A 72,089-nucleotide genomic window follows, 5' to 3' on the forward strand; every position below is an offset into this window, starting at 1 on the left:
GCAAAAGAACTGAATAGACATTTTTTTTTCAAAGAAGACTACAAATGACTCATGGGTACATGAAAAGTGCTCAGTATCACAAATCATCAGAGAAATGCAAATCAAAACTTCAGTGAAATATAACCTCGCACCTGCCAGGAAATCTATTATTTAAAAGACAAGAGATAACAAATGCTGGCAAGGATGTAGAGAAAAGGGTATCTTTCTACATGGTTGGTAGGAATGTAAACTGGTTAGCCACTAAAGAAAACAGTAGAGAAGCTTTTCAATTAATTCAAAATAGAGCTATTATATGATATAACAATCTCATTTCTGGGTATATATCCAAAGGAAGTGAGATCATTGCTCAAAGACAAACCCATACTCCCATGTTGATTGCAACATTATTAACAATAACCATCATGTGAAAATACTTAAGTATCTATCAACAGATGAATGGATAAAAATTGTGGTCATCTATCATCTATCTATCTATCTAATGGGATATTAATTAGCCTTATAAATGAAGAAAATACTAAATGTGAGACCCAAAACCATAAAAATCCTCGAAGAGAGCACAGGTTGTAATGTTTCTGACATTGACTATAGCACCATTTTTCTAGATATGTCTCCTGAGGCAAAGGAAATAAAAGCAAAAATAAATGATTGGGACTACATCAAAATAAAAAGCTTCTGCACAGCGAAGGAAACAATCAACAAAACTAAACAACAATCTCATGAATGGGAGAAGATATTTGCAAATGACATATCCAATAATAGGTTAGTATCCAAAATATACAAAAATATATAAAAATATATAAAAAATTCAACACATATACAAAAAAACAAAATCCAATTTAAAAATGGGCAGAAGAAATGAGCAGATATTTCTCCAAAGAAGACATCCAGATGGCTATCAGACACATGACAAGATACTCAACATCACTCATCATCAGGGAAATGCAGTCAAAACTCCAATGAGATATCACTTCACACATGTCAGAATGTTTAAAATCAAAACCACAAGAAGCAAGTGTTGGTGAGGATGTGGAGAAAAAGGAACTCATGCACTGTTGGTGGGAATGCAAACCGGGGTGGCTGTTGTGGAAAACAGTATGGAAGTCCCTCAGAAAGTTAAAAATAGAACTACCCTAAGATCCAGTAATTGCACTACTGGATATTTACTCCCAAAATTCAAAAACACAAATTCAAAGAGATACTTGCGTCTCTATATAGCAGCATTATTTACAATAGCCGAATTATGGAAGCAGCCCCAGTATCCATTGACAAATTGGATAAAGAATATATATATATATATATATATATATATATATATATATATACATACATATATCTTCATGGTGGAATATTATTCAGCTATAAGAAACAATGAAATCCAGGGACACCTGGTGGCTCAGTAGGTTGAGCTACTGACTTGATTTGGGCTCAGGCCATGATCTCAGGGTCTAGACATTGAACTCTGCCTCAGGCTCCATGCTGAGTGGTGAGTCTGTTTGTCTCACACCTCACCCCACCCCACTCCTCCCGCAGTTCTCTCACACACACTCCCTCTAAAATAAATATATAAATATATATATATATATATATATATATAAATATATATATATATAAAATCTTTTTTAAAAAGAATGAATTCTTGCCATTTTCAATGACATGAATGGAGCTAGAGACTATAATGCTAAGGAAATAAGGCAGTCAGAGAAAGAAAAATACTATATGATTTCAGTTATATAAGAAATTTAAGAAACAAAACAAATAAGCAAAGGAGAAAAAAAAAAGAGAGAGACAAACCAAGGACCAGACTATTAATTATAGAGAACCAACTGATGGTTTCCAGAAGAGAGGTGGGTGAGAGGATAAGCTAAATAGGTGAGGGGGATTAGGGAGTGCACTTGTCGTGATGAGCACTGGGTGTTGTACGGAATTGTTGAATCACTACATTATACACATGAAACTAATATAACTGCACATTTACTGGAATTAAAATAAAATAATAGCATGAAGTAAAATGAAATGCAATGAAAATTAATGAAGTTAATATTGCCATTTCTAACAACATGGTTGAAGCTAGAATGCATTAGACCAGGTAAAATAATCCAGAAAGAGAAAAACAAATACTGCATCATTTCACTTACATATATGGGATCTAAAAAATAAATAAATAAAGTTAAACTCATGGAAAAGAGAATAAAATATTAATTTCCCTGTACTGGATGGGAAAAATGGAGAAAGTCTGGTAAAAGTGTACAAGCTAGCTGTTGCAAGGATAAGATAAATAAGATCTGAGGATCTAATGGTGACTAGTTTTAATAACACTATAATGTGTGATTAGAATTTGCTAAGGGAATAGAACTTAAATATTCTCATCAAAAAAATAAAAGGTGGGGCGCCTGGGTGGCTCAGTGGGTTAAAGCCTCTGCCTTTGGCTCAGGTTATGATCCCAGGATCCTGGGATCGAGTCCCGCATCGGGCTCTCTGCTCGGTGGGGAGCCTGCTTCCTCCTCTCTCTCTGCCTGCCTGCCTCCCTGCCTAATTGTGATCTCCCTCTGTCAAATAAATAAATAAAATCTTAAAAAATAAATAAATTAAAGGTAAATATGTGAGGTGATAGGAGTGTTAATTAACTCAGTGGCGGAAATCCCCTCACATTCCATGTGTACATCAAGTCATCTGTACATTATAAATATATTAAGATTTATTTGTCAATTATATCTCAGTAAAACTAACAGAATAGCAAATGTACTAGTTAAAGAGGTAGAAGTGGAAGAGAAGAGGTAAAGATAAACAAAGGTCATATTCTCATTTACACGGTGTGCTGTTTAAAGATATCTTTATCGCTGTTGAGACAATCGATAAAAGCACACGTATATTATTTGAAGCTACAAAGGTCATCTCCAAGATACAGAAGTAGTGAACAAAAACAGATATGGGCAAGAACAGCAATAGCAGTAAGCAAGCTAACTCTGTAGTGTGATTTTTAAATCACGGACATGTATTCTATTATAAAAGTGTTCAAATACCCTTTTGAAAATAAATTTCAATAAACATGGGGGGTGGGGAAGGGAATAGAAGGGAGAGCCTGAAAGCAGAAGAAAGGCAAGAGAACACATTTCTGTCTTAGGAGAGCTCAGAGATCATTCTTGGTGGGAAGCCAGGCTCAGCTTACCTTTTAAAATCTTTGCTTTTTAGTCATTCACTTATACACATTACTTAAAAGCTCTGTGAAAATGGGTGCTAAGTGATAATACATGTAATTGCCTCGTTTTAGAAAGATTTTCTTCCTCAGATGAGGCTGGTCATGATAGAAGCGTACTTACAAGCCTGCTCTTGGCTGAAAGAGACGAGACTCCCCACTTATGACAGAGGAAGGAAATGGGGCACCAGAAAGCCAGTGGACACTGCCAGCTGCCCAGCGCCGCCTCCATGGCGTGTGACCGTGCTAACACAAAACGGGAACGACGGATTAATCGGCATCATGAAGAGACTGGGAAATTGCCTCTTTGTCCAGATATTTTCCATCTTCAGTTATATCAGGGATCCACAACTGCTCATTGACACTTTAATTCCCGTACTAACAGAGTTTAACGACCAGTCATGTTTAGATAGAATTTAACACCACCAACAAAAACCCAAAGCACATCAAGTAACAATTTAGTCAATATATGGAAGTAAGTTTTACTGTGCAAAAGCAGTCGTGGAAGGTTCTTCAAGATGTTCTTTGGGAATGAGTCTTACATCCTATACCTCTCCAGAAGGACATCCAGGCAGCAGCAGCCTCGGCCACTTCTTCCCCAACTCCTCTAACCCCATGGCACATCAGGAAGTTGACTTAGTAGCCAGAACTCTCATGGAGAGTAAGAGAAGCAGCCCTAAAATTTTTATCTTTGTCTTACTAGCCAGGATGAGAAGTCTTTCTGGAGCTTGGCTGCAAGAGGTATCTGCCACCTGCCTATATCCCTAAAAGACCTAAATTATTCCTCTGGTTTAAAGTGTATAAATTTCTGGTGACCTTTCCAGAATCTATTTACCTTGAACAATTCTAATGTGAGTCAAGCTTCTAGTTTGGAAAACAAAAAGCCATTTATACTTTTGTTTTCTTTCCTTTTTTTTCCCCCAGATTTTATTTATTTGGGAGAGAGAGAGAGACTACACATGGGGCAGGGGGTAGGGGCAGAGGAAGAAGCAGAAGAAGATGATCCCAGGACCCTGAGATCATGACCTAAGCCAAAGTCAGATGCTTAAGATTGAGCCACCCAGCCTCCCCTTATTTACACTTTTCTTGATGAATAGTAATGTAATACGATCCTCTATCCAGAAAAGGAATAGGTAAGAATCAAATTCTGTACCTTCTTGGCATCTATTAAAGGTAATCTGAGTGCCTGACTTCTCAGTAAACCAATCATCAAGGCTTCCTTTTTGCTGTTGTTGTTTAAATGTATCTGCAAAAGATCCAACATTCTACATAGGTATTAATTAAGTTTTCTGTTCTTCCTTGAACTGCGGGCACCAAGAGATATTGGTCAATAGTCCTTTTCTTCAAAGTTCTTTTGGTTAATGAAACATCATCTTGAATCAAAGTCTGTCTGAGGCTTACAAGAAGTAAGTATGGGTAAAGAAAATTCTAAGCTAAAAGTGTGTATAGAGGAAAAGGTGTTACCATGTAGGTATCAGCATTGACCCATAGTTCATTGTGTTTATTTTTAATCCAGTGCAAAAACAGTGATTCGCGTAGTTACTATATAACTTGTAAATTTCCAGATAAGAGGAGGGAAGTGAAAAATTCAGCTCAATTTTATTTTCCTACCATATTCCCTCGTAAGGAAGAAAAAGTTCTATTTAGAAGAAATCATCTCAGGATAAAGTTAACCAAAACCTTAGAGAGGCAAAACAAAGCATTCCACATTTATCATCAGAAAATAATACCAAACTCTTCTGAAAATTGCTTTGATTAATTGTTTGTGTTTATGTAAGTTATTACTAAAAACAACGTATGCTTAGAGTTGAATTTAAATGTCAGTGTAAGCTTTATGGTAATTGTAGAAAAATGTGGAAATGTGTTCAAGGATATTCATTGCAGCACTGTTTATAATAACGAAAGAGTAGAACTATCCTCAACTTTCAACAAGGGACTGATTCAATTTTAAATGCATCTTTATAACAATGCCATATAGTGGTAAAGAGGATTATGGGTGGACCAGTATTTATTGACAAGATGGCCGGACACGTTGTTGATAAGATACGTCTGGATGTGTCACACACATAAGATACAGAGCAATTGAACTTGTGGTAGCACGTATATGTGGGTATGGGTTTTTGTAAAGAAGACGGGGTCTGGGAGTACAAAATGGAGACATGTTAGCGGGGAAGGAGAGAGGCGAACCGTTCTATTCCAGAAACAACTCCATCTGCAGGGACAGCAGTATTCTGAGCTGCAAAACAGTAAGGCTTTTTCTGATTCATTGTGTCTCTTTGGCTCTGGAATTGAGGGTTGCGACTGGTCTTCTTTTGACCACTCATGTCAGATGGGTCATGCAGCAGCCCACGCTGGGTTTTTCCCTTTATCAGTTCAAGGATCAAAGTGGTAAGTCTGTCTTTATAAAAAAGACTCTCTCAGCAAAAGTACAATTTTTCCTTTCACTGGAGTACTTTTCTGAGCCAGCACAATCATCTCTGTTAACCCAAAATGAGCGACTCTAATTAAGGAAGTTACTTTCAAATTTTAAATATCTTTATATGTACCTGTTGGGAGATCATTCTCCACGGGTCTTTTGAGGTTCTGTGTGTCTTGCAAGAAGAGATACTGACTATATGTGTTGCAGACTCTTTCAAACTGTACAGTGAACAGCCTCAGAATATAGAGAGTATGTCTCCCCCAGGCAAAAGGGAGGTTTCTTTACTCTCCACCATAAGGAAGATATTGTTGCCCTCCAGGGCAAAGTACAGACAGGCTTACTGCCCCTGTTATGCAGCCCCGTGCAGGTGCAGGATGAAGGCGTCAAGCCTTTTGTATAGCAGGAGAACTGATGAAAATGCCCATACTTGGTCTACGCTATTACTGTAACTGTTTTTGTCTCTGATGCACGGGTCTCATGCCATCTGCCAGTATCCATGAATCTGGAAGGCTAATCTGTTAGCTGGAAGGTAGGGTAAAATTTCAGACCCCTCACAGTTATCGACCAAGTTATTGAAGTTACAAGTGTCTCCATTAGGACATTTAATTACATATTTTGAAGTAAGATTTATTGAATGTCAAACACTAACCTTGGATGTATTGATTTCTGACATTTCTTCTTGAAGTAAGTAATTTTGATTGACTTGATCACAAGCTGGCTTAAGGTACTTATCGGAGTATCAACTAACCTTAAAAAGACATTAAGAAATAGTTGTCCTTTCAATGTTATTTTAATTATAATGATGGATAATCTAGCAGAACGGTTTTCTGAGAAATCAACAGAAACAGAGACTTTGTATTGATCGATTTACCAAAGGTTCATATTGCTGGTGAATTCAAAGCAATTTAAATAGGAAGAGAGGAGAACTGGGTCAATATGAGTGCTCAAGTTAGATTGCATTCTTTAAGCAATGAAATGTCTTTGGTTTGTTTTCCAGTAAATAATCAATTATCAGAAACAGTATTTCTCAAGGATATCTCAGGCACGAATGGACTTTTGGTTAATAGTCTCATTTTCTTCCTCATGAACTTATGTACAACTTGGAGAAATCATTCTCTCTATAATTCCACATAATCCATGTTAAGTACCTCAGCCAACTAGTTATTATGTCAGTGCAGAGGTGTGACATACCTCCACTCCAGCGCCTTGCATCACAGATTTCACACAGAAGGAAGCTGCTAAAATCACAGTCGACAGGGTGAGGAGGTGGGAGCAGGAACGTCTGAGAAGCCTCTCGGGAAAAGGTAAGACCCAGCATTGACAGGTGTCTGGGTACGACTTCAGTGAGCGAGATGTGGATCCAAGCCTGTCAAAACAGAGTCAGGGCACAGCATGGTGGAGTCTGGAACTCAGCAAGGGTTGTCAAGGACACAATGAGGAACATGTGTTCGCTGGAGTGTGTAGGACTTCAGGGGTACATCCAGCCTGAAAAAGGATGATTAGTCAAGTTCAGTCTAGAAATGAGTCGTTGGGGGAATGTTTTCATTGCAAAGATGTTTGAAGCTAGGGAGTGGAGGAAATCAGCAAGGGAGAGTATGCAGGGTATTAAATGAGCTAACCTCTTCACTGTGAAGAGGGCTCGGAAGGAAGAAGAACCTGCCCAGGAGACCTGAAGACCCAACTACACAAGCAGGTGATGCCTTCGTGGACACACAATAGTTGTGGGAGTGCCAGAGTGTGATTCAACCTGGCTTGAAAGCACTGCGTAACCTCAGCCAAAACCCTTACTCAGCCTCAGCTTTCTCTTCTGTACACTGAAGAAAGATTCTTTGGGACCCACCAAGCTTCCCGCCATCTCTGAATCCCTCATCTTACTCCCCATGAATAGTGAAGAGAGAATCTGAGGCAAAACCCGGCAATCTACTAAAGAATTTCTGGGGCAAAGACAGGAGGCCGTGCCCTCATGCACCTCTTTTTGTCTCTGGGTTTATTCCAATGTTTAGATCTAACCCGAAATTAAGTGTTGGCGCTGTTAAAAAGCAGTAGCCACCCTGACACAGTAGAAATATCAAAGAACAATCTATAGTCACAGAATCTGTATTTTAGGAGACGTGTGAAGTTCCTTTGCATTGTTCTGTGTCAGATCCTCTCTGAGAATGTATATTAAAAGCTAGAGCAGCATTGGTACCAATGGCATTCCTACTAATAAAGTCAACAGGAGAAATGACAGTTGGACACATGTAACATGGTATGAGAAATCCAATTTGCATCCTCAAATCCGTTAATTCTTGTGTTCCAGAGTTAAGATAATAATAGGCTGGAGAATTTCAAGTTTGCTTTGATAGATGAAACGTTTGCTGGAAAGGTTTTAAAAAAAATTCAGTCTGTGTCTTTGTGCCAAGCAGGATCTCTCACATTATAAAAACAAAGCTTTTGCCAAACTGTCTTATTCCTGGAAGTAAAGCGAACTAAAAATCCAACAATGGCAATATCTTAATTAAGGAGGAAATATAGCACAGTTCAGGCTGTTTTCCAAGATGATCTAATATTTTTATCCCCACAATTTTTTTTTAAGAACCATCCTCATGGTTTAAGGTCTGGGTTTATACATTTACATAGTGTATTATCAAGGATGTTTTATGTCTTTAAAAAATATTATAACCAATTGGAAACATTTTTCCCTTAAGCCAATTGATTTGGGGAAGAAACACAGGCAAAGAGAGCTGGCTATGAGCTGGGCACTATGGTAGATGCTTCATGGTGCTTAGCTGACACTGTCTTCACAGCAGCCCTGTGAGGAATGCATGAGGAAATTAATGATCAAAACTGTAAGGATTTCTCCAAGTTGCTTACTAGTAAAATTGAGTATCCTTCTCTTTGACACAAAGGAAATCATTCTTTTTTATGGATAGCCTCTGAACATGACATTAAGTAAACTTCAAGTGACTCTTCCCTTTCTGATAGCATGTTAACCAGAAGACTGTCCTCTTTCCAATAGTCAGGAAGATGATAGATGGAGCATGGGACAGAGGGTGTCGGGGACTTGCCACCTCTGTCAGCTCAGCCTCCCATCCCATCTGGGCATCTGTATATGTCTCCCCAGTGAGGGGCCACAGTCCTTCAGCTGGCTGCCTTCTATGGTTCTCATTTTTTTCATTGGTGTCTAAATTACTTGTCAATTTTAAATGCTAACACCCTTTTTCCCCCAATGATGATAATTGTTAGAAGACAAGAGATTTTTTTCTTTTCTTTCTTTCCCTTTGTTGTTGTTGTCTTCGTTGTTAATTAAGGAGTTTGAAGCTTGAACTAGTGGGCTGAATGAATAGATAATAAGTTCAGGATTCTGACTCAATTTTAGGTTATCACCCTGATGACTTCAAAGTTGTTGGATTTTACAACTTCAGTTCTGATGTTAGACATGCAGAAGAGTCAAATGCAGCTTCTTCTGTACATTCCCTGCTGGTTGCTGGCTTCTGTGACCTAAGTATGCATCTCATTACTTGTGCGGGCAAGGCTCCACCGCTTGTTTTTTTTCTTTTTTAATCCATAACAACTCCTGAATTTGCATGCATTCACATTTCTTGGATGTCACAGCTGAGTTTCTTTCCAATTTCTGTGAAGATTAGTGGAATAAGAATTGCAAATGTGTGAAGTCCTACCAGTTTAAATTAGCCATGATGAAGTTGGCCTTCTCCAGGGTAAAATTATGAGATTTGGGTAGCCAATCTTACAGGTTTTCAGAGGCAATCCCAGATGGGATATAATTAGCTGGAGTCAGGAATTATTATTTTTCTATATTTAATCAAAGTCACACTACTATTGATGATCCAAAAAATCATTATTAGAATGTGAAAAGACTGAGTTCTGAAAAGAATAGCTGTGTAATGAACCAGAAGCTGGGCCACCAGAGATGGGCCTCTTACTGAGATGCCAACATCCGTCATGCCAGTGGTGGGGGCAGGCGGTGTTCTCGCCTGATGTATCATGGCAAAGACTTCTATACATCTGCTTACAGAATTATGCTACTTCACCCAGTATCTCTGAGAAATCTGCCTTCCAGTTCTTTGCAGGAGCTACCAATCTATTCATGTATTCTGTCTTCTTATAAATCCCTGTCTACTCCCCACCACTTGAGCAACTTACTTCCTTTTCTGTATCACTTTTGCTTGAATTCATCTTAGCCTCCCCTTCGTCTGAAATGGAAACTCCTGACTATAGAACACACAATTTTGTGCACTTAATGTGTAATGCTTCTTTATTGATTTGTCCCTGTCCCCTCTCTGGTCCAGGTTCTCACCAGACTGAGGAGTCACAGGATGTGCTCAGTGTTCTTCCAAAGATTGCCTCCATCAGCATGTAGGATCTTTGGTTCCAACAACAATATATGGCCGATTGCCACACTTACAAGAGAACTTCTGTGCTTGAGAAATGCACTTCTTGTGGTTTTGGGTGACAAGTGTGCACTACTGTCAATTAATCAAGTAATTGAAAAATCAAAACAGCAGCAACAACTTCAAGTTATAGATTCTGTCATTTAGCATAGCAAGTGTCTTCTTTGCTTCTTGATTTGTACTAATTCACATGAGTGTGGCACCCAGCTACCACGTTAACCATTTCAGTCTCAGAAATACCTTGTTTAGCATTGCTAGAATTTGGCACAATTCCAAATTAATGAAAAATAAGGCTTATTTCTAAGTTTCTGAAGATTCTGTCATTCAATGACTAGTTTGGACAGAGTTTAGATGAACTTTTATCATTTAAAGCCTACATTTTCATCACTATAATCATATCACTGATGGAACTGAGAGCTCCAGGTGAGATCCATCCATCCTAAAGACAAGGTCATGACCACAAAGCTTTTGTCAATTTCAAGCCATCCCCATTCCCTTGGAGACGTTTTTGTTTTTTGTCTTTTTTTTTTTATATTTTATTTATTTGACAGAGAGAAATCACAACTAGGCAGAGAGGCAGGCAGAGAGAGAGGAGGAAGCAGGCTCCCCACGGAGCAGAAATCCCGATGCGGGGCTCGATCCCAGGGCCCTGGGATCATGACCTGAGCCGAAGGCAGAGGCTTTAACCCACTGAGCCACCCAGGTGCCCCGGAGATGTTTTTAAAGTAGGCACAGATCCACAAGACTAGATTTAACAGGCTCAGTGCCTGCAACACACATTTATTTTCCAGGTGTGCAAGGTAGTCAAAATGACTCTGATGAACTACCTTCCTTAAACAAAATTGTTCAGGGATGGAGTCGGGAAAAAGGTTCCAGGCAAATGGGGAGGAAGTGTGGAGGTGAGCAGCATGGGCTCACACAGGGCAGGAGTCTTGGTACAGAGGAAGACGGACATGGATCCAGCTGGAGATGGACAAAGCAGACAGGAAGTCACTCTAGAAATATCTCAACAAGCAAACGTAGGTGTCAACAGCTTATTTTATATGGACTATATCATAGTATTTTGATGAGTATTTGTTGAGTGGGGAAGTCATAGAGATTTCAAGGTAATGATGATTTCCAGAAAAGAACAGGCAGAATGCTTTATTTCAGATACTCACACACGGAAAACTGCATGAATTATAAGGTGTGTAGGAGGCTCATAGGCATATGTATAGCTAAGGCAAATACTTCATCTCGAAATATCTATTTAAACTCATTAAAAAAGGAATCGGCAATATTGTCAGAGCACATATAAATAAGGCTCGTAATGAGCAGGCTGGATGGAATCATTCCTGAGAGAGTGGGAAGAACTTGAGCAGTGAATCAGCTTCACAGAACCCAGTACTTGCTCATCATCAAAGTATCAAAAAGTCTGCATTGTCGGAGGGCTGTCCCAATGCATGAGTGCCCGACAGTAAAGCAGCAGACCACAGGGAATGAAGCCTTGCTCTCCCTTCTCTGGGATGCTCCAACCCAAGCAGGACTCAGGGCCTGAGGCTTCGGCCTTGCTCAGCTCATAATGTGGACTCCTTCCAGGTCTTCCAGAGGTGAAGGATAGCCAAGGGTTTGCACATTTCTAGGTAACAGATTGGTATTAAGTAGAAGAGAGTCAAGTAAGTATCTTCCCCGTGGCTTGGATAGTAGATGGTTCTTAAAGAGATGCATTAATTAGGAAACTGTCTTCTGGCTTGTGAGTGATGGCCAGCTTCTAGGAGCGGTACATCACTGCTGATGGAGGAGTGGGGGTGTGAGGAGTAACGCTGACTATAAATTACCCTGCTGCCAAAACTTTTGGGCCAGTGCCACTGTGAAGAACACTTCTAAGGTTATTACACTTGCTGAATATTCTCTGTACAAACTTGCATGGAGATTGCAAGCACAAGACACTAATTTACTTCCCAAATGGTATTTTGTAAAACCTGTAAGTTACTACTAAAATAAAAGTTTTATGGATTAAATAAATTTGGGAAGCAGGGCATATTAACATCCCTTCTTGGCCAGTCACTGACTTTCACACTGAACGTAATTTTGTTCAAAGCTCAGAAGGGCGATGTAGCAAAGAAACTGACTTAACCAGGAATTCCTTGTCTATTTCTATCAGAGAAGCATTTTTAACAGCATCTGTAGTTGATTCCTCTTGGCTTATCTACTAGCCAACTTCTCTCTGTATCACCACCCACTTCACACAAACATGCCCTTAAGCCCAAGAGTAGGCTTCCAATAGTCATGTTTATACAGTGGAGCTAAGGAATTTGTTGAGATTGGCAAGACAGGCAAGAGGGTAATGCTTAAGTTCAGAAGTATGTGCTTAAAGCCCACACCTACAAGCTGTTTCTCCATTCTGTTCCTGTGCCCTTACAGCATCCCCTACCAATCAGCTAATTAGGAAGAAAAACAGTCAAAACTAACTTCTTGAGAGCCATTTGCCAAATATGGAAAGAGGAGCTATGAACGCTTTCTGTTCTCAGGACTTCTCTGTCCACAGGATGGATCTGGACACATAGGTAAGACTCTGGGCTCTGCCAGACCCTAGATTCTTGGTTTTCCCTGTTATCTCCTGCCTCCAGGTGCTGCTTCTGTATAAGAATAAGGTGAACATGAGCTTTCCCAAAGTACAGAGTCCCCCACCACCCCAACCCAGCTCTGCTGGCTTTGAGGTTCTTTCAGTGCCCATCAGTAGTCAATGGGCTTTTGACAAAAACTGTGGGCATAGCTGCCATTGCCGAAATGAACCAGACTCATACAGCCTCAACAGATACTCCTAATAATATATCAAAGAAACTCCAGAGCTGGGGGGTTGTCAAGTTTTTTATGACATGTCTAGGGAAAGGAAAAATCTGGCCCCCAGACAGAGCAGGGAAAGAATGTGTTCAAGGAACAGAGGGAAGATCCCAGAGCCTGGTGCCAGACCCTTCCTGAAATCACTTTCAGATGTTTGGGCTCCTGGGAACCCCCATATCTTTTTTTGGTGAGTCCAGACAAACTGAAGCTGGTTTTGGTTTCTTGGGCAATTGTCTTAACAAGTATGGCACCAGTTGCCATCATGGGAATCCATGGCTCAAAGGCAGCCTACTTTGTAAGACCAGATGCTCTGGAAGCTTACCAGGAATATAAGGGACAAGTACAGGGATGGTACAATCTATCCTTTGTCTGTTTCACTGCATACTTAACTCCTATCATTATTCAAAATCGAGCTTCAAACTACTCCGTTACCTCCATAGTGATGTATGAAGACCACGAAAGGCTAGGTGATTCGATATGAGGTGAGGATATGAAGAAAGCAAGACGTGATTTTTAAAGGTAAGGGCTCACAGTCTTGGGATGAAGGACTAGGTAAGCAAAGAATGAGATCATCAGGGAGCATGTCTGAGAAAAACAAAAGTCGAAGAGATGAGAGTCAGAATTCAGCCATTAACTTTCAAAATATTTTTGTACATTGTTTTTCCTAGATCTGGGCTGCACAAATGATTAAAAACAAAACAAAACAAAGCACCAGACAAGGCAAATATAAAGAATGCTAAGTATATGAAAACAGACCATGCTTTCCATAGAGGTACTCCCAATTCTATGCAGTCACGGGCCTTCACCAATTGAATATACAATTGAATATACAAGAAATAAATGACCATTGATGCTGCAGTGATCTTCCTGGGCATTGCTAGTCTCAGCCTCTGGCAACAGTCATAGTAGAGCGGAGCGACCAAGCAATTCAAACTGAGAAGACACAGAACAAAATCAATCATTGCTGAGGGGATTACCCTCAGACATAACCTGTGGAACAGAGAGTCAGAGAGCAAAAGTTTTCTGTACTGGATAACAGAAATCTGAACAGATGCATTTTAAAAAAATCATCCTCAATTATTGTTATTGTGTCTCCAGCAAAGACGTCTGTGGACAGAACAAAATATAAGGCGGAGAAGTATGGTTAAGTGCCATTTGAGTCAAGATGCCATTGTATCGCTATGTGTTAAACGTGCCATAGATGTTCACTGTTACACTTATGCACTGCTGCAAAACAAACCACCTTCAAACTGTGGAGTAAACAAGAACAGTTATTATGATGATGATGATGATGATGATTAATTCTCAAGGTCTGGGGCAAAAGCTAAAAGCTTCCTTGCTCACATGGCTGGTACATGGCTGAAAGACAAGGGTAGCTGGGATTCTTCTAAGAGAAATTACCAGAAGCTGCATGGCCTTTTCTTGTCCAGGCTTGAAAGTACTGCAATGTTGGGGCACCTGAGTGGCTCAGGTGGTTAAGTGTCTGCCTTTGACTCAAGTCATGATTCCAGGGTCCTGGGATAGAGTCCCATATCCAGTCTAGCTCCCTGCTCAGTAAGGAGTCTGCTTCTCCCTCTGCCCCTTCTCTACCCCCTCATGAGCATGCTCTCTTGCAAATTAATAAATAAAATCTTACAAAAAATAAGTAATGCGGTGTCACTTCCCCCAAATTATGTTTATAGAGTCACAATGACCCATTCAGGTTCAAGGGGAGGGCACAGATACTTCAGCCCTTAATGGGAAGGAGTATCCTTAAATTTATAGATCTGTTTTAAAGTTATCACATTCCAGCTATCTGAAAAATACTTAGGCTGTGGAAAGCTCCCCCCCTTTTTAAGAAATATTTTGTAAACATGTAGTGTTTTGGAGTAATTCCAATTTTGGTTAAAGCTCTGCTTGCACATATATCTAGCTGCATGAACAGGAGCAATTTATATAACTTTTCTGAGGCTCTGTTTGGTTGGCACCAAAATAAGGATAATTTTTAGGAATGGTAGGAGAATTAAACAAATAATGCAAATAAAGAACTTAGTATAGTACATTTCTTATAGTGGGTGTTTAATCAAGTAATAACAAATCTCAAGTTCAAGCATCCCAATTCAAGTCACCACCTCTTGCTTTCTTGCCTCCTATAAGCGCCCTTGATTCCAACAGTTAACCTATGATTCATGATCCTGTCACTTTTTTACGAGGTGTTTATAAATGCATGAAATAGTACTGTATTGATAACTGAGGCCCTCACTGGAGGAGGAAGGATGAGGGAAGCGGGACACTCACTCATCACCCTGTATCTTCATGGACACTTGGAATTTTTAGCCTAGTAAGTCAATTTTTAACCTATTTTATTACCTATTCTCAAAAGCAAATAAAAATATATTTATAAAATTATAATTGCAAAGGAAACATTAACCTAATTAATAAGATAGGATTTTTGTGTGTGTGATCATAACAGCTTTTATTTCAGCAAAAATAATTGCTAACATACTGATTATTGATTATTCTATAGTTTATTCAAACTATAATTTTAAAAAGTTTGCTTTCCCCTTTACAATTGACTCATATTTTAATCAACAGTTATTTCTTTTTAATTATTTACATTTAGCCTCAATGGCCCCAGCCAGCTCCTTCTACTCTTTCCAAGTAAATACAATTGCAGAAAATAAAGCTTCTTAGAATTCCTAAACTTCCCTAAATAGGCCATCAATCCCTTGTTGATCTCCACAAGTAAGCTGTATGGATTTCCTATTAGGAGACTTTTTTATTACCATGAAGAAAATAGAGGCTATCCATAAAATAATTTAAGCTATCTCTGTCTTTGTTCTTCGAATTTCGATAAACCCTTTTCTGGAGACTCGACCACTTATATATTAAGTGATTTCACACGGTAAGAGTAGCTTTAGAATGTGTCAAGAACCCTTTACGGCAGTCTTACTTAGTTCTTCTAAGGGAGAATTCTCTCTTGCTTGGGCTGACTGTGAGCTGGACATTGATCCCCTGCCCTCAGACTGGGACTTACATCATCTGTTCTTCTGGTTCTTAGGCTTTTGCACTCTGACCACAGCTACACCACTGGTTGATCTCCATCTTGCTGATGGCAGATTGTGGGACTTCTCAGCCTCCACAGTCACATGGGCCAACTCGTCATAATAAAACTCCCCCTCTACTTCGTTCTGTTTCTCCAGAGAACCCTGACTAACATAACTCCTTTAAACATCTTGACTTGTTAGTTGCCCCTATTACCCCTCCACGTATGCATGTCTAGCCTTGGGTCTATCTACAAAGATCTGTTACCTTCATGTTCTGCATTTAGTTACCATTTTGTAGTTAGCCCTTCTTCTCTCCCAGGGAACCCTCTGGGACTGTCAGGTTTCTATAAATGAGAGGCTTCTTTCCACACTTTGGCAGTATAACCTGTTTTTGTATAAAAATTTGCATTTCCCTTCCCCAAAGATAATGTCTTAAAGAATGTTCAAAATCTTTCCCCTTTGAAAAAAATTTCTGTTTCCCACTGCAAGGAACACTTTAATATTCCTAGTTCCTGTGAAATGTCTTCCACAGATTTACTTCAGGGTAAATGAGTTTTGGCATGAACTTCAATCTTTAATAGAGTGTGTTTAGAGTATGGATCTTCCAAAGTAATTTAATCCCAAAGGATTTTTCAATCACAAATGTTTTAGCTATTGTGTCTAGATTAATCCAAACAACTCTCAAAATATAAACATATTCCCCTTCTTCCTGCACTTCCACATTGACTTCAACATAATTAACCTTATTCTGTTTTACAGTTACAATTGATATGTTTACCGAGAGCCTCAGAATATACTCATTTCCAGGGTACTGTAAAATTAAATATTGGACACTAAAAAGTCTTTGGTCATCTCTTGCTGATTCAATCTTGGAAACAGAAATAAAATTCAGATATCAATTGATCTCATTAATCTGTAGTTCTTATGAATAAAGGCACACATTGTGTCACAGGTGAGTCACCTTTAGCTCATTTGAAAATTAATTACACAAGGTCAAAGTCAACAAGGACTACCAACAATAGCAGGAGTCCCTATGTGGTGTGTAATAAAGGATGAAAATGATTATAATCCATTTGCCAACTGCTTTAGTAAAATGCAACTCTGACACTGGAGAAATATTCTCTGCTTTGTCCATCTGTTACTCAAATTGCAATAGTAGTTTAAGGACGAGTCTTTTGTGTTCATATTTCCAGAGATACTTATTTTTTCTCAATTTACACCAGCAACTGAATGACTGAAAAGAATGTTGATAAAATTGAATATAAAAAGAAATAATATAATAGATGACTCACTAGTGGGAGCATTTTATAGGTTATTCCACCTCAACCATGTCCCTTAGGTAGAAGCAGCTAGTTCTGGGCAACTATCAACTATTAAATAGGATCCCTGCAGGAAGTCCCCCATACCCACCTGCATGCCTTTTCCAGTTCCTCCTCTCTCACTGCCATGGGACCAACAGTCTGGTTATTTACTACTGGAGACTTCCACTTCTCTTTATATTCCTCCTCCTCTAGTCTGCAAGGTCAAGGACCCCAACAACTTGAGGAAGCAGTAGTTTCATTTCTTTGGTTAACTACCTAATCTCTAGGGATGTTGCCTGAGATTCAAAATTCTTCCACTATCTCTATCTTTCTTTCTCTTTGCCCATCTCAAAGGAAGGGCTACTTTTGTGGTTTTTCAATGTGTGTTAGGTGTGTATACAAGACCATCTCCTCAGCAGAGCAGCACTTGGTTACTTCCCCTGGATAGCAGGGACTCTTGGCCTCAAGGCCTCTCATTACAACTTGTTTGGGAAAAAATCAAGCAATGGATGTGGCCCAAGGTGAGCACCAAGTCACACTGCAGAAGTTTGAGTTGCAGGCCTAGGCAGTTACGCAGATAACTATGTATTAAAAGATGAATGGAGTGTAAGAAAAGAAGAAAAAGAGGGGATGGAGTAGAAGCACCTCCAAAATGCTGGAGTGAGGGTCTTGAAAATATGCTCCTTCATAAAAACAATTACACTGACAAAAACAAACAATTCAACAAATCAATAACAACAACAACAGTAAACATTTACTCAAAACTCTGGAAATTGATGAAATGCTTGCAAAAAATCCAAGGAGCACTTATTAATGAAAAATGGCTGAACCAGGGTTAGAACAAGAAGTTTGTGGTATCTTAACTTGCCATGTTCCCATCTTCTTCTCCCAACTCGGGAGTGGTCTTGAAGCCAATGGCCTTATAATCATGGTGGCCATGAAGATCAGTAGCCTAGCAGCTCCTGGACAGGGTAAGGATAGGTCAGGCCCCCTCAAAACTCTACCTCAAGATAATTGCCAACTGTTTTTTCCTACAAGTAACAGTCATCAAAATACTGTGGCACTGGCATAAGGAAAACATTCAGATCAATAGGATAGATCAGAGAGTCCAAAAGTAAACCTATACATCTATGGGCAGTTGATTTCCAGCAAGGAGGCCAAGACCATTCAATAGGAAAAGGATAGTCTCTTTAACAAATACATGACAACTGCATATCCATGAAAAAAATATGAATTTGGATCTCTACCTCACATCATATACAAAATTTATCATCGTATACAAAAATTATCTCAAAATGGATCTGTAACTTAAATATAAATGCTAAAACTACAAAACTCTTAGAAAAATAATGAAGTAAATCTTTGTAGTCTTGGACTAGCAATGGTTTATTAGATATGACTTCAAAAACACAAGTGACAAAATTAAAGACAAATACATTAAACTTTATCTAAATGTCATAGTTTTGTGCTTTGAAGAGTTCCACTAAGAATGAAAAGATAGCCTGCAGAATGCATGAAATTATTTGCAAATCACCTATTTTATAAGGGACTTGTATTCAGAATATATAAAGAACACTTCAAATCAATAATGAAAAGATAAATGATCCAAATGGAAAATGGGCAAAAGATCTGAATAAATAATAAATTCCATAAATTGAATATATCCTCTAAAAATATATATACAAATGACCTCCAAGTTTATGAAAAGATGTTCAACATCATTAATCATTAGAAAATGTAAATCAAAACCACAAGATACTACTTTATACCTGATAGAAGGGTTACAGTTCAACAGTCAGAAAAAAATAGGTGCCACAAAAATGTGGAGAGATTGGAAACCTCATATATTGCCGTTAAGTACATAATATGGTGCAGCTGCTATGGAAAACAGTCAGCAGTTTCTTAAAATATCAAATATAGTTACCCTTATGACTCAAATTTCACTTCCAGGCATGTACCCAAGAGAATGGAAAACATATGTCCAGGCAAAAATGTATACATCAGTGTTCATAGCAGCACTATTCATAATAGCCAAAATGTGGAATTGACCCTAATGTTCATCAACTGATGAATGGGTAGTGGTATATCCACACAATAGAATATTATTTATCCATGAAAAATAAAGGATCCTTGAAAACTCTGTGCTTAGTGAAAGAAGCTGCTATTTCTATATAATGTTTATAATAGGCAAATCCATAGAAGCAGAAAGTAGGTGAATGGTTGTCAGAGGTGAATGTGAAGTGGCTGCTAATGGGTATAGTGTTTCCTTTTAGGGTGAGGAAAATGTTCAATAATGAGATCATTGTCATCATTGTGTAACTTTTATTATACTAAAAATGACTGAGTTTTACATTTTAAAAGGATCAATATTATGATATGTGAATAATGTCTCAATAAAGTCTTTTTTTTTAAAAGCATATTTATGAAAAAGTTTTGAGAAATGTGGATTGAGGGGCACCTGGGCTCAGTCGGTTAAGCATCAGTCTTCAGCTCAGGTCAAGGTCCCAGGGTCCTGCGATCAAGTCCCCCATTGGGCTCCCTGCTCAGTGGGGATTCTGTTTCTCCCTCTTCTTCTGTCCCTCCCCTTGCTCATTCTCTCTTTCTCTCTGAAATAAATAAGTAACATCTTTAAATAAAATAAAATAAAATAAAAAATGTGGATTGATAGGTTTTCATGTATTTTATGTTATTCAGAAGAAAAGGTGAATCTGTTTGAAGAAGGGTTTTATTCTTACATTTTTGAACTTGCCAGTGTGTAAATTTCAGCCTTATTGTGCGGCAAACTGGCTTGCATGGATAGATATACAAACTTACCTGCCATCCAGTGTGTATTGGAATTCTATTCCGTTTTCAAAACTAAAGAGAGGCCATTTTACTTTCTGAAAAGATCAAAGTGGTTGTGGTAAATATAAACCCTCTTGAGAACAATACCTTTCTTGCAGAGCCTGGGAAACAAATTGATTTTAGAAAGTGGAAGATGTGTTGACAATTGGAGATTAGAGTCAGTCATTCTTTCATATTTTTTTTCAATTCACACGTATTTATTAAGCTCCTACATGCACATGGCAATTATTTTTTTATTGGAGCTGGGAATAAAAATGCTTGATTCCTTAAGATGCTGTCTACCAAAAGCTCTGAAAGACTTTAAAATACACATTAATATACCACTGAGTTTTTGCAGAGATGTTACATTTATAATCAAATTTGCCTGTTTAAAAACAAAGTTCTTGCCCTTTAGTGGAGAAAATAGCAATAAACAAATAAATAGTTAATACTAGCTCAGGGAATGGTCACTTTTATAAAGATAAACCAGGGTAAGGGGTTAAAAGTTCTGGAGGGGAAAGTCCTGATAAAATGGAAAGAAGTCCTTCCAATGAGTTACCATTTGAGGTGAGACGTAGCTGAAGTGAAGGAGATAGCTATCTGCAAACATATCTCTCTAAAGAGAAGAACAAGTGCAAAGGCCCTGAGGCAGGAGTGTGCTCCGCCTGTCTGTGGTACATTAAGGACTATATTGTAGCTGAGGTCCTGAGATCAAAGTAGGTCATGGACAGATGTGAGGTCAGAGAGAAACCAGGAGCAGACCACATAGGGCCCTGGTGAGAGCTTTTAATTTTATGCTAATATCAGTGGAGAAGTTAAAAGCTAGATGTTTTATTCTTCTACATCTCTGATGCTCATGAAAGGAATCAAAAGTTCAGTTTTAGAAGATGTGCTGTCCCATATTTTCCAAATTTTGGATAAAATCTCATTTTCCATTTCTTTAACACTTGGATATACTCCAGAAAAAGGATGAAAACATGAAATGCCAAATTTTTTCTTCCCAAATTACATCACCCCTTAAATCTCCTACTAGCAAACTTTCTAAAAAAAAATCATGTAATATGTGAGAGTACATCCAGTGACAGACCCTAACCAGGAGGGGATGCTGGCTTCAGAGAGGGTTTGCAACAACCATTGCTTCTTTACTCCCTTGGGCAAACCAAAGGTAAATGGGACAATTTGGTGGTGACTTCTTGACCTGCAAACAATTGTTTCATTAAACAAATAAACAAAAGCAGCTGACAAAACAATTAGTTGATTTATCAGTGTTTTTACTTTTTAGTTGATTGCTTTCTTGTTTTTGATAGAGATTAGAGTTTTAGAAATAAGCAACTTAATTAGTAATTATCTTTCCCATGGAATTAGACTGAGAATTAAAGACAAGTTGGATAAATAGGTATTTCCTCCCTTCTTGATTTGTTAAAAGAAAAAAAAAAAGCCCATGTTGCAGGGAGTCAGAAAGCATTTACTTTCACCCCCCTCCACCTCAATGCAGGTAACATGAAGTATGTCACAGACAGCCCCATTTTCTCAACCAACTGTTGAGAAACGAACATTTTAAGAAAGATTTTGTGAGGTAATGGAAGAGGAAGTGAGGGAAAAGTGCTCATTTACATGTTAACATTTTATTCAAAAGAAATTCATTCTGGATCTTGTCTTCTGAAGTGCCTAAAATAGTTTCTCTACTCTTACAGATTGCTTAGTGCCCATTATTGTAGGTTAGGCGTGGTCCTGGGAGTGAGATAGAGTAGAGCATGATGGTAGGAATGATGGCACCCCAGTTATGAGGAGAATGGGTGCTGGTCATGGGTCAGACAGGAAACAGAAGGCACATTCAAGTTGGTAAAAGAGAAGAGTTTAATGAACACAGAGTTAATAAAGGTGAAAGGAAAGATAAAGATAATTAGGTGGGGATGGTAATACTCCCTAGAGTTAATAAACAAGCAAGAAGGGCAAGAAGAGGAGACATCCTTATGAGAAGACAACTCAATACGACCTATGGCCTTTGGTTGTGGAACAGAGCCAATGCTAATCCTGGTCCAGTAGGGAGGGAGCTAGCTCAGGGAATAAATACTCTGATCTCTTTCTCTCCTCAAGCTGCAGTCTCCTGCTGGTGCCTCCCCTTGGCCAAATTTGAAGCCAGTGGGTAAGGAAGCCCAGTTGAAGCATTTTCTAGAGGATAGTTTCCAAGGACCCTGGGAAGGGGTGGTGGACAGATCTGGATGGGGAGTTGACAGATCTAATAGCCAGCACAGATCTTGGAAATCAGTGTAGGTTTGATCTTCATATACATACATAAAACATATATACATATATATTATATTCAAATTACACACACACAAACACACACATATATTCCTGTTTTGAGATTGCTCTCATTTGTATAACTAAGTTGATTTTTATGTTTATTTCTTAATGCTTTATGGTGTCTATTTTTATAACTATATTGAGAAAGGACACCTTTGTATTCAAGATGCTTTTTCCTAATTGTATAGAGAACAAAGTTCTAAGCCTTCTGTGGAATGTAGGTAGATTTTTTTTTTCTTACAATAAATAAAAGTTTTATTCCAGAAAACCAATTACTGATGATGATTTCTTTACTCAGAATTGCCAAAGTTAATTTTTATTACATTCTTTGAGTGTGTTGATTTTTTCCTTAATTAATAAGTTAAAGTCCAGTGATTAAAATATATTTTAAGTTTATGAAATTAGATGAAACTCACTTTCTGATATTCACATATGAAGACTTAAGCACTTGTTTTATTGACCTGAAAACTTTACCTTGGGACACAGTGACTTGCTGCCCGTACTTTGTCTATCAGAAGGGCAATAAAGATCTGATATAAAGCAGAGTATGCAGAAATAGATACTGGCCTCCCTTTGCAAAAGAATATCACCTCAAGGGCAATGGATCATGAGACGGAAATTAAATCTTTGGGTTAAATTATGGATTTGCAGTGAGGAAATTTGACTACTCCATTCCCCCATCCCCACAAATGGTCTCAGGAATCCCATGTGCCACCAAAGATAGGGACAGTGGAAGCTTCCAGAAGTAAATGTCATCATGGAAAACAATTTGAGAAATTTAGTACAGTGCTTTCAATGAAAGCATTCTATGTTTTATTCTTGCCCAGACCAAAATTAGAACAAGTGTGACACTGAGCAGTGAGTGGAGGGTTGGAGCACAGGGTGGAGAATAGTAATTTCAGAATCTGAGGCCTCGTGGAAGTCAGAGATAGCTCAGTTTAGCAGAATAGAATAGGGACAGGCACATCCCATCTGTGTGGCATTGGTAGGTTATGTTCTTCCTTGTTCTGATCTATAAAATAGGGATGGTGTGAATAATATTGGCTTTGCTTACCTCAGTAGAAGAGGTACAAATGTCTGATGGTTCATCTGCAAAACAGCATGATGTAGTCTGTGACTTTTTTGTTTGTGTAAAGAGGAAATAAAGTGGCTTTTGGTGACTGTCCTAGGTAAATTTCTAGGGTAGTATAAATAGGAATTGACTTGAGCCTAATTGAAGACTGGTTAGGTAAAATGATATTTATTATTACTAATGGCACCCCAGAAATGAGCAGTGAGTAAAATAATAACTAATTTGAATAATTATTTTGGCAGATGATAAAATAGGGCAATGCTGTGTCATTGAGAGAGTTGTGTTTTCTGATATTTAGAAAGAAATTCAGAATAGAGTCCAATTAGATGATTGTACGATGATTCATTAAGCCTGTAGGGTGGACAGAAAGTGTGTAACTATTACAGATGCATCACCCACACTGAAAGGCATGAAGAGAGGCATAGAATGACTTAAATGCATTAACATGGGTCTTTTTTAAAATTTAAATTAAATTAATTTTTTTCAGTGTTCCAAAATTCTTTGTTTATGCACCATATGCACTGCTCCATACAATACGTGCCCTCCTTAATACCCACCACCAGGCTCACCCAACCCCCCACACCCCTCCATTCCAAAACACCGTTTGTTTCTCAGAGTCCACAGTCTCTCATGGTTTGGCTGATCCTATGCACAATCTTCTATCTGTTATTCTCATTTCACCCCCAAGTGTTGATTAATATACATTCTGGCTGACCTTACTGGTCTAGTAATTTCAGATTTAGCTGAAGCAGATATGAAGAGTAATTGCATTCATTAAGACTGATTTGATTTCTGTTTTCTTTAATTCATATTTTGGGGCCCCCTTTTGGATAGCATGTGTTGTGCCAGACACTGGAAAGTCAACATAAGCATACCTGCCTTGGTCCTGACAGGGTCATTCGGGCTGTCATTTGTGGCTCCCACAAGTACTTATGACCTGGGCTCTACATCCATGGTAGGTCAGCCTGGCAGTGAGAGGCAGCTTATGAACTTTCATGTGTGAATTCATAAATGTTGGTGCAGATTGGAGTGGGTTATTCCATTCTTGAGATCTTTATAGGCACAATGTAAAAATCTCTATTTGTCTTTGCAGTTTACCTTTGAGCTTCCTAGGAGATAATCAAGCCATACTGGTTTAGTCATCTGATGCCTAGAACTCTGAAAAAACGCAAAGGTGTTAAAAGAAACCGCAAATAGTTTTTGAAACAGTAGTTCCTGGGTCTCATAGGTCATAAGATCAGCGACCACACTCTCTTCTTCAAATTGTCTTTCAAAATCCTGCTTTCCTTCAAGATGCATTCTTCAAATCCCACCATCCTTCAAGTGTCTCTTTTAAGTGAAATCCTTCTTTATCACTCTAATCAAAAAGAGCTTTTCTTTTTTCCTAAATTACATAAACCTTCACCCCTTTGCCCATTGCTGGATACTTAACCTAAAATTTTCTCCATCTCTTTGATTACCTATATCCTCCCTTAAATGAGAAGCACCTAGAGGTAAGAGAATGTCATACGGTTTTGTATCCACCTGCTACTCTGCATAGTAAGTTTTTGATAAATATATCCTGAAATAATTAATTTGTTGAAAGTACACATCTGATTTTTTATTTATTTGGTGGAAAAGTTTTTTTAGTGGCCTTGCCATTAACAGCATACTAAATGACGAGACTAATGATGTCAAGTTATATTAACGGATTACAACTTAGAGAGTCCACCTCCAATCTTTTACTAAGACAGATTGAAAATGGTAGCTTAATTTTTAAATAACGAGTTAACTTTCTACTAAAGTGTAACCATTAGGACTACACTCTGAACTGGTCAGTTTTCTCCTTGACTGCCTTTGCTCCTACTCAGGCAGTGACCCTCAATACCAAAGCAATTTGTCACACAAGGGAGTTTTATTGTTTCTCAGCTGGGCATAGTCAGAATTCCTTGCCAAATGTCAAAGTTGTAAATACTAATAGATTGTGTAGATGTTCCCTTCAAATTTAAGATTGAACTGTGCCCTCTATTTGGAGGGAAAATACTGGGTCTCCTCTCTTTCCAAGTATGAAGCAGACTGTTTTCTGCCAGGAGGCAATGATCCACTGGGACAGATTTGATGGAATTTGAGTAACACCCTCCAGGGTACCTTTGACAAACAAATGATCTTATAATCCCTCAAATTACTTCTTTCTCCCCTCTCCTGGTCTAGCTGGTTCATGAAATTTTAACTAGCAGAATCATGTCGTCCACTGAATTAAACTCTTGTTCCCAAGGTGCCTAGATAAAAGTACACGTTTAACTTATATGGGATAGGTAACAGATTGACATAGTAATTCCTCAGATTAAACTCTTGTTGATGAGACACACTCCGTCCTGAGGGAATGAGTCACAGAGTGAAAAATGTCTGAGGTCTGAGTAGAGCCGGACAAGGCAGACTTATGTATTTGGTCCAGGAAGTTGAGGATGGGCAGAGTGGCTGGCGGGCTTTCCCCACTGGGGTGACTGGCCCAAACACAATTCTCAACTGGATGCTTTGAGGCCCGGAGCAACAGGCAAGTATTATTAATGCTTCTTGGGTTTTGAAAATATTCTAAATCGCTAACGGTATGATGTCAAACTGACATGAACAAAGGATGCAAAAGGGGAAAATTTGCATTCCATCCCATGGCTTTTTCCTTAACTAGCTACTGATTACTTGAGGCCATTCCCCTACTGTAGCAGGATGATATTCACTCTTTATGCCTTTTGTTCCTCCTTCAGTGTTTCCTGATATCCCAGCCTTCTTCACAGTCAAGTAAGAGCGAGTGTTTCCATACTCATTTCCCTAAGCTGTTGACTTTCAAATTAGACTTCTGCAACCCACAAAGAGAAAATAGTTTGAGAAAAGAGGCTTATGGATCTAAAAAAAACCTGTGTTTTGATCATCAATATTCAGATCCATAAGTGTGCTGAGTATGGTGTGTAAGCCATAACACTAGCTATGTGGATTTCCCAAAAGTCAGAGTCTCCCGGTGCCAAGAAGCAAACCAGGAGTGAGGAGGGGTATTAGAACCTCAAAACAAGTTTGGGCATTCCATAGTAGATTTGTGTGTTCCACTCTCTTCTGGAGATGTGGAAGGTGAGCAGCCAAGATTTCCTTGCCTCACCATAAAAAGCTGGAAGTAGGGCGGATGGAACATTGTGTGTTTACGCAGGGGACCTGAGACAGCATGGCCAAGTTTCACCAGAAGGGCATGAGAGATAGGATGATGATGTCAAATGCCCTTTGGAAGAGAGTGGATGTAGCTGATACATTCAGTGGACCTGAAAATATCTCACCATTGGGAAGAGGGAGTTCAGTGATAGATAATGGCATGAATAAACAAATGTTTCCGTATTTGCCAACATCAAAGGATAAGAACAACCCAGAACTGATGACAGACATGTCAGTGGGTACTATTTGGTATGGACACATAATGACAGATAAACAAATCCTGCTCTCTACTCCTCCCATTTACATTACTGGTACATATCCTTCTCATCTCTGCCCCCATAAAGCTGGAGTGGGGAGAAGAGGCAAATAAAACTGTAAGTTCGTGGAATCTGATATACATATACTACAATTAGCTTTTCTACCTCAGTTAAAATGCAGAGTTAGGGTAGAAATTCATTTCAGTTATAAAACACATTTATATACTTAAGGTCCTGGTTTATGAAATAAAGGTCAATTACATAATTACATAACAGCATTTTGAAAATTTGAGGCATCATTTAAAGACTTAACAAATAGAAACCATAAATGTGTTGACCCTTCTAAATAAGAGAGTTTTCTTTTAACTGTATAGGGGTATTTGTATACCAGACACATCAAGGTTCCTTCCTCTTCTTCCTTTTTTCCTTCCTACTTAATAGATCCCTATGTTTGTTCAGGTATCCATCCTATTCTTCTGGCCACATCTATCCAGGGAGGAGGGCCTCAGATTGTGAATCATGATCGTTGAAGCCAACCATAGTGGACCTTTGCCCTTGCAGTAATTGGTTTCTGTGTGGGCCATTTATGACCCCTAAGAAGTGAGCATAAATCTGCCAAGGGGCTTATAGGAAATGTTTCTGTTGCCAATGAAATTTTTGAGAGAACATGTTCCTGTTTTGCCTCAGAATATTGCCATGCAAATATACTATCTGTAAAATGATTTAACCTGATGATGACATCAGAATGGGAAGACCGAGAATGTTGATACTCTATAAAAGCCAGCACTGCAGGTGAACAATCTCCAGAAGTTGTGTTGAACTATTCTATTTAAAAGCATGGTGAGCCAAGGTTTTCTGTTACCTGGAGCTGAAATCATACTAACTTTTTTTTTTTTTTTTTATATACAAAATCATTTTATTTTTTTAATTTATTTTTTGTTATATTATTCACCACACAATACAACATTAGTTTTTGAGGTGTGTTCCATGATTCATTAGTTGGATATAATGCCCACTGCTCATTACAACTTGTCCCCTTCTTAATACCCGTCACCAGGCTAACCCATCTTCCCATGCTCCTCCCTTCTGAAACCTTCAGATTGTTTCCTAGATTCCAGAGTCTCTCATGGTTTGTCTCTGTCTCTGATTTCTTCCCACTTGGTTCTCCATCCCTTCCCCTATGGTCCTCAGGGGTATTGCTTATATTCCACATATGGGTAAAACCGTATGATGATTGTCTTTCTCTGCTTGACTTATTTCACTTAGCTTAATGTTCTACAGTTCTATCAATGTTGATATGAAAGTTGGGTATTCATCCTTTCTGAACTGAGCAATATTCCATTGTATATATGGACCATGAATTTTGGGGATTTCACCAACATGAAAAGCTTCTGCACAGCAAAGGAAATAGTCAACAAAACAAAGAGGCAACCCACGGAATGGGAGAAGATATTCACAAAGGACAATACAGAAAAAGGGCTGATATCCAGGATCTATAAAGAACTCCTCAAACTCAACACACACTAAAGAGATAATCATATTAAAAAATGGGCAGAAGACATGAACAGGTAATTCTCCAATGAATACATACAAATGGCTATCAGACACATGAAAAAATGTCCATCATCACTAGCCATCAGGAAGATTCAAATCAAAACCACATTGAGATACTACCTTACACCAGTTATAAGGGCCAAAATTAAGAACACGGTAAACAATGTGTGTTGGAGAGGATGTGGAGAAAGGGGAACCCTCTTACACTGTTGGGGGAATGCAAATTGGTGCAGTTCCTCTGGAAAACAGTGTGAGGATTTCTCAATAAGTTAAAAATAGAGCTACCCAATGACCCAGGAATTGTACTACTGGGTATTTACCACAAAGATACAGATGTAGTGAAAAGAAAGGTTACATGCACCCCAATGTTCATAACAGCAATGTCCACAAGAGCCAAACCTGAGATGCCTTTCAAGAGGTGAATGGATTACGAAGATGTGGTCCATATATACAATGGAATATTGCTAACTTTTTTTTTAAATATCATTTTTAGGGTACCAGATAATGTCCATGAGTGAATCTTCCCTGCTTTTAAAAATCAGTTTAAGATAGACATCTCATGTTCTGGTCAGTTGTGTCAGCTTCAGTCAGTTGAAAGCAAAAAAAAAAAAAAAAAAAAAAAATACTATCACGTATTTTGCTCTCTGCATGACCAGCTACCTTCAAAGATATTAGCTGAGGACATTAAAAAATAAATCAAGACACAAAATCTTGCTTAATTTCCTGGGAATTACACTCACTCAACCTTTCCCTGAGAGGTCTGGGAACAATTTCCCAATGTGTTCAAAGAAAATAGTCTCAGCCTCAGACACAGATAGGAAAATTTAAAAGCTATTAAACTGAGCTGGTCTCTTTCTTTATTTCTGCCTGAGGGAAATTAGTCAACTGAGGGAAACATTTCAGAAAGTACACAGGTTTAAACCAAAATGTCATTGTTAATGATTTTCTATCATTGTTATAACCTGTACTTTCACAGTAATTGCCATTCTCTGACCCACTGGTCAAATGGTATCTTTCAGTTAGGAAAAATTATGTCTCTTTCAGGTATTAATAAAGTGTAACACTGTATTTTTCAACTCACTATTAATAATTACAGATCTATATCCAGAGATGATCCCCAAGAACAAAGTGCTATCAAAATTTACGGTGCATATAAAGCCATATTCCTATGTATTGCTCTCTTCTCAGTAATGTTACAGAAGAGCCCAGAGAAAGGAAATGACAAAAGTGTCAAATGGGTAACACAGTTGAACTAGTCTCTACCACCTGATCAAGTGAAAAAAAATGAGACTTGACACTTCAGAGTTATCGGACAGGTGGAGGATCTATTGCTCATTCACACTCACTCTCTAAAAACCAAATGTAAATGGCACTGGCTAGATGATAGACAATAGATGAAAAGAGCTCCCTGGGTATCAGATTAGAGGGGGTAGCTAATACTTTCTGACAGTCCAGTGAAATTCCCTTGGCCAGACGCGTTCATTTAAAAGTTTTTCAATTCTTGTTCCCTCAAGGGTGTTTCATAAGTTGGAGCTTTACCATCCAGAACAAGCTGCTGAGGCCAATTGTAGCTTAAACCTCTACAAGGAATGAAACTCAGAATCTTTTCTGGCCGTGCCCGCATTGGAAAAATCCTGTAAGTGTTCTGAAAACAGCAAGTCCTGTGAAAGATAAAGAATTGAAAGGAATTATATCTGCATCAAGAGTCACTAAAGATGATTCAATAAACTATGGTCTGTAAAAATGAAAAAGCGACTAGAATAGGTTATTTTTCTGAGTCATTGCTGATAAGCAGTCCCTCTGCAGATTCTTTGTGCCTGTAGCTGATCTGTTTAACCATAGAGTATCATGTGAGTGATTCTGCAATTATGCCTAGAGAAACTGTTTAATTACTTGTCAGTGAAGGATTTCTAAGCTTCACTACAATGCTTTATCCCAGATTCTTTTCTCATCTCTGCCTCCATTTGCAGATGATTGAGGGAGATTTTCATACTATCAAATATGCCTCCTGAAGCCAAGAATGTATTTGGGTACACAGGTGAGTCAAATGGTTAAAGAGTATTGATGAGCATCAATGTCTTTGAAAGGAGCACAGGCACCAGAAATCCAGGGGTCCAGTCTCAGTCTATTGCTTAAGGAGGTTGGCTGGGTCTGTGGGTATATTTGTTCATCTCTTCCTAGGCCTCAAAGTCCTCATAGAACATCTCAAGAACTCTTTTGCATTCTTAATGATAATAAAACTTTACCAATTCATGAACATCCTTCCATGACTCAACTACCCTGACTTTATTCATGAAACTCTCAAGCATGTACCTATTTTCCCTACTACCTTTTGTTGTTTCAAGGTTCACTACACACACACACACACACACATACACACACACACACGTATGAGCATGCAAGTTGGAATCTTGAAAACTTATCCAGTATTGCCATTCTTAGGTAATACTGAGTTAAATAAGTCCTGCAACAATAATTGCCTCTTCCCACTGAAACAAATATTAAAGATAAGTCCTACACATATACATGTAGAGAAATATATATATAGAGAGAGAGACAGAAATAACTTTATTGGATACATAATAAATGCTGCATTTACTCAATGTGTCATGTAAATTGAAAAAAGCTGCCAGGTCCACATAAAGCTCTTTGAGTGAACAGTTTCTAAGTATTAAGAGTGCCAACTTCTTACACTGGTATAAATTTAACAGATTAAAAACCAATAAGAAGAGCTCTATAAAATGCAAGATCCTTTAGGGAAGAAAATGTTCTTACTCATTGCTTTTTCTAGCAGAAACAAGATGACTTGTGTCTAAATTAAGTACAATTTCTACTTAATTTATTACTTTGTATTGTACTTGGAGATACACTAAGCATGAAATCATCTTATAAATATAAATTTCCTTCTACTCCGATGCTACCAATGCGACAGAGTAGAATAATGCTGAGTATTTTTCCTGAAGAATTTAAAAGATGGAAAATGGATTGAAAGTTGGCCATTTGTTTTGCTCTCTAAATAGCAGGCTTGTCTATTTCCAGAGTTTACAGGCACAAGAGGTAGTTAATTCTGATCCAAACTTTGAGTGAAGTACCTTCTTTCTACTTTGAGTGACATGCCTAGTAAATTTCCAGTTCTCTTAATCTTCTTTCTCATTTATAGCACTGGGTATTCTGCAGTCAATTCATACTGTTGCTTAAGTTTTTTACTATTCATACACAAATATTCACCAATCTTCCTTTAAAAGACACAAATGATCTCATTGTGAGGCGTTGAGCATGAAATGCCAGGATAAATGAGCAGGATTCTTTTGATTAAACTACTCCAAAGTGATCTAACGCTAAGTAAGTTGTTTCTTCTTGCATCTCAATATTCTTATCAATAGAAGTTAAATCTTATCTGTCCCGTCTGTTCCTCAGGAATGTTGGGCAGAAAACGTAACAATTTTTGTTTTAAATGGCTTATCATCACTTGGAGGTACAGCTGTCGAGCCAGGCAACCATGAAAGAAGCACTTGAACATGCATGAAATGACAATCACATGTTCTTAGAATTACAGGTAGAGAAAAATATGACAGGAATGCAGAATTAAATCAGGCAGTAAATAGTTTAGCTGAACACATTTTCAGGGGCTGAAAGAACTCATGTAGGGATTGTCAAAATCTATTGAAATAAAGCAGATAGGGGAGCCTGCTTCCCCCTGTATCTCTGCCTGCTGCTCTGCCTACTTGCGATCTCTCTCTCTCTGTCAAATTAAAAAAAAAAGAAAGAAAGAAAGAAAGAAAGAAAGAAAGCAGATAAAGGTGAGGAGATAGGTAAAAGTACAGCTTGGGCTAAAGGGAATGTGGGGGGCTGAGCCAACATGTGTGAAGAGCGTGGCCATGGAGTAGCACCCCCAGCGGCCAACCTGACAGAAACACGCTGTAGGCATGTAGCTCATGGGTCTTCCCGCTGGTTTTGGGTCTCTGACACATAATAACCCAAATCTCATGGCTCTAGATGTTACCTCAGCTCCCCTGAGAAGATAAAGTAGACTTCTTGGTCTCCAGTCTGGGCCCATTAGGCAACTCTAATTTAGTTGGATGTCTCAACTGAACTCTTACTAGGAATCTGATCCCCTTAAGTGGGTCAACAATTAAGTCTGGAAAGACTTGAGTGAACATTGAAATGATGAAAGCAAGGATTATGCTGAGTATGAACATTTTTACATCAGGTTTAATACAGTGAGTATGTTTGTTATTTTTCTCATTGTAAAGACCTATTTGGCCAGAGCAACTCCATCTTGGTTAAAAGCCAGTTTGTTGTTTGTGCAGTAAAACTTAAACTGACCCTGCCCCCACCCCCGAGAAACTTACTTAGAAGCAAGTCCGGGAAACCAGTAAAATATGGTCAGCCAGTTCCTAATAACAGAGCCCAGAATACAAGGACGAGTCAGGTCAGGTGGAGACATCCAATCAGTAAAAAGCACACATACTATCTCCCTAACCACCAAAGAACGTAAACCCCGCCTTTTGGGTGCCAAATTTGAGCGCCAATTCTGACCAGAGTAATAGGTTAGTTCAAACAGCTACTATAGGGTAAACTGTAATTCAATTGGCCACCTGCCTGTGGCCTAACATGACTATGCAACGTTATAATCTCATTGGCCACCTATGTGTGGCCAGGCTTTTGCTCTATAAAAGGTAGCCTGTAAGATGAGGGGGGTCGCTATCTTTGGAGGCGGCCCTGGACAGTCAGTCTGACCTCTAATGCTTGGTATAGAATAAAGATTTGCATAACTTTAACTTTGTTTCAGTCTCATTCCCCTGGCCAATCAGTCTGACTTCTAATTCTTGGCATAAAATAAAGCTTCAAATAACTTTCACCTTGTCTCAGTCTCGTTCCTTTGATAACAGACCTAACACTTATTATTTAGGACCCTAGGGAATTTGATTTAATTTAATTTTTTTAAAGAAGATTTTATTTATTTGAGAGAGAGAAAGCAGATCAAAAGAGAGAAAGAGAGCATGAGCAGGGGTGGTGGCAGAAGGAGAGGGACTAGGAGATTCTCCACTGAGCAGGAAGCCCAATACGGGGCTCAATCCCACAACCCTGAGTCATGACCTGAGTCTAAGGCAGATGCTTAACTTACTGAGCCACCCAGGCATCCTGGGAATTTAGTTTAATTTTAAAGTTGTGGCTTTAAGTTAAAAGCATCACAAAATTCGACTACATTTATAAACACTTTGAAAAAGGGACTTGATAGTCACTGTATGCATGTGATCACTTCTTTTGTTTAGAGGAATAATTTAAATACTTGGAAAGTTTTTTTTTTAAGATTTTATTTATTTATTTGAGAGAGAGAGAGAGAGAGCGGGGGTAGTGGGGAGCAGAAGGAGAAAGAGCAGGGAGCCTGATGCAGGCCTTGATCCTGTGAACCCAGTATCATGACCTGCGGGGAAGGCATATGCTTAACCACCAAGCCACCAGGTGCCCCATGGTTTTTTGTTTATTTATTTATTTACTTTGATTAGGCTATAGGCTTGCATTGTCAAGCATTTGAAATGCTTAAAAAGGAAATCCAATCTATTAAATTAACACACAAATTTAAGATATTTAATGAATCCTAGTTACATTAAAAGTGTTAAAGTGAATTTTCTATACAATATGGATGAATCAAACATTAATCAGAGAAAAGGTAATTGTACTTATTTTACTAAGTTTATAAATAAATAATATTTGTATAGTGAACTTAAAGAATTGAGGAAAATATGTATGGGATTTAGAACTTTTTAAATAAATCAAATAATAATTTAAAACATAGTAGCTCTACCTGTTCTTTCTGTGTCTTTCTATACTGAAAGGTAGACAAATCAAAAAGAGATTCTTTAACTATAGAAAACAAGCTGGTGTTTGCCAGGGGGAGGTCGGTGAGGAGATGGGGGAAATAAGTGAAGGGGATTAAGGGTATGCTTACAAGAATGAGCACTGAATAGTGTATAGAATTACCGAATCACTATATTGCAAACCTGAAACTAATATAACACTGTATGTTAACTATACTGGAACTAAAAGTAAAGAGAACTTTTTAAATTAAAAAAAAAAAAGTGTAAATGTGACCTTGTGACTCCCTTATTTAAAAACTTATAATAAGTTCTACTCCATTTTTCTTTTTTAAAAAACATTTATTTATTACCCTATTTATTTGAGGGGGAGAGAGAGAGAGCATGAGTGGGAGGAACAGCAGAGGGAGAGAGAATCTCAAGCAAACTCCCCACGGAGCGTGGAGCTCAAAGCAGGACTTGATCTCATGACCCTTAGATCATGACCTGAGTTGAATCAATGGTCTGACGCTTAACCAACTGTGCCACCCAGACACCCCTCTAGTCTATTTCAAAGCAAAGGCTTTCTTCGAGGCCCTGCATTATCTCACGTGCCTCATCTACTACTGATTTCTCCCTACCACATTCTTCCCTGGCCTACTGACTTGAGCGTGCTGGGCATTCTTCTACCTCCGTATCTTTATACTGGCTCTTCTTTCTACCTGGAAACTTTTTTTTTCTTTTTTCCTTTTTCCAGATAGCTTCTTCATTTCCTTCGGATATTTACTGAGGAGTCACCTCCCTGAAAGGCTTTCCACGCCCAGTGACACAATCTAACATCTATGCCTACATCCCCTTTGATCCTTCATAACCCACTTCTCAACTTCCAGCTTTACTTTTTCTCCAGATGACTCATTTATTTATTTATTTATATTTGTTTGTCTACTTCTTCCACTAATATGTGAACTTCGTGACATTAGGGTTTACTTTGAAGGGGATGGTTTAGCAAGATGCCAAGAATAGCTGCCTGGCACAGAGTAGGACTCAGTCATAACGTTAAATTGATGAGGGCATAGACATGCATAAATCAACTTCACCCTTGGAAGACATAAAATTATATAGATAGACCATGACATCGAGAATAACTTTTTTTCAGTTATTCGTTTTGCTTGCTCATTTCTTAACTTCCTTCAGGTCTCATTTCAAACGTCACCAAGAAGTCTCTCCCAACTTTGCCATCAAAAATAAATAGTTCCTTCCAAAATGTTCTATTTCCTTCCCTGTTTTAGTTTTTCTCTGTAGATTTTTTCAGCAAATGGCCTGATACAGTGTATTTATATATTTGTTTTCTAACTCTTCTAAAATGTAGGAGTGATGGAGACAAAGGTTTTTCTTTTTTCCTGCTCACAAATATCTACTCCATACCTGGAACAGAGCCTAACTCCCCAGCACATACCTGGTTAATATTTATTAAAGGAAAGATTGGATGGATGGATGGATGGATGGATGGATGGATGGATGGATGGAGCCACGACCTCTCTTTTGCATTCCAGACATACTTGAACCTAGTAGACAGCACTGAAGGAACGTTTTACCTCAAAGACAGCAGGATTTCAGCTGAACTTGTCAATTTCCTCCTTCGTTGTTCTTTAATTTGCTTGTAAGTATCCCTTAGACTAGAAATCGCACATCATCTTGGCTTCTCCTGCCCACCTACTTTTGAATCGATAGGTGCCCCAAGTCTTGCTGGCATACCCTGTCTTACCTCTGCTCCCTCCCTACTGATATCACCTGTTTCAAATGTCAAAGAAGGGTCTTCCTTGTCTCTTCTAAAGTTTTTAGGCTCTTTGCAGTTCATCATCTCCACTGTTCCCAATGTGAGATTCCTAAACTCTGATCCTCAGTTTTCCTTAAAATATGCATTGGCTCTTAAGTGAATTTTCCTTTGTGAGACATTTGAAGCTCTTCACAATCTATTCCCAAGCAAATTTCTGGTCTGAACTTCATTTTGTGTCCTCTATCATCTACCCTCGGACCAGGACTTTTCAGAATTGCATCTGAGCCACTGACATCAGTCCTGGTGAGACTGATGGCTCACCTGCGACACCAGTCCTCAGAAGACCCCCAATCCAGATTATGGATCAGACTCTCCATACAAGCAGTCCTGGGAATCTACATTTTTAATAAGCTTTCTTGGCAATTTCCAGGCACACAAACATTATAATCACACCAGGTTATAAACTGCTCAAAAGAGCTCTCTGCTCTCAGCTCTCCTTTACCACACTTTCTTTTTGTCTAGAATGCTTTCCCACTCCACAAACCCAGATTATTATGTTTCTTCCTCCATTCCCCCTACTTTCACTCACAGCACCCCCTTTGGGGTATTCGTTCTTTGTGCTCCTTCTGACTCATATCCTGTTCATGTGTATAGCCCATCCCTAGCATGCTATTTTTCACCCAACAGGTCCTCAATCAATGTTTGTGCAATTGAATTTTTTAAGTGCTTTAAGCTAGTTGAAAGCCAAGACCCTGTTAAATCACAGGAGAACATGAGATTAATTCACGCGGAGTGTGTCTGGGAATGATTTTGCTCTTTTGCTTTTATCATTTTTGTGTTGCTAGATAACAGAATTCTCCAGCTGCAATTAGCAAGCACCTTTTCCTAAGGTAACGAACATGGAGGTGGATAGCCTGCAGACTTCAGAAAACTGAAAGCCAACTTTGACATAATAGTCTCCATATTTTCTCTTTTAAAAATTTTGTATCTCTATGTGCAATGCAAGCACTTCTTTGATCAAAACTATATGAACTTTTAAAATTTGCTGTAGATTACTTTCCAGTTAGTTTGCATTGAGCTGGGCATTGAAGAATAAGAAGGATTTCGAAAGACAAAAATAATGATTATGCAGCCTAGACAGAGGAAAAAAATAAATCTTTGGGAAAACGATGAGTAGTTCTAATGTCATACTTATAGAAATAATTTAGGTAAGAGCTGGCTGATGAATAGCCATATTTATCCTTCCAAGGGACTGTCTGTCTTCTTTATGCTTTGCCAGTGACCTAAAGCTATGTTACCTTCAAAGTGAAACATATCCCCCACCTTTTTGGAAATCAAAATGACCATCACTATGACTGACCAAATGGCATTTGCTCCTGGATCTGGGTTAAGTTTTGGGGAATGCTGTTGGGATAGAAATGGAAGAAGTGAAGAACAAGAATGCTTCCTTTCTGCTGGCTCAGGGAAACTTAAACTGCCCCACTGGTATTCAAAAGGAAAGCAAGTCCCATTTTCATGTTGATCACATCTGCAAATGGAAGAGAGTTTTTCACATTCTCTTTGAAATAGACTCTAAACATGTCATTTATAATCTATGTACTTATTTTAAATTGTAGATTTGAAAGTTTTATGCTAAGAAAATAAATATTATACTCATAAAAATTAGATATATGAAAATAGTTATTCTTAAATATTTCACTTTATTTCTCAAGCCAAATTAGTCTTGAAATTCAATCTATGGAAACTTTGGGGAGGGAAAGGATATACTTTTAATCCTCCTTTTTCAGAGAGAGGGAAAGAAAATTCCAAGCAGACTCCCTGCTGAGTAACTGAGCCCAATTTGAGATTCAATCTCACGACCTTGAGATCCTGACCTGAGCTGAAACCAAGAGTCAGATGCTTAACTGATTGCACCATTTGGCATCCCTTAGGCCTCCTTCTTACAGTGGCTTCTGTGACATGATATTTATACATATATGGCAAGGATAATTTTATTTAACATGTATCATGTTTGTAATGGGGTAAGGAACAAAGACAACCCTTTTCCAACAAAAATATAAGCAATATAAAAGGGAGGATGATACTAATTAGTATTAGTATATTTGGAATCAACATATGACATAGAAAATAGAAAAAATCCCATTGTTATGCTAAGAAAAAATTATTCACGACTTTTGTTAAAGAATGGTAAGGAGTGCCAGTGTGGTAGGAATAGGGACCACTGCAGTGAGGTCTTGAGGTGTGGGAGGAAGATTGGCTTCAACTCCAAAAACAACAAGGAAAAGTGGGAATTTATAACCATGAGCAGTGTAGGGAGCTAGTGGATGGAAAATTACAAAGAGAACACATCAGAGATGAAGGGTGATTCTGGCCAACCCAACTGAACAGGATTCTTGCTGAAGGCCGGCAGGTAGGGGTGAATGGGAATGAGAGAATGGGGGAGAATGGATGATGAAGAATGGAGAGAATGGATAATGAAGATAATCACCACATGATGATGATGAAGATATCAAGAGTGATTAGGTAGGAAGGAAGGGGGATTCTAGGTAAACTGACTTCATGAGACTCTTGCTGAACATGGACAATATAAGGATGAACATAGAAACTCAAAATTCAGGATCTAGTTGAGAAGAAAGTTCATAGGAGCCTGACCAGAGTGTGGTCAAGGAGAAAAGTCTTTGTCACTTAATAAAAATAACAATTTTTGAAAATTTCTAAAGATTTATCCCTAGTTTTCCACATAACCCCTGTTTTTTTTCTATCTCAAGCTTTGTAACCTCTTGTTTATGAAAAAAAAATGTAAGATAAAATTGACAATGATATAAAATAATCAAAGCAATTGCGTTTTGAAACTATCTTTTCATCAATGACTACCAACCAAATACTGATGGTTCATGATCAAAAACTGCCAGGCATTTCTTACAAAGAGGATTTCATTTTCACACTACTTTATTTTATTGTTCTTTCCTAAAGTATTCTTTGGAAAACCATTTTGTAGTTTTCTGCCCATATTCTTGTTTAAAAAAAAAATTAGTCCATCATTTAATATAACAATGTCCAAAATTTTAGGAGAAACAAAGCCCCTCACATCTAAGATATGAATTTGATCAGAATCAGTTAAAAGATTTTGCTCTTTCACTATATATATATGCACACATATATATGTACACATATATATACACACATATATATGAAAATAGTTATTCCTATTTATTTTATTAATTTTTTTGAGAGAGAGAGCATGCATGAGAACAGGGGAGGGGCAGAGGGAGAGGGAAAAACAGATTTTATTTACTTATCTGAGTGAGATAGAGAGAGCATGAGTGGGGGAGGCAAGGAGGAAGAGCGAGAGGAAGAAGCAGACTCCCCTGGGCAGGGAGCCCCATGCAGGGCTCAATCCTAGGACCCTGGGATCATGACCTGAGCAAAAGGTAGACGCTTAATGGACTGATCCACCCAAGTGCCCCAGCAAATATATTTTCGAGAACTTACTTTTGCATCTGGCACCATGTTAGGTTCTACAATCATAAGACTAATGAGATACAGGAGCTACTATTAATATGTTTATAGTCTACTAAGGAAAAGCAGCATATTTTAAGGTCATCAAAATCCAGCATAATCAATGCAATAAGAGGAATATGCTCAGAGATGGATACCTTAGTAGTCGTTCATAATCTCCTACAGGTCACGGGGGTTTGGGCTATCATGACATTTTGTTTTTAAGAAAGCTATTAATACATAAATTAAATTTTTCCCTTTAAGAAATAATGCAGTTTGATAGTATCTGAGAGGATCTAGTAAGCTGATGTAGGGGTTCATAGAAGGTATAAAATGTGCTCATGGGTCATTATCTTTTTTTTTTTAATTTTTTAGCCACTCACCTCAGAATAGATTTTGACTATTATATAATCTGGAGCTATTTTTTTATTTATTCTTGGCTATATTTTTAATAAATACTGAAGCATAATCTATGTAATGCATCCATTTTAAGTATATGGTTCAGCAAATTCTGACAAATAGACATGACATGTTCACAATCAAGATAGAGAATGCTTCTATCACCTCAAAGACCTTTCTTATGCCCTTTTGAAGTCTATGAGTCCCACTCCCTATTTTAGGTATCCGGTGATCTGGCTTCTATCACTACAGATTAGCATTCTAAAATTTTATGTAAAGGAATCATTCTGTGTGTAATCTTTTGTGTCTGGCTTCTTTCATTCTACATAATGACTTTGAGATTCTCCGTGTTGTTGTACGTATCTATAATTGCTTTTCATTGTTGTGTAGAATTTCATTGCATAAACAGACAAACTTGTGAACACGGTGGTGACATATTTCAGAGATTCTAGTTTCTGTAACTTTCTTCTGAGGAGAGTTGATGTTTCTTCTGATAGGCAATTCAATTACTGGCTGATTTACTCCAACTTCTGTAGGCTTAGTTTTCTTTATTGTGGGTTTGGTGTTGTGGGAATCCCTAAACCATTTTATTTAGCAGAACCCAACTCCCTAACTGTATTCTGTGGATCCTATTCATGTTTGGTTTCAAGGTTTTTAGAGTAGTTCAGAGTACAACTTACTCTAAATAATGTCTTGGTTTTTACTCCTGTAGTACCTCATTTATGGAGTCTCCACTGTGTTAAAAAATGACTAAAGGAAACAACTTAGATGATATAATCAAACTTTATTTACTGCCTCATTAAGTGGACAGTCTTCTTTCTAAGAACTGCAAAATGGGGCTAAAGGTAAGAGACTGGTATGGGATGAAGAATAAAGAATAAGGAAGAGAAAAATAGCAAGTATCTGATTGTCTGGAGCCACATAGTCTACTTTGCCTGGAGTGAGAAGACCCAGAGTTGCTTTGGCATTTGGGGATTGGGCGGTCCAAACATACTGTGTTTTTGCTCAAGTGGAGCATTTACAGGGACATGTGGTCATCTAAGTTTTGGTTTGCTGATGCTGCATTGCAGGTGGGAGTGGCTCCATCTTGAGCAAAGAAATTTAGTTCAATAGATGGATGTCTTGTGTTAATAAAGTCTTAACATGTCTCTCCAGTCTGGAACTCCAATGACCTCCACACTGACTGATCAATGGGAGATGTGCTTGGCTCTCAAATCTGGAGCTTCTATTTCCTGGGAAACTTTAATGCACACATGTCAACCATAGCCCTTGGACAAGTCCTTATGGGGATCCCCACTTGGATTTTGGGAACTCCCTCTAAATAAATTATCTCCCTACTCTTTGGTGTCTTCCTTCACAGAATGAAGGGCAATCAGCTGTTATAGACCTTGATTTCTGTAACCCCAAGCACAATGGGACCATTGTACCCCATATGCTACATTGAGGACAGGAAATTTCCTCATATATTTTGTGTAGGTTTATGGTTGCTTATGGTAGATCTAGTCTAGTGTAAGTTACCCTAGCCCATAATCATACATAGCCCATAATACATAACTGGTTAAACAGAACAAATTATGTTGAGTTTTAATTTCAACATCCTTAATTAAAATTTTGTGTAGGCCTTCATAACATGCAGTTTTTCCCCAGAACTACTTTTAAGCTAAGAACAAAGCATTAGCAGGAGTCATCTTTTAGAGGATTTTTTCCCTGACTACCCACCTGACCCACCAGTACATAGTAAACACACTTCCATTTCCCCAGAACAGTGAAACTGAGAAAAAGAGGGAGGAAAGAGAAATAATCCATGAGCTTTTCTTTCAATTTATTTTAGGCAAGAAAAAATGGAGACTTCTCTCAAATGACATGCCATACGGGAGAACGCAAAGGCTCAATGACACATAATCACAGAAGGGAGGTGTCTCTCATGGAATTCCAGGATGGAAGCAGTCTTTAAAGAAATGATGGCGCATTGGATATATGTATCCTTTTAATTTTATATAGGCAACCAATCTGTCTAAGAGGAAAGGCTATTCATTCGTCTGTGACTCTCCCCCACAATCTTTGTATGCTGGGCCTCCCATTTTGAAAGATGTTTCACATTTTAGCTAAAATGCCTTTGTCATGTTCCTTGATAGTTTATAAAGTAAATGTATACTATCCACATGTACACATTTCCTATTGCTGCAGTAACAAATTATCACAAACGTAGGAGCTTAAAACACAAATATATTAACCTATAGCTCCAGAGGTCAGAAATGTTAGCATCAAGGCACCGGAAGGGCTGCATTCCTTCTGGAGGCTCCAGGGTAGAGTCTGTTTCCTTGCCTGTTCAAGCTTCTAGAGGCCACCCAGAAGCTCACAGACATTTCCTCACACCACTCCAACCACCGCTCACCACACTCCTTTTCTGATGTTGGCCCCTTTGAACCCCTCCACTTTTTTTTTTAAGATTTTATTTATTTATTTGATACAGAGAGACACAAGAAGAGAAGGAACACAAACAGGGGGAGCTGGAGGGGAAGAAGCAGGCTTCCCATTGGGCAGGGAGTCTGATGTGGGGATGGATCCCAGGACCCCAGGATTATGACCTGAGCTAAAGGCAGACATTTAATGACTGAGCCATCCAGGAGCCCCCTTTGACACCTCTTATGAAGACTCCTGTGACTACATTGAGCTCAGCTAAATAATCCAGGATTGTCTTCCCATTCTGAGCTTTAACATGGTCTTATCTGCAAAACCCATTTATGATATTGTAGATTCTAGCGACAAGGCTATGGACATCCATTGGGAGCCATTTTTCTGTTTAGAACAGTATAAATATGTGTTTGGACTAATTACAAACTAGTTTCTACACCTTGTCATTTTTAATAGTCCATACACATTAACAAAGGTTCCCATTATTTCTGACCTAGAGTTGAAATTGTTGAATTTAAGAAATCAGAGACCTCCAGAAGTTTGAGGATTTTTCCTCTAAATATCCCTTTCATGTGTAACATGTTAGTAAGGGAAGGAAAGATGGAAGGAGGTTTTACAAATCTAACTCAAGATTTTCTTTAACAGACTTATAAATCTACATCTTCCCAAACTTTTTTCTGTAGCAATCAAGATGTTTTAATAAATTTTTAGAAAGTTAAAAATGTAAAAGGATACAAACTATGTATTTCATCTATTTAGAAAAAGGATTATTCACACCTTCAGTGTCATTTTAGAAGAGAACTACTTGCAGAGTATCCTGTGAAAGCCTTTTCGGCTTGTCATTTGGTAACAAAATCACAAAGATTATTTTTAGAACAAAATAAAAATTTCCAAGCACGAACGTTCACATGAATTTAAGACTCCACACTATAATACATAATTTATTTCTAAACCAATCACAATATTTTTATATTGGTTAATGATTAATCATGCCTTTTATTCATCAAATGGCAATAAATTTTTAAAACTGACAACTTATTAAGAGAAATGTCAACATTTATCTCAATATAGCAGAAATATTAAAGATTTTGTTATGTAAACTTTATAATAAAATCTGTAATATCATACTGTTCCAAAATAAAACCTTTTACCTTAAAACCTTTCTCTCTCACACTTCGCGAATTATCTAAGAGGGAACATAAGATTATGTTATTATGAAACTGTTCATGAGTCAAGCAATATTGGAAATGGTAATATGTGAAATTAAGGGAGCTCAGAAGTGAGTCTTGACTTTATCTGGGAATAGTGGGGTTAAGGAAAGCTTCCTGGAAGAACTAAGCACTCAGCTAACTGTGAAAAGATAAACTGGATTTACCAAGCAAAGTGTAAGTAGAAGGGAAGAGAGGGATATGTCATTTCAAGTGGAGAGGACAGCATGAGAGCAATCGATAATGAGGCGGGTATTTCTAAACTGTAAACAAAATTGATGTAGTGATTTTAAAACACCGAGACTAGAGAGGTCATCAAGGAAAGACATGGAGGACATTAAATGCTAACATGAGGAACTTGACTTGATACCCTCATGGTAGGAGGCTGAAGAATCAAGAGGGTGATAAATTACTTCTGTGGTTCTGATGGATTTCTCTGGAAGTTTTGTGAGAGAGGGATCCTAAAGAATGGAACTGAGGACATCATTCCTGGAGGTGGAAAGTTAATGCGCTGAAAGATGCAGAGGCTGAGCTCAGGAGACTCTAATAGATGATGTTGGCAAAAGTCAATGATAAGTTAGAGGTACAGTCCAGGTGAAGAAGAAGCAAGAGAAGGCTCTGAGTCTCTTCCGTGATTTCCAAGTAAGTGAGAAGCAAATTCATGATGAATGTAAATTAGATACTGTGAAATATCCAGATACCAAGTGGTGGCCAAAAACATCAGAATGGATGAAATTACCCAGACAGAAGACTGAGGAGAGAAGAGAGAACAACCACAACGGTGCTAACATACATGACAAGTGGTCATGTGGCAGGTACTCTTGGGAGACCTCACACATATGAACACACATATGTTCATAACATACCTAACCACACTTTATGGGTGACAAAACTGAGGAAAAGTGTCTTAAGAAAATTCCCCAACACCTCGCAGTGGTCAAGAGGGGAGCTGGGATTCCAGCTGAGGCAGCCGGCCATCACAGGATGTGCTCTCAGGAGAAGGGAGTGGTCAGCACTCAAAGGCAGCAGAAAGATCCAGAGAGAGACCTGAAACAGAGCAATTGGATTTTACAAGTAGGAGGAAATCACCAGAGGGTAAATTTCGGTACCAGCAGATTAGAGAGGGGAGGAAGGTGATATGGTAACACATGAGTGAGAGGAAAGGCAGAGTCCTGAGTATTCATTCATCTGAGATAGTTGTAGACATAGATTACATTTATGTTTGCTTCCCACAGATGTTTGAGTGCTTCATATGATACAATGCTGGACAAGCATGGCCCTTGGCCTCATAAAGCTCATGTTTTAGAACCTGTAATATCACAATATGTAATTATTTTATTTATTTATTTATTTATTGCCTATTGCTCTGGAGGAAATCAATGGTTGGATGTGATGGACATTGTCAAGGAAGATGCCATCTAATCTGAGATCTGAGGGGTTGAAAGGAGCTTTCTGGTTAAAGAGTTAGGGGGAAAAAAATTCCAAAATGAGTAAAGGAGAAGTCCTTATGTTCATTCAAAATGAATTTGGCACTTTGAAAAAATAGTCTTAAAAGTTCAAAGAAGAAGATCGAAGAGAAGAAAAGAAAGAGGAAGAAGTGCAACAGGAGAAGGAGGAAGAAGAGAAAGAGAAGAGGAGGGAAGAAGAGGAGGAAGAGAAAGCCAGTGTTGTTATTGCAGAGTGAATTAGCAGAAAGGAACAATGGCAGGAGTTTGGAGAGCCTGACAAGAAGATGGAAGATTCCGGAGTCTCATTGCGTGATGCAAATCTGTGACTTATTCCAGTGGCAACCAGAGAGTGATCTGATTTGGTTTACATTTTCCTTTGGCTATTGTGTGGAGACTGAACTGAAAGACAAAAGTGAGAATGAAAAGATGAGGTGCCTGAGGCTTGAGATAATTCGGATCGAGTGTGACATAATTGATGGGAGGAATAAATGTATTTGACCAAACAAAACTTAACAAAATAAACTGGCAAAATGTCATAGTAGGAATAAAAGCAAGGGTGCACTTTATATTAAACGTGTGAAACTGGATTTTTCTTGCAAAAGTAAAGACTCTCCTCCTTGGTTCAGAAGCAAAACACGGCTGTGTTTTTCACAAGACATGTGTAGCGTAAAGTAAAAGAGAGGAATTGACAATGCAGGGGTGGTTAGTTACCAGGAAATTCAGGTCATAAGAAACAAGAAATTGTGACAATAATATCAAAGAAGTGGACTTTGAGACCAAAACAGTTAATCTGACAAAAGTTACAAGTGGACAGAAGTTATCATCCCCAAAGAAAATATTGTTGTCATAATCTCTTATGCACTGATGGGGTTCAGGACATGCTACCCCCAAAATATGGCACCTTGGTGTATTGAAAATCTTAAGGAGTTTGTGAAAATGACAAAAGCAGGAAGGTCACTCTGACCTCCTCCAACCACCTTCCTCCTGATCTCCAATAGGAGATCAATCTGTTATTATTCCTTATTTCTGTGTGCAAGTCTCCTTGTGAAGGGAGACTTTAGGGCCAAGAGACTGGATAAGCAAATATTGTCACTTGTTCATCATTTACTCCCCCTAGGCCAAGCCTCTTTGTCTTGTCAATTCTTCACAAATTTATTATTTCTTCATCTAAAAGGAGGTATGAAAGCTTCTTCCTCTTCTCCCTGCTTTGGATCTTCATGTTCTTGTGAAGGCTCCCAGGGTCATATAAATATTTAATAAAATGTGTATGTTTTGCCCTGTTAATCTGTTAGTTTAATTTTCAGATCCAGCCAGGGACCCCAAGAGGGTCAGGGAAAACATTTTACTTGCCTGTAGATGGTACCAAATAATGCAACAATATTCAGTTTGGAGATACAAGAGGACCCAATAAAAGCACAACAGTAATGGAGTATATGTGGCGTATATTTTCAGAATTTGACAGATTTTACAGGTGGAATTAAAGAAGAAGACAAAAAATTAGAATCAGCAGGTTTACTTTATAGCTTTGGGCTATGAATCTCCACACAGTTCCAACGAACATGGAGAGATAAATCCCTGCCCACCAGATAACAAGGACACAGGGACAATTATAAATGCCAGCTTCCCTATAGGTGGGGAAATGAATATCCCAAATCAGGGGAGCCAGCGCCAGCGTCCCTGGGAGAGCAGGAAGTGGGGCGGAGAGCTCACAGGGCAGGCGAGAGGGCTGAAGGGAGAAGTGGTAACAAACCAGGTAGAAATCGCCCACGCAAAAAGAAATCATCACGGTGAGAGCGAATACCGACAAGTGAGACCCCAAGGTAGAGAACTGGCCCTGGGCAGAGAAAGGAAGAGCCTTGGCAGCGTGCAGACAAGAGGCGAGTCCTGAGAAGGGATCTCACAAGAGTGAAATGCCTCACAGGCTCACCCATGAGAGGAAAGAAGGGAACAGTCAATACCAAGGAAGAATCCTACTTAAGTTAAAGCATATGGTGGGAATAAGGAACAACAACAACGAAATCAATTTGTCCGAAAGACCACACTGCAAAGAAATTAAATGTTTGGCTTACAATAGAAGAGGGTATTTTTAAGTTATTATTTTCTTTTTTAAATTGAAGTATAATTAGCATACAATGTTATGTTAATTTCAAGTGTACAGTATAATGACTCAACAATTCTATACATTTGCCAGAGCCCATCACAGTAAGTGTACCCTTAATCCCCTTCACCCCCTCACCGTCCCCCCATACCTCCCCTCTGGCAACCACCAATGTGTTTTCTGTGTTTAAGTTTGGGGGTTTTTTTGGTTGTTGTTGTTCGTAAGAAGACACTTTCTATTTTTATTTTTTTAAGATGTTATGCATTTATTTGAAAGAGAGAGAACGTGTGTGCGCAGGAGAGGGAGAGAGAGAACATGAGAGTGGGGAGAGTCAGAGGGATAGGGAGCCAGGCTGTCTTCCCACTGAGCAGGGAACCCTACAGGACGTGGGGGCTCAATCCCAGGACCCTGGGATCATGACCTGAGTCAAAGGCAGTTGCTTAACTGACTGAGCCACGCAGGCGCCCCAAGAAAGCACTTTTTAACTAAGAAACCTCACAAGCCACTCCTATTCGCTCCCCCTAAAGGGAAAGAATTGTTACTAATGGTTTGGCAGAAACCTAAAACCTTTACAAAGAACCAAAAATCAAATACGAAGCAGAGGAAAGCTGTGAGCCAGCACTCCAGCACGACTTTACAGATCATCAAAAGCAATATTAGATATGAAACAGCACCCTGAATCAAAACTCAAAAACTCAGCCCTTCCCCCGCAAAAAATGAATAGCAACAACAACCAAAGAAAGACGGGAAGGAAGGCTTGACTGATTTCAAGAAAAAAATTGAGAACAGATAGAATATGGTATTAGAAAAGAACACTAATTACAAATATCCAATGGTGAGTAGAATCAACTGAAAATATAATATAGGACATCAAGAAGAGGCGTGAGAATAGAAATATGAAAAATAAAAGAAATAAAGAAACAGGTAAAGAATACTGAAGGCAAAAAGAGAGATAAATAGAAAAAAGAGATTCTACCATAGAGAACCTGAAGAAGAAAAACCAAACAATGAACTAAACTAAATATTTAAAACTGTGATTTAAAAAAATCTGGAAATAAAGACCTGTGAAAAGGGCATGGTGGATTTGGGAATGCAGAGATACATCCTCAAACGCAATGATCACACTTGAAAGAGAAAGAAAAGGATCATCTAAATCTTTGGCTAAAAAGATCACTTTCTGGTAAGTTCAAAAAGAATTTTAAAAAGAATAGATACACTTCAAAGAGTTTCAGAATCTCCCCCACCACAAATCAAAAACAGGGACAACCAGGTGCTATAATGAAATACGGTGCTCAGTCAGAAACTGAACCCATCCTGGGCGCTTGCATGGCTCAGTTCCTTAAGTGCCAGACTCCTGGTTTTGCTCCGGTCATGATCTGGAAGTCCTGAGGTCAAGCCCCACCTCAGACAACCTGCTCAGCTCAGATTTTTTCTCCCTCCTCCCCTGTTTCTCCCCCAGCTCATGCTCTCCCTTTCTCTCTTTCTCCAATACCTATACACATACATACATACGTAAAATCTAATTAGAAAAAGAAAAAGAAAAAAAAAACAAAAACTGACCAGTCCTGAAACCTAAAAAGCAAATCCATGTTGGTATTAATTTTATGTTGTAGTTAAGCTAGCAATGATCTTTTAATTTCCAGATCCTTGTTGGAATCCTGCCTTAGGCAAGTTACCTAATGTCTGAGCCTCAGTTTTCATATCTTTAAAATGGGACAGTGATAACTCAAAAAGATAGGTGTGAAAATTAAACGCAGTCATACACTGGAAATGTCTGGCACATTACATTCACAAAAACGAAATTATAAGGCACTTAATAAATTCCTAAAGGGAGCTAGTTTCTTGGAATTCACATTTAAAAGTATAATCTGCTTAAAACTGTGGTCATGACAGTTTTCCCGTAAAAGCACTTGATGTAGTTCTTAATATCAAAAACACAACGAAATTCAAGGTCATATCATGAATTATTTTCAGAGTTGATCTTGTTGATGATCATAAAGATTTCTATGTTAAGAAATCTTGCCATGAAAATATGGCTTATTTTCTTTTTATAACATTTTTATCACTAAGCCATTTCCCTGCATTTATTAATCTTTACTGTAGCCTGTGGCAAGTAAAATGTGATTTCTGTGGACCACATTTTTCTTCCCCTAAAGAACTTTAATAGATTCCCAAAATACCACAATACCTAACATGAGCTTGACATCCCACAAATCAAATGTTCAGAAAGATTGAATTTTCTGAACTAGCTTTATAATACCACTTGAAATATATATTTGTCAAGAACATTATTTTTGATGCTGTGGCCTCACACGTCGATTTTCAACTGCTTTCTCCCAAAATGGGGTCATGCCTTTTATCTTGGAAAAGATTGAAAATGAATTTCCTTTCATTAACTTACTTTGTTTCCTCAGAAGCATTTTTATATCTGTGTGTTTCCATACATAATTTATAGTGCAGGGATTTTCTTTCTAACACGCTTTTCAAAGCACCTGGAAAATTATCTCAACCTTTCTGACACTTATAACTTCTGCAAATAGTAAAAGGAATATGAATTCAGGCATTTCTCCTTCAGTGAATAAACAGAGTATGACTATTTGTTTTGAAAAGTTAAGTTAAACAAGGCCCAGGAGAGCTAGAAGTAGAGTTTTGTTTCTTTCACCAACCATCTGTTGTATTTATTTCTAGAAAAAAGAAGGAGAGAGAGAGAAGAGGCTGCCTACCTCGACTATTAAATAAAATACAGCAAGCCACCCAGTAGAACATCACTATGAAAAGATGAAAGCCCCCAACCCCACTTCCATTCACTCTCCTCGAGTCTGGTGAGGGCTAACGCCTTGGAGCACTGCCGCCCACCCTTAGTTCAGTTCTGGGAAAGGGGACTGACTAAGAAGATTAGTGGGTAAGAGGTTTATGGGGATAAATACACCAGGAAAGAAAGGAAGTTGGATCAAGCCCAGGGAAGACTCCATCTGTGATGTAGTCACTTGTACAAACCCTAGGGACATCCTGAAGACAGATGGCTCAACAGAGCTGTTACTAAGGGGCAACAGTGTCCCACCCTTATGCCCACTTGTCACCTGTTACCTTGGTGAGGAATCCTTGGGCTGCTGAGCTAATTCCTGAAGGTGCTGGCAGCTGAGATGGGCTACCAGCAGTTGGAGTGAGAAGCCTTCTGTTCCTGGAGGGGGATTTGGGCAGGGCAACACAGAATCCTCCAAAATGCTGGAAAGAAGAGAATATTAGATTGAGAAATACAGATTCATGAGCGATCACTTAAAACGTTTTAATTCAATTCAGTACAATCGTAATCACGGGGTTCAGTCCATCATGCTGGGCACTCAGTTTATTCCATCACGATTGAATCTTGTTCCCGTCCTTAGGTAACCAAAAACTTGTGGAGGGTTGAGACAGAAACCAATGATTGCGCTGCAAAGCAGATTATGCTAAGTGGCATAAAAGAGGTAAAGAGATCACAGAAAGTTCCAGAGAGGAAGCAGCGATGTGGAGGAATGGTCAGGGCAGGATTTGGGATGCAGGAGGCATTTGAGTCAGATCTTAAAGAGTTAAATGCATCAGAGCAAAGGACAAAAGACAGAGGGCCTAAAGCTGTGTTTCCAGTGGGCCCTTAGTAAATGTTCAATGATGAGGACCTAAAAAATCTTTTATAAAGTGGATAATGCATGCTTCTAGTGTAAAATCAATGCTATAGCCATTGAGGTGGAGGAGAATTGTTTTGCTCTTAGAAATCTATCACTAGCAAAACAAGAGAAGCAGCTGCCCCCTATACCACAAATCCTATGAGTGTCAACCTCTTCTTCAGCTTTCATGAAGGAAAAAACACAATCCTAAGTGTTCAAAACAGCAGAAGTCTCCGTGAAATTTAGATTCACTAGCGTATGAGTAAATAACATATAGTGCATACGGAAACCTATCCCCACGTGACAGGCACCTGCAATTTCTGCTTTAGAAGTGAAAGAAGAACAGGATCTCTTTTCCTGCTGTGCATCTCTATTTCTCCATTTCTCTGTGAGCCTCAGTCAATAGTCAGAGGATAAAAACCTCCATTAACATCCCTACAGTGCTCCCAGAAGAAAATTCACGGTCACGCCAGGCAGGTCTGCATCTGCCCACTCCTGCCTCTATGGTACAGGCGAACCACCCTTATGATCACACACATCTGCAGGACAATTGCTTGAAAAGCGGAGACTTCACCACACGAGCACTTACACTCCCTGGTACTCTGTTGTCATGTTGACGGTGCCATTTTTCAATGACTGTTTTTGTACGTTGTCATCTCTTTGACCAGACCGTAAGTTCCTTTGTGGTCCAAATCCTTCTTTGAGTCTGCCATAGTAGTCTCACAGCAGCATGTTATTGCAGTTTGGAAAAAATACCTGATGATTTTGATCGACTGGGCACGTAATGCAAATAGAACCTTACAGGACATTGCCATGGATGGATACATATGCTGCCAAATTTAAGACACCAGGATGCAATTGAGATTAAGATTTCTAGGGCACCTGGGCGGCTCAGTCAGTAAAGCATCTGCCTTCGGCTCAGGTCATGATCCCGGGGTCCTATGATCGAGTCCCTTGTCCGGCTCCCTGCTTAGTGGGGAGTCTGCTTCTCCCTATCCCTCCTGCTTGGGCACACTCCCTCTCCAAAAAAAAAAAAAAAAAAGATTAAGATTCGAGTTGTTCTACCACATGGTGGTCACTACCATTTTTTAGAGATCCCACTCTTCCCAGAGCTTCAGCCCACCCTGAAAATGATTTGGAAAGATGGTACCTGGCACATAAGAGCATTTTTTTTTTTTTTTTTTAAGATTTTATTTATTTATTTGACAGATAGAGATCACAAGTAGGGAGAGAGGCAGGCAGAGAGAGAGAGGAGGAAGCAGGCTCCCTGCCAAGCAGAGAGCCCGATGCAGGGCGCGATCCCAGGACTCTGGGATCATGACCTGAGCGAAAGGCAGAGGCTTTAACCCACTGAGCCACCCAGGCGCCCCCATAAGAGCATTTTTGTAGGGGTAAACAGGTGTTCTCTGGAAAACTTTTCTTAAGGTGTGCTGCTGGTTACAATTTAACTTTTCTTAGTCTTCCCATAAAACCTTTAAAAAATGTTAAGTGTTTACTAGTTAACTGTGGGGTTTGATTTCCTTTGGAGGTGAGGAATGAGGAAGAGCTAAATTAACGGGGCATAGAAGAGAGTGTCATTGGAGGAGATTCTGGAAAACAGAGGAGACTCTGTGTTCCAGAGTGTAGAGGTGGTTCCAACCAATACCTGGTATTCTATTTTGAAATTGTCTCCCTCCACGGTCTTTCGACTGATTCCCTGTAAAACCAGGAAGGGGGCATGGTGATCTACCTGGAGGACAACCAGATTTCAATGTAGAGAGTCTATGTACCAGCCTCACAGTTGGCTTCTTTTTGGTTTTATTATCTCTATTGTTATACTTGCAATTTCCTCATCAGCTTATTTATCAGCTACCTTAGAATTGTTTCTTTTCTTTTTTTTAAATATATATATATATTTTAAGATTTTATTTATTTATTTGATAGAGAGAGACACAGCAAGAGAGGGCACACAAGCAGGGGGAGTGGGGGAGGGAGAAGCAGGCTTCCCACTAAGCAGGGAGCCCAATGTGGGGCTCGATCCCAGGAGCCTAGGATCATGACCTGAGCCGAAGGCAGACATTGAATGACTGAGCCAGCCAGGTGGCCCTAGAATTGTTTCTAATGGAGTTAGGACAGAAAAGAGAAGAAAGGGAGGAAGGAAGAAAAATAAATAAATAAATGATGGCTCTTAACACAGTGAACCAGGGTCAGGCTAACTCAGGTTTCCGTGGATTTAACCAGTGACCCTAGATTTTTACATCATCCTTTTTTGAAATAAACACCACTTCCAAAAGCATCAAAAGTTTAAACTGTGGAGAAATAGCAGAACTTTTCCGTCATGATAGCTGTTACCATAAGTTTTTGTTATAAAGGAAATAAGAAACAAATGCACTGTTTCAAAGCTGCTTATGTACATCGGAGAAAGAAGGAAGGAAGGCTAGAAGAGAAAAAGTGAGGAGAGGAGAAGAGATGTGAGAGAGGAGAGAAAGAAAGATAGAAAGAACATAGAAATATGGTATCAGTGAGCCTGGGATTCCAGTGACTTAATTTCCAAGGAATCCTCTTGCACGTTAAAGATTTAATCAACTATTCATTAGGAAGGGACACAGCAGAATTCAAAGTGTGTATGTATGCATTTCCATGTTTCAAACTCGGAAACCCTCTTCATTCCACCATCTGTCCAAAAACGTGGAGCCCCTTTACCTTCCTTGATATTTACTGCCTTAGTAGAATTTGCTAGGAGGAAGCCTCTTGACAGGAGTGTTGGAACTTAACAAAAGTTGACAACCATGAGAGTCCATGAAGTCAGAATCACTCAGATACAACTGAAAGTCAATCTAATTAGTTTTTCTGTGTGGAGATCTTATACAGTTCAGGTTGAAACTGTGTTTCCTGAAAAACATTTTGCATTTGTTTCCAATAGGTGTCCCTGGAATATGACCAGTCTAAAAGAATTTGTGTTCTCAATTTGGGCATCCTTGGGCCATAAAGATGATGTGAAATCCCAGTCAAAATGAAGACAAGCCCATAGGTACAAATTCTCTTCCAAGGTTTCTCTATCTTTACTTTAACCCTGAGCAAAGTCTGTAAATCATTCTTTTCTTCTCCCTGCCCCTCAGACTGGACCTACATCCTATTCTGCCCTTTCACAGAGCACATAATTATTCCTAGGAGCAGGTAGAGAGTTCATTCAAACACCAGCATCTTTGGGGCCAATGTCTGGCACTTTGTCCTTGTGTGACCAATAAACCTAAACCCTCTTCCAGTCACCAATACTGGAAAATCTCAAGAAGTAGGTTCCCTTTATTGTTCTGGTTTTCACTTTCCTTTTCCTTCTGACTTGTGAAGATTTCCCCTTACTTTTCTAAGTGATGAGCTAAGATTTTAAGGGCTTTTTTATCCAGCAGCATTTCTAAGTGCTGAAGGAACAGGAAGGAACAGAAGGACTGTTCCATAATCAAATCCACCATATTTCTGGAAATCTTTTGGTGGCACTGTTAAACTTTTTTGCTGTATCAAAGGACCAGTAAGATGTAACTAGAATTGTCACTGCCTTTATTTATATAACCTGTTTGAAGGAGTTTTGCTTCTGGATTAGGAATGAAGGACTCCAGTGACCGTGACTCTCTTACCTCCTGAAGAAAACTATTTCTATGCATTGACCTGCTGGATTAATGGAAGGTGTGGTGGCTTCTCCTCAATATTTCTAGATAATACTATCAGGTAAACTTCAGTGATCATCTTACCAAGCCACTGTGAATTAAATTTATCCTATCTTTATGTGTATTATTTAAATGTATTAACAAATTTTTAAATATTGCTTGATTTTTATCCATCCACTTATTACTCAGCTCAATTCATTTTTAATATGATAAAAGTATATCACATTAAAGATGTGGGGATCATGGGATGAATTATCAAAGGAAGCTGCTTCCATTTGGTTGCAGGTGAAATGAGGCTCTGAGATTTTTCCAGAACTCCCATTCTTTAGGTGGATCAATCTTTAAGCCCTCTGGGTTGGTCAGAAACTTATTTTATTCTCTGCGCTTCCATTGTACAGTATCTTGACCTCAGATTTTAAGCTGTTCTGTGGAAAAACAAAAACAAAAACAAAACAAAACAAAAAAACCTGAATAACTGTTTTTCATTTGTGGCAACTTCGACTGAAGCAATGGCTTTTATTTATCTGTTGCTCCTTTGTTTGTTTCCTTATTGATGAAATAATGGTGTGTTTCAACTTCCAAAGAGCCTCCTGGGATGAAAATGGTCAGGTTAGTAACCAGTTTCAACAGCCATAGAATGTGTTGCTTTATTTGCAAAATTAAAAAAAAAAAACAAACTAAACTAAAGTTTTTTGAACTGCATAGTTAAAAGTGACATTTCTTGAAATCTGAAGCAAATTTCCATTAGTTTTTGTCTGTTTATTTTTATTTGACCAAGGTTGAAAGCCAAACTTAATAAAAAGCCATTCCCTTTCACTTGAAAATTCAAATCTTTGAAATAGCCCTTAAAATAAAATGACATCAAGAGCAATTTTAAGACAATTTAAAGACCAAATTTCCAGATGGTTAGGACAACTGTTTCCTTGTGTCTTACCTGACAAAATGGTAATTCCCCCAAGCATTCTCACTCTCACCCAGGAACAGGCCTCATGCTTTTGAGATCCTTCACCGTTGACCTACATTTTCTGATTTTTTTTAAATAAAAAAGTAATGTTCTTTCTCCAACCTTCAACTATCATCCTCTGCCTTTAGATTTAAATAATTTTAGTTTGTTACACTGAGATATGCATCTCAACCCACGTCTATGATCTTCTCCCATAAATGGATACTTGGTAATAGATCATAAAATGATGTCATCAAAATGTATCATATTGATTTTTTTTGTCAGCAAGTTTTATCAGGTTGTACATGAATGAACCCATCTTCTGAATTATTTTTAATGAAGTGAGCACATAAGCTTAAATTTTGGTGACCTCATAGACCACTCGATATATGGAAATCAATATGATTTATATTTGTTCAGAGCATTGATGATCTTGGAGTTGTCTGGCCAAAACCTTTTTCTGAGGCAGCCTTCACATCATAGCATGACCTCAGACACAATGAAAACATTTAATACTAGACTTCTCTTTGTTAAGTGGCTATGTGCTATGCTGTATCTTAAATCCTTGTAAAAATCCTTCAAGATAGTTATCATTATCTCTAATTTACAGGTGTCAAAACTGAAGTCAGAGTTTAAGCCATTGGCCTAAGATCACACAGTGATTAAATGTCAGAGCTATGACTCACTGCAGGCTTGTGGGATACCAGGGATCTTTGCCTCATGTCATCCAGCTTGAACTCAGCTCTGGAGTAAAGCAAGGCAATAGGTAAATGACATTCACACTTGGTTTATGATTAAGGAATCTCAATGGCATCCTTTTATTTAAAAAATATTTTATTTATTTATTTGTCAGAGAGAGAGAAAACACAAACGGAGAGTGGCAGTCAGAGCAGGCAGAGGGAGAAGCAGGCTCCCCGCTGAGCAGGGAGCCCAATGCAGGACTAGATTCCAGGATGCTGGGATCATGACCTGGACCAAAGGCAGACACTTAACTGACTGAGCCGCTCTCAATGGCATCCTTGTGAAGGCATCCGGACTAGCATGATCTTGATTGTTTCAAATCGGATTTTCCTCTTACATAGATACTGAGGAAGGAGTACTGGAAGAGGCAGGTGTTCTGGACTTTGGTGTTACGCTCAAGGAATCTTTCCTGTGGTTTCACAGTAGGGTGGATGTGGCTCCCCCCGCCCCTCCCCCCATCCCTGTATTCCTATTCTAGCCAGCTGGAGGGTGGGTCCAGTTCAACAAATATTTCATGAGCAGGCACTTCCTAAATAAACTACACCCATGTTAGATCCAGAAACATAGAAACAAATTAGGCTCACTCCCTGCTCTTGAGGACTGACAGTTTTATCTTTTCTACACCCACTGCTCTTCCTACCTCTCCTGACCTCAACCCAACCCAACTGTTAGCCACATTAGTTACATTCCCTTCTGCTTCAATTTGAGAATTGTAGGCTGCATGTTCTGGGCCTGCCCTGTCATGAATGAGTGACTTGTTTGATTCATAGTCCTTGGGTGAAAAGGCCTTAGGGAAGGCATTCCTTCCTGTGGGCATAAATACCTCCCACCTTTACTTCACTGACCACGATATTCTTCTCTTCTGAGAGTGAGCACTGCCCTTTGCTGCCTAAAGCAGAAGGCTTGTTCTTTGTTCTGAAGGGTCTCAGTTGTCTATGTTGTTTCACCTCCTACCATACATTCATAGCTTGATGGGTATCCATTTCCATAAATTGCATATTTGTTATTAGCAATGCCAGGGTGAGGTCATTTTTTTTTTTCAATGTCCAAAGCATCTTTTAACAGCTTTCTCATTTTCTTTCCCTTGTATTTTTGTTGACTCTCTCTATGCTAAAAACAAATATAATTTCCATGTCTTATCCCTTCTAAATATTTTTGGTTTGGACATGACTCTGCACAAAAAAAAAAAAGGAATCAGAATGAGAAACTATATCTTGTATTCTAAGAAAAGTGAAAATTGAAACTATTAAAACCAACTGATGCTTAAAACCCAAAACTAATGACCTTTTTATAGAGAAACTCTGAGCAGATCCATTTAATAGATCTTTTTTAACACATAGATTTTATTGATTTATTTAAGAGAGAGCAAAAGCAAGAGAGAGCATAGAAGAAGAGGGAGAAGCATACTTGCCACTGAAAGGAGAGCCCAATGCAGTGCTCGATCCCATGGCCTTGAGTTCATGACCTGAACAGAAGGCAAATGCTTAACTGACTGAGCCATGCAGGTGCCCCAATAGATCTTTTTAATACCTTCCTTATATGATCAACACTTGTATCCTAGACACAACCTAGACTTGACATATATTACTTAATGCAGTCTTCTCTTGTCTCTGCTGGAATCACTGTATTGGTGGGAAACAGGGTAAGAGGTTAGTTAAGTTGTCCATCATCACACAGTTTGTAAATGATACTGTAAACCACAATGTGAACCCAGGGTACTGACATCAGAGTATCTTTTGTAGAGCCATGATGCATCCCATCTTCCAACAACTGACATGAATAATTTTAGCTACTGCCCATTCTTTGAAGAATTTGGAACCCAAGAAAAGGGATCATGTGCCTATATTCTTAGTCAGTGATTTTCACAATGGTTTATGCATTTTCTGAAAGAAACTTGGAAAATATATAACCATTGCATATTTTTAGGTTAACACTTAAAATTCATCATAAATTAAGCAATTGCAAGATGTAATTTCTTCAGTATTATAAATATTGATGACTTTAAATGAAATTTTCACATCACCACTGAAATGCATTTATTGGGTTTAATTACCATAGTAATTTGATACCAACCATCATCCATTTAAAACATACCTGAATAAGTTTTCAACAGATGAAAATTTTACATTGTTTTCTCTTTGAAGTTCTATTATCTCCATATCCTCATGTATTTCTCATATATCCTCATGTATCCTCATATATTTCTGTGCAGAAAATTTTTCTATTGGACTCCTTGGCATTCTTTTCTGTTAAAAATACACATACATAAATTAATTTCCTTATTTTCTGTGACCATAGCTGTGACAAATTGGATTTGTTCTATAGTGACTTATCATTACCATTATTTTAGTATTAGTAGTAGTACTAGTATTAATGATAGTGGTAGTAGCAATAAATACTGGTAGTAGTTGGTGTTTTTAAAGTTTGGTTAACATATTTGTGGATGAACATTATTTTCTGGGATGGCAATGGGATTGGTATCAATGAATATTTTTTAAAGATACTAGAATTGATGCTGAAACCTGTTTTGCCATCCCAGAAAATAATTTTCATCCACAAATATGTTAACCAAACTTTAAAAACACCAACTACTACCAGGATACCAAAATATCTTGTTCATGTGTATAAATAAATGGAGAAATACATGGAATTTTATTTTAAGGATCTTACCCAATTTTTGAACTCCCTCTAGATTCTACACCAAAACAACCTTACTGTGATCAACTACTATTTTAATATTTCTATCAGTTGGTGAGGCAATTAAGTCCTACTGGTGACTCAGCTAGTTTCTCCTTTTATTTACTGAAAGCAAATATGTGGAAAACACTTCACACAAAGAAGATCTGTTCCCAGTCATTAGCAGTCTACTTCCTCAGCCTCTAGGGCCTATACCCAAAAAGTTCTACCAAGTGCTGTTGAATCATCTTCAATCATACCTACCTCTTTGACTATAGACCCCTATTTAAACTGATCTTTTTTTCAGAAATAGAAAATAAAGATACTAATCCCAAACACATTTTTAATATACAAAATATGCTTATTTGCTTTAAAGATATTTCCATTGAAACCTTGGTGCTCCAAATTTATTCAGTTAAAAAGAACCCACCATCCAACCAAAAATCCGATTTATCAAATAAGTCAGATAATTTGTATTTGCTTTGTTTCCAAGAGCCTGACTCATTTCAATTTGAACAAACGTGTTAAAATGTATTCTTGCCACAACTAAATGCCTTCCAAAGGTAAACACATGATAAGTGGATAGAAAGGTCGCTGAAGCAGAGCTTTGCTCCTCAGTACTGCCCTTCAGTACTAGCCCTCCGTACTGCCCCTCAGTACTACTTCTCAATACTGCCCTTCAGTGTTGCTTCCTGATAGTCTCTTTTCTTGGTCCTCCTGGCCTCTCCCTTGGAGGAATGCAGTCTATACCACAAAGATGATGTTAGGCAAGAGTGGTATCACTCCCATCCCTCATTCTGTAATATACAACAACTGAAACTGGAACATTCCAAGAAGGATCCAGATAGCTCATTTTTAAAGTCAGGCTTTCCTTTTATCACAAATGCGTAAAAGTTAGGAAAAGATATTGTTAGAATCGTGGCATTTGGTTAAAAGTTTAGTGGTGCTGATGTTTTGGACCATCTTTCATACTGCAAAAGATTTTGTACCACGAGGACAATGAACCATCTGGAATTTAGAGTGATGTACATCTTTCTTTTGTAAATGTCCAAGTGAGAACTGTACAGGAGAAGGTGGAGAAAGGAATGGCCACCTAACTTGACTGCAGGCAGATGTATTTTAGGGAGCAGTGCCTAAGAAAGATGAAGATACAGACATTCATTCTTTGCCCACAAAACCTTGAAAATTATTTGTGTACCCCCATGGGTAAATGTGCCCCAGTTTGAAGATTGTTGCCCTAAGGTGTAAAGTGAAGACGTTTCTGAATGTAACTTATCAGAGGAGGCCATTCGTAGAATTTAAGAAGTTTTGAAGCTGATGATAGAAATTGTAATTTCGGGAAGTCCAGAAATGGTTCACATTAGTTCATGAGACATCTTCCATAGTGGGCCCATGCGTATCAGTATCTGTGCCTACAAGGAAAAGAGATGCAAAATTCACAGGCTATGGTGCTCTGAGAAAAACCCTTCCTTAAATATACTTTACTTTCATTTAAACATGATGAAAGCAAATAACAGAGGTTTGTTCATGTCAACCATAGACCTATGAAACTTTCCTTTTGAGGATGCTGTAGAGAGGGAAATGTGGCTACTGATCTTTAAATGAATCCATTTATCTCAGCTCCTTGGTGTAAATTGATTTATTAATTTCTCTTTGACAATGCTGGTGCTCAGGAAATCCTTGTCAGCATAAGGTGATGAGAAAAAAAAAAAAAAGATGAGTTGCAAAACTGTCTTCAATTCTCTAACTTCTCCTGTATAACCCATGAGCTTGGAATTAAAAATATGCTTTGCAGAGACTTATAAAAGTGAAGTCATATTTACATGGTATACTAGCCTTTTCTGTCTTCTATATGATAAAGAGTGCTTTAAAATTTCATTTCCTCCATTTGACACATGTATACCAATGGAAGCCAAACTGCTTACTTCACTAAATTAACATTAAAAACACCTGCTGAAAGTTACACATCAAAAAATAATTCTGCTCACCAGAGTGAAATCGCATTAAAATTAAGCACAAAAATTTCAGATAGAATGCAGAAAACATGATCTATTTCAAGGGCAGGGTATTTTGATAGGTCAAAATATTTGACAACAATAAACCATGTGCTTACTCTGAGACTTTTTTTTTTAAATATGTGACTCACGTTTTAGAAGTCAGAAGGACTTTGGGGATAATAATCTTCCATGAAAGACAAGATCCCTCCTAAAATGCCTGAGAGATAGACAATCCCTACATAGATTCTGGGTGTAGAGTGTGCCCTGCCTCACCAGGAAGTCTGTTCCTTAAGGCATCTCAGAATGGTTGGTAACCTATAATTCTCCCTTGCAATAAGGTGTCTCAAATTGCTACTCTTTCCTCCATGTGATCCCACCAATGCAGAATGTGGTAAGGTAACTAGTACTTTAAAAACAGGTAACTAGCATTTTAAAAAATAAAATAAAAACACCTACTTCTTTTATCATCTATTTATTTCTCAACCCATCCAGTTTGGTTTTTGGTCCTCGCAATTTGCCTGAAATTGTAAGACATCCACAGTGATCTCCAGATAACCACGTTTATTTGCAGTCATATGTCTGACAACTCTGTAAGAATACCTTTCCTTAAATGTAAACCCTACTTTAGCTGGCCTCTTCCCTATCTCTTCTCTCCTTTCCACAGCCATACTTTGGAAAATTTCTTCCCATCCATACAAATTACCTCAAAAACTTACTTGTTTAAAACAACAATGAGTATGAATTTTCTTTCCATGTTGGTGGGTCAGGAATTTGGGGGCAGCTTAGTTGGGTGGTTTTGACTCAGGCTTTCTCCTCAGTTTGCTGTTGAGTTGTCAGCACCACTGCAGTCATCTGATGGCTTGACCAAGGTTGGAAGATTCAGTTCCAAGATGGCTCATACACATTTCTGGCACACTGGTGGTAGTTGTGTGTGGGAGGTCTCAGTTCCTTACCTCCTGGGCATCTCCAATGATTGCTTGCGTGTCCTTGTGCCATGGAAGCTAACCTCCCCCAAAACAAGTAATTCAAGAGAATGATATCTTTTATAAGTTCTAGACCCTTTTTAATAAGCCCCTCCATGTTTTTATCTTATTGTTCATCCATGAGCCCAGGTAATTTAATTCCAAAGATAAGATGATTTTAATATGAAACAAAGGTACAATCCCCATATAATATTTATTAACACATCCAGCTTAGGGTTACTAAGGTAAAAATTCCATGTCTACAGTGAAATTTTCTTAAATTTCTTTTAGTCAAAGAAAGTGTTCCTACCCTGTTCCCCTCCCCATCTTTCCCCATAATATCACTAAACTTGTTCTAGTCTTTCAGTTCTGTGCACTTTGCTTTTTGAAACAATGAACCTGTTCAAATTCAGATCAATGAGTTGAGCTTAACCCTATAATTTGTCAAAAATCTGCAGCCACTTTGGAGAACTGTGGAGATTCCTCAAGAAACTAAAAATAGAGCTTCCCTATGACCCTGCAATTGCACTATTGGGTATTTACCCCAAAGATACAGATGTCGTGAAAAGAAGGGCCATCTGTACCCCAATGTTTATAGCAGCAATGGCCACGGTCACCAAACTGTGGAAAGACCCAAGATACCTTTCAATGGATGAATGGATAAGGAAGATGTGGTCCATAAACATGATGGAGTATTATGCCTCCATCAGAAAGAATGAATACCCAACTTTGTAGCAACATGGACGGGACTGGAAGAGATTATGCTGAGTAAAATAAGTCAAGCAGAGAGAGTCAAGTATCATATTGTTTCTCTTATTTGTGGAGCATAACAAATAATATGGAGGACATGGGGAGATGGAGAGGAGAAGGAAGTTGAGGAAAATTGGAAGGGGAGATGAACCATGAGAGACTATGGACTCTGAAAAACAACCTGAGGGTTATTAAGGGACGGGGGGTGGGAGGCTGGGGGAACCAGGTGGTGGGTAATAGGGAGGGCACTTATTGCATGGAGCACTGGGTGTGGTGCAAAAACAATGAATATTGTTACGCTGAAAAGAAATTTAAAAAAATCATATTGAACAGGTTTTGTCTGAAGTGATGGAACTTTATGGTTAAGTAGATGGACTTTATGGTTAAGTAGAACAGATACCTGCCTACATGTTCCAATCTAAGAACGAAAGAAAGAAAGAAAGAAAGAAAGAAAGAAAGAAAGAAAGAAAGAAAGAAAGAAAGAATCTTTATAAAATGTAACTCCCATAGAGGCCCTAGCCCGAAAATTCCCATTCTACTCTTTAGATCTTTACTTCTCTCTTAAGAATCTTGAGTGAAAAGTAATAGACCAAGCTCTGCACCTCACCTCTAGGTGGTTCATTATGATAGTCATCATACTTCAAGGTTTAAAGCCTTTGCTCCACAAATGAATGGATGACCTTTTTTGATTAAGGGTAGGGACATTAGGGACATTTAAGAAAAAACAAAACAAAACAAAACAAACAACTTAGGGCTTGGAATGGTGCTGAGGTCAAGTTAAACCACTGAAAGTGAGACCCTAGTTGTCAGGGGATGGAAGAGAATTTTAGAAATAAGGATGGAAGAGGACCAAGGGAGGACTGAGGAGTAGAGGACGTCCTGGGAATTGTACGTCATCCATTTACAAGTTCACAAATAGATGACTTTCCATTGTGCTGTGGGCAGTCCTGGCCTACCTGGTCTGATGCCATCAGGGGTGGTTTTGCACTGACCTCCTCACAAGACCAAGGTTAGTGATGGGAGCTGATATGACCCTGGTGACTATAAAATGGTCCAATGCCTGCTAACTCTCAGAGACTCAGAAGGCATTTCTTGCTTGGTCTTTTATTAAGCACCTGGCTGGGCTAACTGATGATATCAGACCTTTATGACAACTGACATGAAGCCACAAAGTACTCATGATGAGCATAACAAGAAACCAAGATGTTGGCCCACACATATAGCTCTTTATAGTTTGCTTTTATGCTCTTCTTTTTTATTTTTATTAGGTTTGTGTGGACTGTGATGATGGGAAATCCAGAATGTGTTTGTTCCAGGCAGTTGCTTATCATTTTGTCTACTGTAATTTAGAAACAGAAGGAGTTACCATTTTTCAGGAAGAAAGAAATTAAATGCAAAAGTTAGTTGTTTTCTCCATATGCAATAATGCTTTCTCTTTCCCATCTTTGTGCAGGAAATATAACCTATGATGATTTGAGAACAACATAATTCATACCTGTTTCCAATCTCACAACTGACTTTAAGAAAATACCTTCAATTATTTTTGGAAAACATTTAGCCCTGAAAGGAGATGATGATAATCTATTGTTCTTTCAGCAGCTAGTAGTTTTTGAATGGCCTCCATCACCAACAGATATGGCAGGTTTAAATCAGCAACATAAGCCTGTCTAGTCCGATGTACTGTCGAATATAAAGTCCAACACAGAGAAGCATCATGGCAGTCACAAAAAGATGTTTATTTCAGGGCCATACGCTCATAATAAATAAACTGACAGGAAGTCTATTCACTTCAGATCAACAGGCATTGGCAAGTACTAGAAGATTTTTAAAACGGACTCCAGGGTTCCACTTTAGCAGGATTTTAAAAATAAAAAACAAGAAGACATTCTTCAATGGCACAGCCAGAATTCCAAATCACTGAACTGACCGGAGGGTAATTTATGAAGCTAACTTTATTTTTTTTTATTTTTTTTTAAATTAATTTATTTATTTTTATTTGCTTATTTACAGCATAACAGTGTTCATTGTTCTGGCATCACACCCAGTGCTCCATGCAGTACGTGCCCTCCCTATTACCCACCACCTGGTTCCTCAACCTCCCACCACACCCCACCCCCTCCTGCCGCCCCTTCATAACCCTCTGGTTGTTTTTCAGAGTCCACAGTCTCTCATGGTTCATCTCCCCTTCCAGTTTCCCTCAACTCCCTCTCCTCTCCATCTCCCCATGTCCTCCATGTTATTTGTTATGCTCCACAAATAAGTGAGACCATATGATACTTGACTCTCTCTGCTTGACTTATTTCGCTCAGCATAATTTCTTCCAGTCCTGTCCATGTTGCTACAAAAGTTGGGTATTCGTCCTTTCTGATGGAGGCATAATACTCCATTGTGTATATGGACCACATCTTCCTTATCCATTCATCCGTTGAAGGGCATCTTGGTTCTTTCCACAGTTTGGCGACCGTAGACATTGCTGCAATAAACATTGGGGTACAGATGGCCCTTCTTTTCACTACATCTGTATCTTTGGGGTAAATACCCAGCAGTGCAATTGCAGGGTCATAGGGAAGCTCTATTTTTAATTTCTTCAGGAATCTCCACACTGTTCTCCAAAGTGGCTGCACTAACTTGCATTCCCACCAACAGTGTAAGAGGGTTCCCCTTTCTCCACATCCTCTCCAGCACACGTTGTTTCCTGTCTTGCTAATTTTGGCCATTCTAACTGGTGTTAGGTGGTATCTCAATGTTGTTTTAATTTGAATCTCCCTGATGGCTAGTGATGATGAACATTTTTTCATGTGTCTGATAGCCATTTGTATGTCTTCGTTGGAGAAGTGTCTATTCATATCTTCTGCCCATTTTTTGATATGATTATCTGTTTTGTGTGTGTTGAGTTTGAGAAGTTCTTTGTAGATCCTGGATATCAACCTTTTGTCTGTACTGTCATTTGCAAATATCTTCTCCCATTCCGTGGGTTGCCTCTTTGTTTTGTTGACTGTTTCCTTTGCTGTGCAGAAGCTTTTGATCTTGATGAAGTCCCAAAAGTTCATTTTTGCTTTTGTTTCCTTGGCCTTTGGAGACTTATCTTGAAAGAAGTTGCTGTGGCTGATATCGAAGAGGTTACTGCCTATGTTCTCCTCTAGGATTCTGATAGATTCCTGTCTCACGTTGACGTCTTTTATCCATTTCGAGTTTATCTTTGTGAACGGTGTAAGAGAATGGTCGAGTTTCATTCTTCTACATATCGCTGTCCAGTTTTCCCAGCACCATTTATTGAAGAAACTGTCTTTTTTCCATTGAATATTTTTTCCTGTTTTGTCGAAGATTATTTGACCATAGAGTTGAGGGTCCATATCTGGGCTCTCCACTCTGTTCCACTGGTCTATGTGTCTGTTTTTATGCCAGTACCACGCTGTCTTGGTGATCACAGCTTTGTAGTAAAGCTTGAAATCGGGTAACGTGATGCCGCCAGTTTTGTTTTTGTTTTTCAACATTTCCTTAGCAATTCGGGGTCTCTTCTGACTCCATACAAATTTTAGGATTATTTGCTCCAGCTCTTTGAAAAATATCGGTGGAATTTTGATCGGAATGGCATTAAAAGTATAGATTGCTCTAGGCAGTATAGACATTTTAACAATGTTTATTCTTCCAATCCAAGAGCATAGAACAGTCTTCCATCTTTTTGTGTCTTCTTCAATTTCTTTCATGAGTGTTCTGTAGTTCCTCGAGTACAGGTCCTTTACTTCTTTGGTTAGGTTTATGCCCAGGTATCTTATGGTTCTTGGTGCTATAGTAAATGGAATCGATTCTCTAATTTCCCTTTCTGTATTTTCATTGTTAGTGTATAAGAAAGCCACTGATTTCTGTACATTGACTTTGTATCCTGCCACGTTACTGAATTGCTGTATGAGTTCTAGTAGTTTGGGGGTGGAGTCTTTGGGGTTTTCCATATAAAGAATCATGTCATCTGCGAAGAGAGAGAGTTTGACTTCTTCCTTGCCAATTTGGATACATTTTATTTCTCTTTGTTGTCTGATTGCCGTTGCTAGAACTTCTAATACTATGTGGAACAAGAGTGGTGAGAGTGGGCATCCTTGTCGTGTTCCTGATCTCAACGGGAAGGCTGCAAGCTTTTTCCCATTGAGGATGATATTTGCTGTGGGTCTTTCATAGATAGATTTTATGAAGTTCAGGAATGTTCCCTCTATCCCTATACTTTGAAGCGTTTTCATCAGGAACGGATGCTGGATTTTGTCAAATGCTTTTTCTGCATCAAATGAGAGGACCATGTGGTTCTTCTCTCTTCTCTTATTGATGTGTTCTATCACACTGATTGATTTGCGAATGTTGAACCAACCTTGCAACCCAGGGATGAATCCCACCTGGTCATGGTGGATAATCTTTTTAATGTGCTGCTGGATCCTGTTTGCTAGGATCTTGTTGAGAATCTTTGCATCCATATTCATCAGTGATATTGGTCTGAAATTCTCCTTTTTGGTAGGGTCTTTGCCTGGTTTGGGGATCAGGGTAATGCTGGCTTCATAAAAAGAGTCTGGAAGTTTTCCTTCTGCTTCAATTTTTTGGAACAGCTTCAGGAGAATTGGTGTTATTTCTTCTTTGAAAGTTTGGTAGAATTCCCCAGGGAATCCGTCAGGTCCTGGGCTCTTGTTTTTTGGGAGGTTTTTGATCACTGCTTCAATCTCATTACTAGATATCGGTCTATTCAGGTTGTCAATTTCTTCCTGGTTCAATTTTGGGAGTTTGTAGCTTTCCAGGAATGCATCCATTTCATCTAGGTTGCTTAGCTTATTGGCATATAACTGTTGGTAATAATTTCTGATGATTGTTTCTATTTCCTTGGTGTTAGTTGTGATCTCTCCCTTTTCATTCATAATTTTATTAATTTGGGCTTTCTCTCTTTTCTTTTGGATTAGTGTGGCCAATGGTTTATCGATCTTATTGATTCTTTCAAAAAACCAGCTTCTAGTTTCATTGATACGTTCTACTGTATCTCTCGTTTCTACCTCATTGATCTCTGCTCTAATCTTGATTATTTCCCTTCTTGCATGTGGAGTTGCTTTGATTTGTTGTTGATTCTCCAGTTCTTTAAGGTGTAGAGACAGCTGGTGTATTCTGGATTTTTCAATGTTTTTGAGGGAGGCTTGGATGGCTATGTATTTCCCCCTTAGAACCGCCTTTGCTGTATCCCATAGGTTTTGGACCGAGGTGTCTTCATTCTCATTGGTTTCCATGAATTGTTTAAGTTCATCTTTGATCTCCTGGTTGATCCAAGCATTCTTAAGCAAGGTGGTCTTTAGCTTCCAGGTGTTTGAGTTCCTTTTGAACTTTTCCTTGTGATTGAGCTCCAGTTTCAAAGCATTGTGATCAGAGAATATGCAGGGAATAATGTCAGTCTTTTGGTATCGGTTGAGTCCTGCTTTGTGACCCAGTATGTGGTCTATTCTGGAGAAGGTTCCATGTGCACTTGAGAAGAATGAGTATTCGGTTGTTTTAGGGTGGAATGTTCTGTATATGTCTATGAGGTCCATCTGGTCCAATGTTTCATTCAATGCTCTTATTTCTTTATTAATTTTCTGCTTCGATGATCTGTCTATTTCTGAGAGAGGCGTATTAAGATCTCCTACTATTATTGTATTCATATCAATATGGCTCTTTATCTTGATTAATAGTTTTCTTACGTAATTGGGTGCTCCCATATTGGGGGCATAGATATTCACAATTGTTAGATCGTCTTGGCGGATAGTCCCTTTAAGAATTATGTAGTGTCCTTCTGTATCTCTGACTACAGTCCTTAGTTTAAAATCTAATTTATCTGATATGAGAATTGCTACTCCGGCCTTCTTTTGAGGCCCATTGGCATGAAAGATTCTTCTCCATCCCTTCACTTTCAGTCTGGGTGTATCCTTAGGTTCAAAATGGGTCTCTTGTAGACAACATATGGATGGGTCCTGTCGTTTTATCCAATCTGCAACCCTGTGTCGTTTTATGGGTGCATTTAGGCCATTCACATTGAGAGTGATTATTGAGAGATAGGTTTTTATTGACATCGTGTTGCCTTTGAAGTCTTTCTGTCTATAGATTGTTTCTATATTTCTGTTCAATGATATTCTTAGGATTTTTTCTCTTTTATAGGACCCCCCTTAATATTTCCTGCAGTGTCGGCTTGGTGGTTGCATAGTCTTTTAAGCCTTGCTAGTCTTGGAAACTCTTTATCTCTCCATCCATTTTAAATGTCAGTCTTGCTGGATAGAGTATTCTTGGTTGCATGTTCTTCACATTTAGTACTCTGAATATATTTTGCCAGCCCTTCCTGGCTTTCCAGGTCTCTGTGGAAAGGTCTGACGTTATTCTAATGGGCTTTCCTCTGTAGGTAAGAAGCTTCTTTGTCCTAGCTTCTTTTAAGAGGGTCTCTCTTGAAACATAATTCCCCATTTTAACTATAAGGTGCCATGAGGACTTTCGAGAATCTAAAATCTTGGGAGGAGATCTTTCTGCCTCTAGTACATGAACATTGTTTCCATTCGTGAGATTGGGAAAATTTTCATAGACAACTTCTTCCACTATATCTTCTAGACTTCTTTCTTTTTCTTCCCCTTCAGGGATTCCAATAATTCTGATGTTGGAACGTTTCATGGCATCGTTTATTTCCCTGATTCTGTTTTCGTGGCTTCTGAGCTGTTTGTTCCAGGCTTCCTCCTGATCCTTTCTCTCTATCTGTTTGTCCTCCAGATCACTAATTCTATCTTCTGTCTCAGTTACCCTAGCTTTTAGAGAATTTAGATTGGACTGGAACTCATTGAGAGCATTTTGAACATCATCCCTGGTGGCTTTCAGTTCTGCCCTAACATTGTGAACATCATCCCTGGTGGCTTTCAGTTCTGCCCTAATCAATTCTGTTTGGTCATCCATGGCTTTCTCCAACCTAGCTATTGCCTGGATAATTGTTAGTCTGAATTCCTTTTCTGACATATTGTCTATGTTGATAGCCATTAGTTCTGTTGCAGAAGGCCCATCCTCTGTATTTTTCTTCTGTTGGGTATTCCTCCTCCTAGTCATTTTGGTAAGAGATGACTAAACAGATGCAGCTGGACTTATCGATTGTGGTGCAGTCAATGTGCACCCTGGAACGCTTCTGTGCAATCAGGATTCCCCACCCAAATGAGAGAAAAAAGAAAAGAAAAAGAAATAGAGAAGAAGAAAGAAAAAAAAGGGGGAAAGAAAAAAGGAAGAAAAAAAAAAGAGAGAGAGAGAGATAGGAAAAAAAGGGAAGATACAAGAGGAGGCTCAGCCCAAATGGGCCACAAGGTAAGATTTGTGGAGTATACAAACAAAAACAGACAGACAAAAAGAGTGATAAAAGTATATGACAAGAGAAAAAAATATGTATATATAAGCAAAAAAAAGGGAAAAACCTCCTCAGAAAGAACCCCAAGTATAAGATTTATATATTGTCAGGACAGACACAAATTCACAGAAACACTGACAGAAGGAAAAATTGGGAGAATGGTTATAGATTCTCAGTGTGGGTGAGGAAGGTTATTTTGATTCTTCCTGAAGGTATCCTGATGTTTTTGTTAAGGGACTCAACTTTCCTAAGTTACAGGGGGATTAGAAACTGGTTTGCCTATAGGGGTAGCATTGATTGGGGAAAGGGGGTTACCTTGAAGTTTAACTCTATCTGTATAGTAGAAAATAAAAATTAAAAAAAGAATAAACTAGACTAAACTAAGTTAAAATTAAAAAAATAGAAAAACAAAAGAAAAACACGGGTGTATGTATCAAAAAGTTCAGGTTAGAAGGTTATTAAAGAATTTGATGTACTGAACATCTCAGTGTGATGGTAAATAGGTTAAAAAATTATCTGTATGTATAAAAAAAAGAACCAGAATATTGGTAAAGAGTTAAAAATAAAAGTTGTATTTATGAAGTAGTGGTGGTTGTTCTCTTGTAGCCTTTTTTTTTTTTTTTTTCCTTCCTTCCTGGTTGGTTTTCTGGGGGAGGGGCCTGCCACGTGGGTTTTCAGACAATGATGTTCCCTGAGTTAGGTCCTCCCACTCCCCTCAAGGGGGTGAGCTCTTTTTTTTTCAGGAAACTGTTTTTTTTTTTTTTTTCAGTCTTTTGTTCTCTGGGGGTTTTTATGTTCTTTCATCTGCTTTCTCTCGCCTTGACAGCTTTTGATGGTTTTTGGAGGTTTAGAGGAGAGCAAACAGCACCCCAACCTCCCTCTCAGAGAGAAGCCTCAGACTGTTTTTGCAAAAGCTGCTGGCAGAGTTGGTTCTGGGTCACTGTCCCTGGGGATGCAGGAGCTCCTCGTTGTGCCCAAAACCAGGGCAGCTGTGGCTGTCTAGGCAGCTCCAGACCGCCAGAGAGGTTCCGAGCAGAGATCGCGCACTGAGATTTTCCCGCTGTCCCGGGCTGGGAATGTCTGGTTTTTCCTGCTGCCCGAGCTCCAGGCTAGCGCCTATGAGCACCTATCCCAAGGGAGGGTGTGGGACGCGCGTGTTTCAGGATTGCCGTCAGGGCAGGCTCCCAGCCCCTCACGGGAGACAGACCCCACTCATTCTCAGGCGCGCTGGCGTTCAGGTGCACTCGCGGCTCAGGGACTGAGACCTGATTTCTCCGCCGCACTCTCTCTGGCTCCGCGCCAGGGGAGGCTGTCCTGGGTCCGGGGACTTAGGTCCCTGACCCTAACCGCCCAGGTTCCCACTATTACCCCCCCCCCACCGCGATCCTTTGCTGTTTGTTTTTTGAGTGCTTTCAACCAGACTCCAAGTTAATGCTGGTCCCCAGACGCAGAGCACTCTCGTGTTGGGGTGTTACTTTCCAATCGGTCACCTCTGGTGGCTCCCTCCCCCTTTGGTTTATCTTCCGATATCAGTCCGATGCTCCCAGTCTGCTTTACCTGCCACTGGCGTCTTCTGCTCCAGTAGAGATCCAGACGTGTATAATTCTGATCTCAGGCTGATTTCATGGGTGGTCGGAGTTCTTTGGTAGGTAATCAGCTCACTTTAGGGTACAGGTTGAAATGGTGCCTCCTCCTACTTCCCTGCCATCTTGCTCCCTGAAGCTAACTTTAAATTTGAGCTAACTTTAAAATAATGGGACATATTTTGTTATGCAAATGAGAGACAAAGGTATCTCTGAGTATGGGGAATGACATGAAATAACCAAAGAGACAGAAATGGATAATATGTGTAGAAAGAGACCAAATCACTGCCTATTAGATGGGAAGGGAAGTCCATTCAAGAGTAAGGTTGATGGTCTACAGCCATACCACCCTGAACGCGCCCGATCTCGTCTGATCTCGGAAGCTAAGCAGGGTCGGGCCTGGTTAGTACTTGGATGGGAAGAGTAAGGTTGATGTTAGAAATCTATTTAAGAACTTCAGAGGTAGAATTAGGCTTTTGGATTAAGTTACTATAAAATATGATAAGTTTTTGAGTAGTAAAAGGCTCAGAGAATTTAATCTGGAACTCCAGGATGACTGTACTGAGAGAGAGCACATCTATAGGGGACCATCGCATTGAGCCCAGGGTCAAGACTAGGATACATGGACCAGGGTCATGGCCATGGAGAAGGAGACTAAAGGCTTACCATGAATAAATACACTCTCATTTTCTGTTGCAAAGTTTGGGTTATTAGTTTATATACAAAAAGTTATTTGGGTGCAACTATATGGACATGTGCAAGGAGATGGAGACTCCAGCTGGGGGCAGTGTTGCCCATGAGTGTCAGC

At 38.8% G+C, this 72,089-nt stretch overlaps 1 long non-coding RNA gene across 1 annotated transcript; it reads left to right on the top strand.

The window, feature by feature from the left end:
* The first annotated feature begins 15,091 nt into the window (after positions 1–15,091).
* LOC123953306 lies at positions 15,092–42,357 on the top strand. Its single transcript, XR_006820859.1, has 4 exons — positions 15,092–15,146; positions 29,855–29,976; positions 30,311–30,378; positions 41,644–42,357. It is a non-coding gene; the product is annotated as an uncharacterized LOC123953306 (long non-coding RNA).
* The last annotated feature ends 29,732 nt before the right edge of the window (positions 42,358–72,089 follow it).

The sequence above is a fragment of the Meles meles genome, chromosome 1, assembly GCF_922984935.1.
Source record: "Meles meles chromosome 1, mMelMel3.1 paternal haplotype, whole genome shotgun sequence".
Classification (NCBI taxonomy): domain Eukaryota; kingdom Metazoa; phylum Chordata; class Mammalia; order Carnivora; family Mustelidae; genus Meles; species Meles meles.